A 72,089-nucleotide genomic window follows, 5' to 3' on the forward strand; every position below is an offset into this window, starting at 1 on the left:
ATACATATGAAGTGGACAGCAGTAGTTATATAGAATTTAGTATATACATATGAAGTGGACAGCAGTAGTTATATAGAATACAGTATATACATATGAAGTGGACAGCAGTAGTTATATAGGATGAACCATGACTTGAATACAGTATATACATTTTTATTTATTTCACCTTTATTTAACCAGGTAGGCAAGTTGAGAACAAGTTCTCATTTACAATTGCGACCTGGCCAAGATAAAGCAAAGCAGTTCGACAACATACAACAACACAGAGTTACACATGGAGTAAAACAAACATACAGTCAATAATACAGTAAAAAAATAAGTCTATATACAATGTGAGCAAATGAGGTGAGATAAGGGAGGTAAAGGCAATAAGGCCATGGTGGCAAAGTAAATACAATATAGCAAGTAAAACACTGGAATGGTAGATTTGTAGTAGAAGAAAGTGCAAAGTAGACATAGAAATAATGGGGTGCAAAGGAGCAAAATAAATAAAATAAATAAATACAGTAGGGGAAGAGGTAGTTGGGCTAAATTATAGATGGGCTATGTACAGGTGCAGTAATCTGTGAGCTGCTCTGACAGCTGGTGCTTAAAGCTAGTGAGGGAGATAAGTGTTTCCAGTTTCAGAGATTTTTGTAGTTCGTTCCAGTCATTGGCAGCAGAGAACTGGAAGGAGAGACGGCCAAAGGAGGAAATGGCTTTGTGGGTGACCAGAGAGATCCCTGACCTTATCTTCTCTCAAGAAGATGTCTGGTAGGCCCATTTAAATACCTTTTTTGGACATTTCAAGATAGCAGATGTTTGAGTTGGGTCTATTAACACAGCTGTGAGTTGTTATTTTTTTCATTTTTTCATTTTTGACAAAATGAGCAGTCCTGGAAGTGACAGATTTTGACTCATATTGAGTGATAAGACTGAGCTATTTAAAAACACTTTTTCAACATTTCAAGATAGCAGTTAGTTCAGTTTGATCTTATTAAAGACAGCTGTATATTATTTTTTTTTACCCAAAAATATTCTATGTTCACGCCCACTTTTTTTGCACTATGTTTGAAGGCTGTCAACTTCTTGTCAGGAGGAGAATCACTTAGCCTTTCAACTAATTTTCAAATGATAGGATGCCTATTTAAAAACACTTTTTCAACATTTCAAGATAGCAGTTAGTTCAGTTTGATCTTATTAAAGACAGCTGTATCATTTTTTAAATTCATTTTGACATATTGTTTGGGACCACTTTTTTTGCTCTGTTTGAAGGCTGTCAGCTTCTTCTCAGGAGGAGAATCACTTAGCCTTTCAACTAATTTTCAAATGATAGGATGCCTATTTAAAAACACTTTAGTAGGTGCAAGCGTCCCACCTAGCCCATAGAGGTTAAACCTAAACAGAATAAGTTGCAACTTAAGGTATAATTATTTTATTCATTTTGACATATTGTTTGGGACCACTTTTTTTGCTCTGTTTGAAGGCTGTCAGCTTCTTCTCAGGAAGAGAATCCCTTAGCCTTTCGACAAATTTTGGGTTAGTTGGACTAATTTTGGGTTAGTTCTCTCAAGAAGAACAAACCCATCTCAACATGACAGAAAGTAAGACAGGGAAACCAATCTCAACATGACAGAAAGTAAGACAGGAGAACCTATTTCAACATGACAGAGAGTCAGTCAGGAGTCCCTGACCTTATCTTCTCTCAAGAAGATGTCTGGTAGGCAGGGCTGGGCGATATGGACCAAAAGTCATATCCTGATATATTTAGGCTGAATATCGATATAAGATATATATCCTGATATTTTTTTCTGCAAAGTGAGAGCAAATGTTCAGTCAAAGTCAAAGCCAGATATGACATGTCTCAAGTAGTTTTATTGAAAGCGGCTATTTCAGTGAACAGTTGAAAAATCAAATGAATAAATAATAAACAGGGCTCTTCACCTGGTTCAGATGAAATGCTCAGCTGTTCAAATAACAATAACATGTAAACATAAACACTGTATAACAACAGGACGACCTTTTTTGAAATCAAAGCTCCATAAGGTGCACATTTAAATAAATACAAATATCTTAAACAAAAATAGCCTATAAAATAAAATAGGCCTATCTTTTTCTGAAATAAATATTATATATATTTATGAGAAAAGTCAACTTTTTTTTTAGTTTGACAACTTTAAATGGCTTATTAAAATCAAATTACAGATTTCTTCTCCTTTCTAACAAATCCACAGATGCAAATAACGAACATTACAAAATAATAAAATATGACAAACCCTAGTAAGGGCAGCAATTATATATAAATAAAGAACAAAATAAAGTGCTCAGTTTGACAAAATGTTTTTTAAAACATCAGCCTGAGATTACCATTTGCTTTTTGTTAACTCAATTTCTTATCTGAACAGCCTCAACCAGTTGCACAAGAAACAGACTATCAACTCAATAAACATTTCCCCCTCTTTTTTTACTTTGATAAACAGTAATGCTGTCTTGAGGTAGACATTAGAAGACAAGCGTGTCCTCCTTCGTTTAAAGATTTTGTGCGAGAAACACCAGCCTGTCAACGGCATCCGGCTTCATAGATGCTCTCTGGCAGGTCACGATATTGCCACTGCAGCTGAAAACCCTTTCGGAGGGTGAACTGGTAGCTGGTACCAAGAGATACTTTTTTTGCCAGGTGGCTCAGAGCTGGAAAGACAACTTCATGATCCTTCCACCACTTGAGGGGATCAGTGTCGCTCTCCACACTTGCTGACTGCAAGTAACTTGACAGTTCATTTTCAATAGCCTCCCTCTTGGTTGGTGGCGCAGTGGTGGTGGCTGTGCGCTGCTTGAAGAAGCTTGCCAGTGTCTTAGCTTTTGGTGCCACTGCTGCTTCTCCATCTGCAGGCTCAGGCACAGTTGGCACACGTAGGTGAGGCGGTTGACAGCTGCTCTGATCAGCCAGTAGCGTCTCCACCTCCAAGACAGCTCTGTGCTTCAATGCATCAACTTTTTCACTTGGGATATAGGTGGCCCTGAAGCGTGGATCCACAAATGAAGCCATCTCCAATAGGTCAGTAGTGGCTGGGTCAGAATACTTGCGTTTGAGGTACTCAACAATGCTGGTCTTGATCGATTTGCAAAGCTCGCTTTCACCCTCTTCACATGCCAGGAGACTTTCGTTAAAAAGGTGCAGCACAGGTTTTACATATGATAGAGTGACGTACTCCTCACCTGACAAAGCATCGGTAAAGTCCTGGAGAGGTTTCAGGACCTTTTGGACTGCTTCTAGGACCTCTAAGTCCTGCCAGGTAGGGACAAGGTGCCTGGTCTTTTTGTCATTAGACAGGACTTTGGCCAGTGCTCCTTCCTGCTCCAGGACTCTCTCTATCATCTGCTGCCTTGATCCCCAGCTTGTGGCAGACTCGGTTATGAGTTGGTGACTTGGCAGACCCAGCTGAATCTGGACTTCAGCAAGATGTCTCCTTTTCTTCCAGCTGTACGAAAAACAGCTTACAATTCTCTTGCACAGAGAAATGGCCCGGGTGACGCGCTTGTCATTCATGCCATGTCCTGTCAGAACCATAAAAAAAACGATTAAACAAATGTGCTTATGCGAGAAATTTGACTCTGTTTTCACTTTAACACACTCATACAACTAAGTGCTTTCCAAAATCAAGCTTTAGAAATATTCTACATTAATATTTTCTTGTTTCATAGTTTATTTTTTTAATCAACGCCAGTCCTAATCATAAATATCAAATATTATATTCATTTATTTTCTGAATTTTAATCCAGTAAGTGATTTTTATGTATTATTATTTTTGTATAATTTATAAATGATGACTATACTGTATGTACATTTACTCATGTTTCGTTCTTGTTGTTCTTAGTATTTATGCTTAGTATTTAATGCTACTTCATATTTCTACTCCACTAAAAACTCCACAATGTTTAGGCCGACCTACGTGTCAACATTAGTTTCTAGTTACTTTGCAGTTGGCTCTTTCAATCCAGAGAAAAAACTATAGTCTATCATAATAACTAAATATGTTACCTTGATGATATCAACAGGCTAACCAGCATTTTAAAGTCATAATTACCTCACCTTTACCAGCTGTAACATTAAAGTGGTAAACACATCAATGCATCACTAATTCTTATCCAATAACCTAATAAATATGGTTCTGAAATCTACCATCCTGTATTGGAAGTGATTTTACTTTTACCACTTTATGTTTGGTGTTTTATTAATCAATTTTTGGCCAAGACAGCAGCATAAAACAAAAAAAGTTGCAGACAAGACACAAAGGAAAATAATGAAAAACTAATATTTTAATCTACTTAATCAATTTTTTGGCCAAGACAGCACCATAAAACAAAAAAAGTTGCAGACAAGACACAAAGGAAAATAATGAAAAAGTAATATTTTAATATGTTTTTTTCTTTAAAGTACTTTATGTTTTGTGTTTTATTAATCTACTTAATCAATTTTTAGCCAAGACAGCAGCTTAAAACCAAAAAAAGTTGCAGACAAGACACAAAGGAAAATAATGAAAAACTAATATTTTAATCTACTTAATCAATTTTTGGCCAAGACAGCAGCATAAAACCCAAAAAAGTTGCAGACAAGACACAAAGGAAAATAATGAAAAACTAATATTTTAATCTACTTAATACATTTTTGGCCAAGACAGCAGCATAAAACAAAAAAAGTTGCAGACAAGACACAAAGGAAAATAATGAAAAACTAATATTTTAATATGTTTTATTAATCTACTTAATCAATTTTTGGCCAAGACAGCAGCATAAAACCAAAAAAAGTTGCAAAGGAAAAAAGAATGAAAAAGTAATATTGTAATCAGTAAAATGTGTGAATAGTCCTTAAAACACTGCACTCCCCAATAGCCAAGTGTAGTCTGACCGAAGCACTGCATCCTCAGCCGCTCGTTCAGCTCCACCGCTTTGACCACGTTGCTCCCGTTGTCGGTTGTTATAGCAACCGGATGCTTTTCTCGGGAGTTTCCCAGCTTGCGTCCTGCAAGGCCTCAGCTATATGCTCACCGGTGTGATCCTGGGGGGGGGAAATAACTTGTTTTGGAGACGACACGACGCTGTTTTCATCATCATCTCAGGCTCACATGTCCTGCTCGACCACATATCGCTGGTCAACGCAAAATGGGTCCCGTTAGCGAGCCGGTCAGCAAGGCTCTGCCTGACTTCAGTGGACATTTGTGGCAGTGCTTCTCGTGCAAAGTAGTTGGGAAGCTCATATCTCGGGTCCATAGTTTTCAGTAGCTTTTTGAATCCGACTTGTTCCACAGTTGCAACAGGGACCATATCTTTAGCAATGTGATAGGACACCGCTTTAGTTATAGTACACCACTTGCCAATTTTCTTTTCATTAGGCACCACACTGCGAAATGGTCTAATTTCATATCACATTTAAAATATATATCGATATATTTTTTATATCGATATATCGCCCAGCCCTATTAGACTCTGAAACCAGGTTAATGGTGTGTATTAGACTCTGAAACCAGGTTAATGACAGATGGTGTGTATTAGACTCTGAAACCAGGTTAATGGTGTGTATTAGACTCTGAAACCAGGTTAATTGTGTGTATTAGACTCTGAAACCAGGTTAATGGTGTGTATTAGACTCTGAAACCAGGTTAATGACAGATGGTGTGTATTAGACTCTGAAACCAGGTTAATGACAGATGGTGTGTATTAGACTCTGAAACCAGGTTAATGACAGATGGTGTGTATTAGACGCTGAAACCAGGTTAATGACAGATGGTGTGTATTAGACTCTGAAACCAGGTTTATGGTGTGTATTAGACTCTGAAACCAGGTTAATGAAAGATGGTGTGTATTAGACGCTGAAACCAGGTTCATGACAGATGGTGTGTATTAGACTCTGAAACCAGGTTTATGGTGTGTATTAGACTCTGAAACCAGGTTAATGGTGTGTATTAGACTCTGTAACCAGGTTAATGACAGGTGGTGTGTATTAGACTCTGAAACCAGGTTTATGGTGTGTATTACACTCTGAAACCAGGTTATTGGTGTGTATTAGACTCTGAAACCAGGTTATTGACAGATGGTGTGTATTAGACTCTGAAACCAGGTTAATGACAGATGGTGTGTATTAGACGCTGAAACCAGGTTAATAACAGATGATGTGTATTAGACTCTGAAACCAGGTTTATGGTGTGTATTAGACTCTGAAACCAGGTTAATGGTGTGTATTAGACTCTGTAACCAGGTTAATAACAGATGGTGTGTATTAGACTCTGAAACCAGGTTAATGGTGTGTATTAGACTCTGAAACCAGGTTAATGGTGTGTATCAGACTCTGAAACCAGGTTAATGGTGTGTATTAGACTCTGAAACCAGGTTAATAACAGATGGTGTGTATAAGACTCTGAAACCAGGTTAATGACAGATGGTGTGTATTAGACTCTGAAACCAGGTTAATGGTGTGTATTAGACTCTGAAACCAGGTTAATGACAGATGGTGTGTATTAGACTCTGAAACCAGGTTAATGACAGATGGTGTGTATTAGACTCTGAAACCAGGTTAATGTTGTGTATTAGACTCTGAAACCAGGTTAATGGTGTGTATTAGACTTTGTAACCAGGTTAATGGTAGATGGTGTGTATTAGACTCTGAAACCAGGTTAATGACAGATGGTGTGTATTAGACTCGGAAACCAGGTTAATGACAGATGGTGTGTATTAGACTCGGAAACCAGGTTAATGACAGATGGTGTGTATTAGACTCTGAAACCAGGTTAATGACAGATGGTGTGTATTAGACTCTGAAACCAGGTTAATAACAGATGTTGTGTATTAGACTCTGAAACCAGGTTAATGGTGTGTATTAGACTCTGAAACCAGGTTAATGACAGATGGTGTGTATTAGACTCTGAAACCAGGTTAATGGTGTGTATTAGACTCTGAAACCAGGTTAATGGTGTGTATTAGACTCTGAAACCAGATTAATGGTGTGTATTAGACTCTGAAACCAGGTTAATGACAGATGGTGTGTATTAGTCTCTGAAACCAGGTTAATGACAGATGGTGTGTATTAGACTCTGAAACCAGGTTAATGGTGTGTATTAGACTCTGAAACCAGGTTAATGGTGTGTATTAGACTCTGTAACCAGGTTAATGACAGGTGGTGTGTATTAGACTCTGAAACCAGGTTTATGGTGTGTATTACACTCTGAAACCAGGTTAATGACAGATGGTGTGTATTAGACTCTGAAACCAGGTTAATGGTGTGTATTAGACTCTGAAACCAGGTTAATGACAGATGGTGTGTATTAGACTCTGAAACCAGGTTAATGACAGATGGTGTGTATTAGACTCTGAAACCAGGTTAATGGTGTGTATTAGACTCTGAAACCAGGTTAATGGTGTGTATTAGACTCTGAAACCAGGTTAATGGTGTGTATTAGACTCTGAAACCAGGTTAATGGTGTGTATTAGTCTCTGAAACCAGGTTAATGACAGATGGTGTGTATTAGACTCTGAAACCAGGTTAATGACAGATGGTGTGTATTAGACTCTGAAACCAGGTTAATGGTAGATGGTGTGTATTAGACTCTGAAACCAGGTTAATGACAGATGGTGTGTATTAGACTCTGAAACCAGGTTAATGACAGATGGTGTGTATTAGACTCTGAAACCAGGTTAATGGTGAGTATTAGACTCTGAAACCAGGTTAATAACAGATGGTGTGTATTAGACTCTGAAACCAGGTGAATGGTGTGTATTAGACTCTGAAACCAGGTTATTGACAGATGGTGTGTATTAGACTCTGAAACCAGGTTAATGGTGTGTATTAGACTCTGAAACCAGGTTAATGACAGATGGTGTGTATTAGACTGAAACCAGGTTAATGACAGATGGTGTGTATTAGACTCTGATACCAGGTTAATAACAGATGGTGTGTATTAGACTCTGAGACCAGGTTAATGACAGATGGTGTGTATTAGACTCTGAAACCAGGTTAATGGTGAGTATTAGACTCTGAAACCAGGTTAATAACAGATGGTGTGTATTAGACTCTGAAACCAGGTTAATGGTGTGTATTAGACTCTGAAACCAGGTTAATGGTGTGTATTAGACTCTGAAACCAGGTTAATGGTGTGTATTAGACTCTGAAACCAGGTTAATGGTGTGTATTAGACTCTGAAACCAGGTTAATGACAGATGGTGTGTATTAGACTCTGAAACCAGGTTAATGACAGATGGTGTGTATTAGACTCTGAAACCAGGTTAATGACAGATGGTGTGTATTAGACGCTGAAACCAGGTTAATGACAGATGGTGTGTATTAGACTCTGAAACCAGGTTTATGGTGTGTATTAGACTCTGAAACCAGGTTAATGAAAGATGGTGTGTATTAGACGCTGAAACCAGGTTCATGACAGATGGTGTGTATTAGACTCTGAAACCAGGTTTATGGTGTGTATTAGACTCTGAAACCAGGTTAATGGTGTGTATTAGACTCTGTAACCAGGTTAATGACAGGTGGTGTGTATTAGACTCTGAAACCAGGTTTATGGTGTGTATTACACTCTGAAACCAGGTTATTGGTGTGTATTAGACTCTGAAACCAGGTTATTGACAGATGGTGTGTATTAGACTCTGAAACCAGGTTAATGACAGATGGTGTGTATTAGACGCTGAAACCAGGTTAATAACAGATGATGTGTATTAGACTCTGAAACCAGGTTTATGGTGTGTATTAGACTCTGAAACCAGGTTAATGGTGTGTATTAGACTCTGTAACCAGGTTAATAACAGATGGTGTGTATTAGACTCTGAAACCAGGTTAATGGTGTGTATTAGACTCTGAAACCAGGTTAATGGTGTGTATCAGACTCTGAAACCAGGTTAATGGTGTGTATTAGACTCTGAAACCAGGTTAATAACAGATGGTGTGTATAAGACTCTGAAACCAGGTTAATGACAGATGGTGTGTATTAGACTCTGAAACCAGGTTAATGGTGTGTATTAGACTCTGAAACCAGGTTAATGACAGATGGTGTGTATTAGACTCTGAAACCAGGTTAATGACAGATGGTGTGTATTAGACTCTGAAACCAGGTTAATGTTGTGTATTAGACTCTGAAACCAGGTTAATGGTGTGTATTAGACTTTGTAACCAGGTTAATGGTAGATGGTGTGTATTAGACTCTGAAACCAGGTTAATGACAGATGGTGTGTATTAGACTCGGAAACCAGGTTAATGACAGATGGTGTGTATTAGACTCGGAAACCAGGTTAATGACAGATGGTGTGTATTAGACTCTGAAACCAGGTTAATGACAGATGGTGTGTATTAGACTCTGAAACCAGGTTAATAACAGATGTTGTGTATTAGACTCTGAAACCAGGTTAATGGTGTGTATTAGACTCTGAAACCAGGTTAATGACAGATGGTGTGTATTAGACTCTGAAACCAGGTTAATGGTGTGTATTAGACTCTGAAACCAGGTTAATGGTGTGTATTAGACTCTGAAACCAGATTAATGGTGTGTATTAGACTCTGAAACCAGGTTAATGACAGATGGTGTGTATTAGTCTCTGAAACCAGGTTAATGACAGATGGTGTGTATTAGACTCTGAAACCAGGTTAATGGTGTGTATTAGACTCTGAAACCAGGTTAATGGTGTGTATTAGACTCTGTAACCAGGTTAATGACAGGTGGTGTGTATTAGACTCTGAAACCAGGTTTATGGTGTGTATTACACTCTGAAACCAGGTTAATGACAGATGGTGTGTATTAGACTCTGAAACCAGGTTAATGGTGTGTATTAGACTCTGAAACCAGGTTAATGACAGATGGTGTGTATTAGACTCTGAAACCAGGTTAATGACAGATGGTGTGTATTAGACTCTGAAACCAGGTTAATGGTGTGTATTAGACTCTGAAACCAGGTTAATGGTGTGTATTAGACTCTGAAACCAGGTTAATGGTGTGTATTAGACTCTGAAACCAGGTTAATGGTGTGTATTAGTCTCTGAAACCAGGTTAATGACAGATGGTGTGTATTAGACTCTGAAACCAGGTTAATGACAGATGGTGTGTATTAGACTCTGAAACCAGGTTAATGGTAGATGGTGTGTATTAGACTCTGAAACCAGGTTAATGACAGATGGTGTGTATTAGACTCTGAAACCAGGTTAATGACAGATGGTGTGTATTAGACTCTGAAACCAGGTTAATGACAGATGGTGTGTATTAGACTCTGAAACCAGGTTAATGGTGAGTATTAGACTCTGAAACCAGGTTAATAACAGATGGTGTGTATTAGACTCTGAAACCAGCTTAATGGTGTGTATTAGACTCTGAAACCAGGTTAATGGTGTGTATTAGACTCTGAAACCAGGTTAATGGTGTGTATTAGACTCTGAAACCAGGTTAATGGTGTGTATTAGAATCTGAAACCAGGTTAATAACAGATGGTGTGTATTAGACTCTGAAACCAGGTTAATGACAGATGGTGTGTATTAGACTCTGAAACCAGGTTAATGGTGAGTATTAGACTCTGAAACCAGGTTAATAACAGATGGTGTGTATTAGACTCTGAAACCAGGTTAATAACAGATGGTGTGTATTAGACTCTGAAACCAGGTTAATGGTGTGTATTAGACTCTGAAACCAGGTTAATAACAGATGGTGTGTATTAGACTCTGAAACCAGGTTAATGGTGTGTATTAGACTCTGAAACCAGGTTAATGGTGTGTATTAGACTCTGAAACCAGGTTAATGGTGTGTATTAGACTCTGAAACCAGGTTAATGGTGTGTATTAGACTCTGAAACCAGGTTAATGGTGTGTATTAGACTCTGAAACCAGGTTAATAACAGATGGTGTGTATTAGACTCTGAAACCAGATTAATAACAGATGGTGTGTATTAGACTCTGAAACCAGGTTAATTTTACATTTACATTTAAGTCATTTAGCAGACGCTCTTATCCAGAGCGACTTACAAATTGGTGCATTCACCTATAATATCCAGTAGAACAACCACTTTACAATAGTGCATCTAAATCTTTTAAAAGGGGGGGGGTTAGAAGGATTACTTTATCCTATCCCAGGTATTCCTTAAAGAGGTGGGGTTTCAGGTGTCTCCGGAAGGTGGTGATTGACTCCGCTGTCCTGGCGTCGTGAGGGAGCTTGTTCCACCATTGGTGTGTATTAGACTCTGAAACCAGGTTAATGGTGTGTATTAGACTCTGAAACCAGGTTAATGGTGTGTATTAGACTCTGAAACCAGGTTAATGGTGTGTATTAGACTCTGAAACCAGGTTAATGGTGTGTATTAGACTCTGAAACCAGGTTAATGGTGTGTATTAGACTCTGAAACCAGGTTAATGGTGTGTATTAGACTCTGAAACCAGGTTAATGGTGTGTATTAGACTCTGAAACCAGGTTAATGGTGTGTATTAGACTCTGAAACCAGGTTAATGGTGTGTATTAGACTCTGAAACCAGGTTAATGGTGTGTATTAGACTCTGAAACCAGGTTAATGGTGTGTATTAGACTCTGAAACCAGGTTAATGGTGTGTATTAGACTCTGAAACCAGGTTAATGACAGATGGTGTGTATTAGACTCTGAAACCAGGTTAATGGTGTGTATTAGACTCTGAAACCAGGTTAATGACAGATGGTGTGTATTAGACTCTGAACCAGGTTAATGGTGTGTATTAGACTCTGAAACCAGGTTAATGGTGTGTATTAGACTCTGAAACCAGGTTAATGGTGTGTATTAGACTCTGTAACCAGGTTAATGACAGAGGGTGTGTATTAGACTCTGAAACCAGGTTAGTGGTGTGTATTAGACTCTGAAACCAGGTTAATGACAGATGGTGTGTATTAGACTCTGAAACCAGGTTAATGGTGTGTATTAGACTCTGAAACCAGGTTAATGACAGGTGGTGTGTATTAGACTCTGAAACCAGGTTAATGGTGTGTATTAGACTCTGAAACCAGGTTAATGGTGTGTATTAGACTCTGAAACCAGGTTAATGGTGTGTATTAGACTCTGAAACCAGGTTAATGACAGATGGTGTGTATTAGACTCTGTAACCAGGTTAATGACAGATGGTGTGTATTAGACTCTGAAACCAGGTTAGTGGTGTGTATTAGACTCTGAAACCAGGTTAATGACAGATGGTGTGTATTAGACTCTGAAACCAGGTTAATGGTGTGTATTAGACTCTGAAACCAGGTTAATGACAGGTGGTGTGTATTAGACTCTGAAACCAGGTTAATGGTGTGTATTAGACTCTGAAACCAGGTTAATGGTGTGTATTATACTCTGAAACCAGGTTAATGGTGTGTATTAGACTCTGAAACCAGGTTAATGACAGATGGTGTGTATTAGACTCTGAAACCAGGTTAATGGTGTGTATTAGACTCTGAAACTAGGTTAATGGTGTGTATTAGACTCTGAAACCAGGTTAATGGTGTGTATTAGACTCTGAAACCAGGTTAATGGTGTGTATTAGACTCTGAAACCAGGTTAATGGTGTGTATTAGACTCTGAAACCAGGTTAATAACAGATGGTGTGTATTAGACTCTGAAACCAGGTTAATAACATCTCAAATGTGACTAGCTTTCATCTTACAACTTATTGTGGCCATAATTGTCTCTTACTTGTATTTACTGGCTGCTAGTGTCATGAAGTCACTTTGTCATAGCAGGTTAGGAGAAATAGGTTAAGGTTAGGTAAAGGGTTAGGCTTACCCAAAATGTCACTTCCGGTCGTAGCTGTACTCCATGTAGGCACAACCCACTTACAAGTCACCCCACACAGAGAGCAGACTTGAAGCACAACTGCACTGTCTGGAAGACTGCGCGCCGGACTGAATTGGAATCCCTCACACAGAACACTAACTTACATTCCGCTTTATGATGTCACAGTCAGCCCCTCGGAACACTGGTCCTCAACATTCTCAAACACCTTGGATACCGAAGGGCAAACATTCTCTAATCAACTAGGGAGAAGGCTGCCAGGAATTGGACGCTGAAAAGCTAACCTCATTCACAGAGCAACAACATCATAGGACTGGGAGTGAACAATACTCTGGTTGGGGCCTGGTGTTCAACAGCAGGTTAGACTCTGTCACTTGTTCCCTTCAACTGCTTGCATTCCCTTATTATCAACAGCTGTGTTCCTCTATAGGCTAGAGTGCAGATACTTCACACGTAGAGTACAACAACAAATAACACAGGGCCTGTTACCACACCCTATAGGCTAGGAGTTTCACTTGGACCACAATGACATTGGTGGTAATTAGCCTGCAGCATAATTGACAGCTCCCCAACGGGGACATAAAGTGGACATACTATCTAATCTAATCACCCATCCTATCCAAATCTATTTGCCACATACACCTGTTTAGCAGATGTTATTGCTGGTGTTGGGAAATGCTTGTGTTCCTAGCTCCAACAGCACAGTCATGTCTAACAAGTAAGATCTAAGCATGTCCCGACATTCCACACAATACACACAAATCTAACAAAAGGAACGGCAGACCGGCATAGACCTACATACATTACAATAGAATAGTCTATATCCATATGACATGAGCCATGCAAACTAGCTCCACATGATGAAAGTGACTGGTGTTCCATTATTCAAGTGCCCAGTGATTTCAAACACAAACACACAGGAAGGTGAATGAATGTTTCTCATGTATCAAATGAGGGTAAGTTACATTGTACTACTGAATTCAACACGGATTGCTACTTTTCTCTCTTTATCTGTAGGCATCTCCAAAAAAGGTTGAGATGCCTCCTGAACACCACTGTGATCTATATAGTGGTGTTGGCTGGTCTCCACACCACTGTGATCTATATAGTGGTGTTGGCTGGTCTCCACACCGCTGTGATCTATATAGTGGTGTTGGCTGGTCTCCACACCGCTGTGATCTATATAGTGGTGTTGGCTGGTCTCCACACCGCTGTGATCTATATAGTGGTGTTGGCTGGTCTCCACACCGCTGTGATCTATATAGTGGTGTTGGCTGGTCTCCACACCGCTGTGATCTATATAGTGGTGTTGGCTGGTCTCCACACCACTGTGATCTATATAGTGGTGTTGGCTGGTCTCCACACTTCTCTCAAGAAGATGTCTGGTAGGCCCATTTAAATACCTTTTTTGGACATTTCAAGATAGCAGATGTTTGAGTTGGGTCTATTAACACAGCTGTGAGTTGTTATTTTTTTCTTTTTTTCATTTTTGACAAAATGAGCAGTCCTGGAAGTGACAGATTTTGACTCATATTGAGTGATAAGACTGAGCTATTTAGAAAATCCCTTAGCCTTTCAACTAATTTTGGGTTAGTTGGACTAATTTTGGGTTAGTTCTCTCAAGAAGAAGTAACCCATCTCAACATGACAGAAAGTAAGACAGGGAAACCAATCTCAACATGACAGAAAGTAAGACAGGAGAACCTATTTCAACATGACAGAGAGTCAGTCAGGAGTCCCTGACCTTATCTTCTCTCAAGAAGATGTCTGGTAGGCCCATTTAAATACCTTTTTTTGGACATTTCAAGATAGCAGATGTTTGAGTTGGGTCTATTAACACAGCTGTGAGTTATTTTTTTAATTTTTTAATTTTTGACAAAATGAGCAGTCCTGGAAGTGACAGATTTTGACTCATATTGAGTGATAAGATTGAGCTATTTAAAAACACTTTTTCAACATTTCAAGATAGCAGTTAGTTCAGTTTGATCTTATTAAAGACAGCTGTATATTATTTTTTTGGACCCCAAAATATTCTATGTTCACGCCCACTTTTTTTGCACTATGTTCTCCTCCTGACAAGAAGTTGACAGCCTTCAAACATAGTGCAAAAAAATAATATACAGCTGTCTTTAATAAGATCAAACTGAACTAACTGCTATCTGGTATACTTTTATTTACAAAGCCATTTTGGGTTTACTACCTTTTTATTTGGGCATTTTTATTGTTCAGAAATGTGGTGGGTACTCTCTTCGTTCGCGGGACTTTATCCGAACTGAATTTGGTAAAAGGGCTTTTATGTACTCTGCGCCATCGTCTTGGAATGCCTTACAAAATACTTTTAAACTGGATGAACTTGTCCCGATTGGTATTTTTAAATCACGGATGAATGATCTGGAGACTGATTCCCTGACCTGTCAATGTTTTTAATTTGCTGTTTTTGATTTTGTTATATTCTTTGTTAATTCTATGGTTTTTACTAGATTACTTGTAGTTTTTCATGTTGTTTGTCTGTAATTTTTGTAATGACTTGGCGCTGCCTATCTTGGCCAGGACGCTCTTGAAAAAGAGATTTTAAATCTCAATGAGCCCTTCCTGGTTAAATAAAGGTTAAATTAAATTACATTTAAAAAATCTTGAAATGTTGTAGGGAACACAGTCTATATATCCTGTTGTATATTTTATTATAGGGAACACAGTCTATATATCCTGTTGTATATTTTATTATACGGAACACAGTCTATATATCCTGTTGTATATTTTATTATAGGGAACACAGTCTATATATCCTGTTGTATATTTTATTATAGGGAACACAGTCTATATATCCTGTTGTATATTTTATTATAGGGAACACAGTCTATATATCCTGTTGTATATTTTATTATAGGGAACACAGTCTATATATCCTGTTGTATATTTTATTATAGAGAACACAGTCTATATATCCTGTTGTATATTTTATTATAGAGAACACAGTCTATATATCCTGTTGTATATTTTATTATAGGGAACACAGTCTATATATCCTGTTGTATATTTTATGATAGGGAACACAGTCTAGATATCCTGTTGTATATTTTATTATAGGGAACACAGTCTAGATATCCTGTTGTATATTTTATTATAGGGAACACAGTCTATATATCCTGTTGTATATTTTATTATAGGGAACACAGTCTATATATCCTGTTGTATATTTTATTATAGGGAACACAGTCTATATATCCTGTTGTATATTTTATAATAGGGAACACAGTCTATATATCCTGTTGTATATTTTACCAAACTAATGTTCTTTCCTAGCATCTTCTACTGTTTTAGTGACAGGCCCGTTTTAGTAACAGGCCCGTTTTAGTAACAGGCCCGTTTTAGTGACAGGCCCGTTTTATTGACAGGCCAGCTTTAGTTACAGGCCAGTTTTTGTGACAGGCCAGTTTTTGTGACAGGCCAGTTTTAGGGGTGTGAATACTTTCTGAATGCACTGTATATCAGTATATTAGACTCTCTCTCGATGCAGTGATGTTGTTTTCATCACTTCTGGTTTAACACTGCCATCAAGTGGTGATTGTCCAAACTGCATCCCTGTTAAGATATAAAAAGCAAGAGAGATTGGGGGGAGAGAGAGCAGAGAGAGAGAGAGAGCAGAGGGAGAGAGAGAGAGAGAACAGAGAGAGAGAGAGCAGAGAGCAGAGAGCAGAGGGGAGAGGGAGAGCAGAGAGCAGAGGGAGAAAGAGAGCAGAGAGGGAAGAGAGCAGAGAGAGAGCAGAGAACAGAGAGAGGGCAGAGAACAGAGAAGAGAGCAGAGAGAGCAGATGGAGAGAGAGCAGAAAGATCGCAGAGAGCGAGAGAGAGTGCAGAGAGAGAGCGCAGAGAGAGAGAGTAGAGAGGGAGAGAGAGGAGAGCAGAGCAGACAGTAGAGAGAGCAGAGGACAGAGATGGCAGAGAGAGAGCAGAAAACAGAGAGAGAGAGCTGTGAGAGAGAGAGAGAGAGAGAGAGAAGACAGAGAGAGCAGAGGGCAGAGAGAGCAGAGAGAGAGAGAGTGCAGAGAGCAGAGCAGATAGAGCAGAGAACACAGAGAGACAGCTGAGAGAGAGGCAGAGAGCAAAGAGAGAAGAGAGAGCAGAGGGAGAGAGAGAGCAGAGGGAGAAGAGAGAGGGCAGAGAACAGAGAGCAGAAAGTGAGAAGAGAGCAGAGAGAGCAGAGGGAGAGAGAGCAGAGAACACAGAGAGAGCAGAGATCAGAGAGAGCAGAGAGTGAGAAGAGAGTGAGAAGAGAGCAGAGAGTGAGAAGAGAGCAGAGAGAGAGCAGAGAGAGAGAACAGAGAGAGAGAGAGCAGAGGGAGAGAGAGCAGAGAGAGAGAGCAGAGAGAGAGAGCAGAGAGAGAGAGCAGAGAGAGAGTGAGAGCAGCAGAGCAGAGAGCATTGAGAGCAGAGAGAGATAGCAGAGAGAGAGCAGAGAGCAAAGAGAGAGAGAGAGCAGAGAGTGAGAAAGAGAGAGCAGAGAGTGAGAAAGAGAGAGCAGCAAAAGCAGAGAGCAGAGCGAGAGAGCAGAGAGAGAGTACAGAGGGAGCAGAGAGATAGAGAGCAGAGAGAATAGAGAGCATAGAGCAGAGAGAGAGAGCAGAGAGCAGAGAGAGAGCAGAGAGGGAGCAGAGAGAGAGCAGAGAGAACAGAGAGCATAGAGAGCAGGAAAAGCAGAGAGCAGAGAGAGAGCAGATAGCAGGCTGAGAGAGAGAGCAGAGAGCAGGCTGAGAGAGCAGAGAGAGAGCAGATAGCAGGCTGAGAGAGAGAGCAGAGAGGGCAGAGAGAGCAGAGAGAACAGAGAGCAGAGAGGGAGAGCAGAGAGAGCAGAGAGCGAGCAGAGCAGAGAGAGAGCAGAGAGTGAGAAAGAGAGAGCAGAGAGAGCATAGAGAGCAGGAAAAGCAGAGAGCAGAGAGAGCAGAGAGAGAGTACAGAGGGAGCAGAGAGATAGAGAGCAGAGAGCAGTGAGAGAGAGATAGAAAGCAGAGAGCAGAGAGAGAGAGCAGAGGGAGCAGAGAGAACAGAGAGCATAGAGAGCAGGCAAAGCAGAGAGCAGAGAGAGAGAGCAGAGAGGGAGCAGAGAGAGAGCAGATAGCAGGCTGAGAGAGAGCAGAGAGGGCAGAGAGAGCAGAGAGAGAGGGAGAGCGGAGGGCAGAGAGAGCAGAGAGAACAGAGAGAACAGAGAGAGAGGGAGCAGAGAGAGAGAGCAGAGAACAGAGAGACAGCTGTGAGAGAGAGAGAGAGCAGAGAGAACAGAGTGAGAAGAGTGACCTTGCATCACAACACTCTGTTGCTATAGTGACCCTACATCACAACACTGTTGCTATAGTGACCCTACATCACAACACTGTTGCTATAGTGATCCTGCATCACAACATTATGTTGCTATAGTGACCCTGCATCACAACACTCTGTTGCTATAGTGACCCTGCATCACAACACTCGGTTGCTATAGTGACCCTGCATCACAACACTCTGTTGCTATAGTGACCCTGCATCATAACACTCGGTTGCTATAGTGACCCTGCATTACAACACTCGGTTGCTATAGTGACCCTGCATCACCACACTCTGTTGCTATAGTGACCCTTCATCACAACACTGTTGCTATAGTGACCCTGCATCACAACACTCTGTTGCTATAGTGACCCTGCATCACAACACTCTGTTGCTATAGTAACCCTGCATCACAACACTCTGTTGCTATAGTAACCCTGCATCACAACACTCTGTTGCTATAGTAACCCTGCATCACAACACTCCGTTGCTATAGTAACCCTGCATCACAACACTCTGTTGTACATATTTAATTGTTTTGTATTTCATTTCATATTTGACAGAGACAATGTAAAATCAATAACTAAACTGTTTTCACAATTAACATGCCTTTTCTTGTTTCAAGTATGTTTTATTATGAAAAGTACAATATAACCATGTATACTTGTACAACTATGGAGCGAATGTCCACATATAATTATACAATTTGTTATTCAACATAAAAGACAACAAATGATCACATTGGTATTTTAACAGTGTTATTGTAAGAGGTCCTGGGTCAAGGTCCACAATTATAGGAAGACGCGCACGTGTGTGTGTGTGAGAGTGTGTCCAGTGAGTGTGTGTGTGTGTTTGAGTTTGTCCAGTGTGTGTGTGTTTGTCGTGTGTGTGTGTGTCCAGTGTTTGTGTGTGTGTGTGTGTGAGTGTGTGTGTGTGAGTCCAGTGTGTGTGTGTGTGTTTGTCCAGTGTGTGTGTGTGTTTGTCCAGTGAGTGTGTGTGTGTGTGTGTTTGTCCAGTGAGTGTGTGTGTGTGTGTGTCCTGTTTGTCCAGTGTGTGTGTGTGTTTGTCCAGTGAGTGTATGTGTGTCCAGTGTGTGTGTGTGTGTGTGTGTGTGTGAGTCCAGTGTGTGTGTGTGTGTGAGTGTGAGTCCAGTGTGTGTGTGTGTCCAGTGTGTGTGTGTGTCCAGTGTGTGTTTGTCTAGTGTGTGTGTGTGTGTGTTCAGTGTGTGTGTGTGTGTGTGTGTGTGTGTTTGTCCAGTGTGTGTGTTTGTCCAGTGTGTGTGTGTGTCCAGTGTGTGTGTGTGTGTGTGTGTGTGTACAGTGTGTGTGTGTGTGTGTCCAGTGTGTGTGTGTGTGCGTTTGTCCAGTGTGTGTGTGTGTGTGTGTGTTTGTCCAGTGTGTGTGTGTGTTTGTCCAGTGTGTGTGTGTGTGTGTTGTCCAGTGTGTGTGTGTTTGTCCAGTGTGTGTGTGTGTGTGTGTGTGTGTGTTTGTCCTGTGTGTGTGTGTGTGTGTCCAGTGTGTGTGTGTGTGTGTTTGTCCTGTGTGTGTGTGTGTGTGTGTGTCCAGTGTGTGTGTGTGTGTGTGTGTGTGTCCAGTGTGTGTGTGTTTGTCCAGTGTGTGTGTGTGTGTGTGTGTGTGTGTGTTTGTCCTGTGTGTGTGTGTGTGTGTGTGTCCAGTGTGTGTGTGTGTGTGTGTCCAGTGAGTGTGTGTGTGTGTGTGTGTCCAGTGTGTGTGTGTGTGTGTGTGTCCTGTGTGTGTGTGTGTCCAGTGAGTGTGAGTGTGTGTGTGTCCTGTTTGTCCAGTGTGTGTGTGTGAGTCCAGTGTGTGTGTGTGTCCAGTGTGTGTGTGTCTAGTGTGTGTGTGTTCAGTGTGTTCAGTGTGTGTTCAGTGTGTGTGTGTGTGTGTGTTTGTATCCAGTGTGTGTGTGTCCAGTGTGTGTGTGTGTGTCCAGTGTGTGTTTGTCTAGTGTGTGTGTGTTCAGTGTGTTCAGTGTGTATTCAGTGTGTGTGTGTGTGTTTGTATCCAGTGTGTGTGTGTCCAGTGTGTGTGTGTGTGTGTGTGTGTGTGTGTGTGTTTGTCCAGTGTGTGTGTGTGTGTGTGTGTGTTTGTCCAGTGTGTGTGTGTGTGTGTTTGTCCAGTGTGTGTGTCTCCAGTGTGTGTGTGTGTGTGTGTTTGTCCAGTGTGTGTGTGTGTGTGTGTGTGTGTGTGTGTTTGTCCAGTGTGTGTGTGTGTGTGTGTTTGTCCAGTGTGTGTGTGTGTGTGTGTTTGTCCAGTGTGTGTGTGTGTGTGTGTGTGTGTGTTTGTCCAGTGTGTGTGTGTTTGTCCAGTGTGTGTGTGTGTTTGTCCAGTGTGTGTGTTTTGTCCAGTGTGTGTGTGTGTGTGTTTGACCAGTGTGTGTGTGTGTGTGTTTGTCCAGTGTGTGTGTGTGGTGTGTGTGTGTGTGTGTGTTTGTCCAGTGTGTGTGTGTGTGTGTGTGTGTGTTTGTCCAGTGTGTGTGTGTGTCCAGTTATTATTTCAGTTTGTCCAGTGTGTGTGTGTGTGTGTGTGTGTCCTGTGTGTGTGTGTGTGTGTCCTGTGTGTGTGTGTCCAGTGAGTGTGTGTGTGTGTGTCCAGTGTGTGTCCTGTGTGTGTGTGTCCAGTGAGTGTTTGTCCAGTGAGTGTGTGTGTGTGTGTCCTGTTTGTCCAGTGTGTGTGTGTGTGTGTTGTCCAGTGTGTGTGTGTGTGTCCAGTGTGTGTGTGTGTGTTTGTCCAGTGTTTGTGTGTGTGTGTGTGTGTGTGAGTCCAGTGTGTGTGTGTGAGTCCAGTGTGTGTGTGTGTTTGTCGTGTGTGTGTTTGTCCAGTGTTTGTGTGTGTGTGTGTGAGTCCAGTGTGTGTGTGTGTCCAGTGTGTGTGTGTCTAGTGTGTGTGTGTTCAGTGTGTTCAGTGTGTGTTCAGTGTGTGTTCAGTGTGTGTGTGTGTGTGTGTTTGTATCCAGTGTGTGTGTGTCCAGTGTGTGTGTGTGTGTCCAGTGTGTGTTTGTCTAGTGTGTGTGTGTTCAGTGTGTTCAGTGTGTATTCAGTGTGTGTGTGTGTGTTTGTATCCAGTGTGTGTGTGTCCAGTGTGTGTGTGTGTGTGTGTGTGTGTGTGTGTGTGTGTGTGTGTGTTTGTCCAGTGTGTGTGTGTGTGTTTGTCCAGTGTGTGTGTCTCCAGTGTGTGTGTGTGTGTGTGTTTGTCCAGTGTGTGTGTGTGTGTGTGTGTGTGTTTGTCCAGTGTGTGTGTGTGTGTGTGTTTGTCCAGTGTGTGTGTGTGTGTGTGTTTGTCCAGTGTGTGTGTGTGTGTTTGTCCAGTGTGTGTGTGTTTGTCCAGTGTGTGTGTGTGTGTTTGTCCAGTGTGTGTGTGTGTTTGTCCAGTGTGTGTGTTTGTCCAGTGTGTGTGTGTGTGTGTTTGACCAGTGTGTGTGTGTGTGTGTTTGTCCAGTGTGTGTGTGTGTGTGTGTGTGTGTGTGTGTTTGTCCAGTGTGTGTGTGTGTGTGTGTGTGTTTGTCCAGTGTGTGTGTGTGTCCAGTTATTATTTCAGTTTGTCCAGTGTGTGTGTGTGTGTGTGTGTCCTGTGTGTGTGTGTGTGTGTCCTGTGTGTGTGTGTCCAGTGAGTGTGTGTGTGTGTGTCCAGTGTGTGTCCTGTGTGTGTCCGTCCAGTGAGTGTTTGTCCAGTGAGTGTGTGTGTGTGTGTCCTGTTTGTCCAGTGTGTGTGTGTGTGTGTTTGTCCAGTGTGTGTGTGTGTGTGTGTCCAGTGTGTGTGTGTGTGTTTGTCCAGTGTTTGTGTGTGTGTGTGTGTGTGTGAGTCCAGTGTGTGTGTGTGAGTCCAGTGTGTGTGTGTGTTTGTCGTGTGTGTGTGTGTTTGTCCAGTGTTTGTGTGTGTGTGTGTGTGTGTGTGAGTCCAGTGTGTGTGTGTGTCCAGTGTGTGTGTGTCTAGTGTGTGTGTGTTCAGTGTGTCCAGTGTGTGTTCAGTGTGTGTGTGTGTGTGTGTGTTTGTATCCAGTGTGTGTGTGTCCAGTGTGTGTGTGTGTGTGTCCAGTGTGTGTTTGTCTAGTGTGTGTGTGTTCAGTGTGTTCAGTGTGTGTTCAGTGTGTGTGTGTGTGTGTGTGTCCTGTGTGTGTGTGTGTGTCCTGTGTGTGTGTGTCCAGTGAGTGTTTGTCCAGTGAGTGTGTGTGTGTGTGTCCTGTTTGTCCAGTGTGTGTGTGTGTGTGTGTGTGTGTGTGTGTGTGTGTGTGTGAGTCCAGTGTGTGTGTGTGTCCAGTGTGTGTGTGTCTAGTGTGTGTGTGTTCAGTGTGTTCAGTGTGAGTTCAGTGTGTGTGTGTGTGTGTGTGTCCAGTGTGTGTGTGTGTGTGTGTGTGTGTGAGTCCAGTGTGTGTGTGTGTGTGTGTGTGAGTCCAGTGTGTTTGTGTGTCCAGTGTGTGTGTGTCTAGTGTGTGTGTGTTCAGTGTGTGTGTGTCCAGTGTGTGTGTGTGTGTCCAGTGTGTGTGTGTGTGTGTGTGTGTGTGTGTGTGTGTGTGTGTGTGTGTGTTTGTCCAGTGTGTGTGTCTCCAGTGTGTGTGTGTGTGTGTGTGTTTGTCCAGTGTGTGTGTGTGTGTTTGTCCTGTGTGTGTGTGTGTGTTTGTCCTGTGTGTGTGTGTGTGTGTCCTGTGTGTGTGTGTGTGTCCTGTGTGTGTGTGTGTCCTGTGTGTGTGTGTGTGTGTGTGTGTGTGTGTGTGTGTGTGTGTGTGTGTGTGTGTGTGTGTGTGTGTCAGGTTATTATTTCAGGGACACTGAAGAGTCATCATAATAAACCCTAAACCCTGGATAGAGGGGCTCAGTGAATGTGGAGGTGAATGTGATCAGGTGGGTCAGTGTGTCAGAGGAGGCTCTATAGAAGGACAGAGTGCCGGCTGACCAGTCCAGATACACTCCTACTCTGTGGGAGCTGGAGGAGGGGACGTCTATGGCAGTGAGATAATTATTATGCCAGGCAATGTATCTGTTGTCAGAGCAGAACAGACACCAGGACTTGTCATTGTGTCCAAGCCAACAGTCCTTACCCCATCCTCTCCTGCTGATTCCTTTATATGTCACTCCTATATCAGCCCCCCCACTCCACTCTACCTCCCAGTAACAGCGCCCAGTCAGACCCTCTCTACACAGCACCTGTTTAAGGTCCTCAAATCTCTCTGGGTGATCAGGATACGGCTGCTCCTCTCTCCTCCATGTCACCTTTCTGTTCTCCTCAGACAGAGAGAGGAATCTGTTTACTGTGTTTAGGTCCAGTGTGAGATCACAGACATCTGATGGATGAAACCAGACACAATATTAGAAATCATCATCATTCACATTAGAATGTTAAATCACTTTTCACTAATTCATTTATTGTAGATGTTTCTAGGTATCAAAAGGAGAAGTTAAGGTAACTTGAGACTTGTTGAATGATCATATGTTATACTGTATGGTAATATAAAACACACTTATTCACAATAATCACACACACACACACACACACACACACACACACACACACACACACACACACACACACACACAGACGTTGTCATATCAACTCTTTGTAAACTTTGGTGTCCCTGATTTCTGCTTCTGTAGAACTACAGATGATATTTAATATGACCAAGTCAGTAATGATGGTGGTCTTTGACTTAACTTGAATTAAAACTTATTCTTAGTCATATTCTTCACAGCAGTCAACACTCACATTTTCGAAGCCCAGGTTTCATTCTGTTCTCTCCACCATGTTCCACACTGTAGCGGTAAGCAGAAAAACAGACAGTCATTGAGGGATACACCTGAACTCACACACACACACACACACACACACACACACACACACACACTGGACAAACACACACACACACACACACACACTGGACAAACACACATGGTCAGCATATAACTTCAAGCGAATGTTTGTCTGTGTGTATGTCCAGTGTGTGAAAAGTCAAACATGTCTGATATGAACATTGACATAAACCCTCTACATACTTGAGTTTCTCCAGTCTGCAGTGTGGATCCTCCAGTCCAGCAGAGAGCAGTCTGACTCCTGAGTCTCCTGGGTGATTGTAGCTCAGGTCCAGCTCTCTCAGGTGTGAGGGTTTTGACCTCAGAGCTGAGACCAGAGAAGCACAGCCTTCCTCTGTGACTAGACAGCCTGACAGCCTGTAAAGAGTCAAATCATATTAAAATCACACTGCTATTCTTTGGTGGTGAAAATAGTGGCAGTATATTTCTTCAAAATATTCAGATATATCAGTGTCCTGAAACCTTCCATATCAATTCATAAATTAATGTATCATATTATAAATTACAAATGATCAAAGTTTTGCCTGCAGATAGAAACATGTATAATACAAATATCTGAGTAGACTGATCAGACCAGTTTAAAAAGCAGTATCAGTCAAAAGACAGACAGTGAGGTATCAGATTTAGATTGTATTGAGTATACAGTCCACACCATATCTATTTTGACAGTGAAGATAACATTTTAAATGTGGCTCTAAACTCCAACATTTTGGATTTCAGATCAAATGTTGCATATGAGGTGACAGTATATAATGTCACCTTTTATATGAGGATATTTTCATACATATCTGTTTCACCATTTAGAAATTAAAGCACTTCATGTATCTAGTCCCCCCATTTGAAGAAGTCATAAGTATTCTGACCAATTCATTTATAATGTTTTAAAGTAGTCAAAAGATTAATGTTTGGTTGTAAACTAGTTGGTTGCATTTGCAGGTTGTTTTGGTTGTGTTTTGCCCAATAATAAAATGGCGGATGATGACTGGATACTTTTCTGTCTAAGTGAGTAGATAACATGTTTCTAAACACTACTAAATGAATACTGATGATAACATGATTAATACAAATCATGAATGAATCATGAATAATAATGAGTGAGAAAGTTACAGAGGCTACAACAAAACATGCTAACCTCTCACCATTACCAATAACAGAGGCTACAACAAAACATGCTAACCTCTCACCATTACCAATAACAGAGACTACAACAAAACATGCTAACCTCTCAACATTACCAATAACAGAGGCTACAACAGAACATGCTAACCTCTCACCATTACCAATAACAGAGGCTACAACAAAACATGCTAACCTCTCACCATTACCAATAACAGAGGCTACAACAAAACATGCTAACCTCTCACCATTACCAATAACAGAGACTACAACAAAACATGCTAACCTCTCACCATTACCAATAACAGAGGCTACAACAAAACATGCTAACCTCTCACCATTACCAGTAACAGAGGTTACAGCAAAACATGCTAACCTCTCACCATTACCAATAACAGAGGCTACAACAAAACATGCTAACCTCTCACCATTACCAATAACAGAGACTACAACAAAACATGCTAACCTCTCACCATTACCAATAACAGAGGCTACAAAAAAACATGCTAACCTCTCACCATTACCAATAACAGAGGCTACAACAAAACATGCTAACCTCTCACCATTACCAATAACAGAGGCTACAACAAAACATGCTAACCTCTCACCATTACCAATAACAGAGGCTACAACAAAACATGCTAACCTCTCACCATTACCAATAACAGAGGATACAACAAAACATGCTAACCTCTCACCATTACCAATAACAGAGGATACAACAAAACATGCTAACCTCTCACCATTACCAATAACAGAGGCTACAACAAAACATGCTAACCTCTCACCATTACCAATAACAGAGGATACAACAAAACATACTAACCTCTCACCATTACCAATAACAGAGGCTACAACAAAACATGCTAACCTCTCACCATTACCAATAACAGAGGCTACAACAAAACATGCTAACCTCTCACCATTACCAATAACAGAGGCTACAACAAAACATGCTAACCTCTCACCATTACCAATAACAGAGGCTACAACAAAACATGCTAACCTCTCACCATTACCAATAACAGAGGATACAACAAAACATGCTAACCTCTCACCATTACCAATAACAGAGACTACAACAAAACATGCTAACCTCTCACCATTACCAATAACAGAGGCTACAACAAAACATGCTAACCTCTCACCATTACCAATAACAGAGGATACAACAAAACATGCTAACCTCTCACCATTACCAATAACAGAGGCTACAACAAAACATGCTAACCTCTCACCATTAACCTGAAATAAAAGGTGACATTCTGTACTGTCACCTAATATGAAACATTCGATCTCAAATCCAAAATGCTGGAGCATAGCACCACATTTAAAACTGTAGGCTTCACTGTCCAAACACATATGGTGTGGACTATGTGTGCCTGGTAAACACATGTGGATCTGGTGAACAGTTATCACTTGTTGACCAACTACAGTTATACTGACCTCAGAGTCTCCAGTTTACAGTGGGGATTCCCCAGTCCAGCAGAGAGCAGCTTCACTCCTGAATCCTTCAGGTCATTGTTACTCAGGTCCAGCTCTCTCAGGTGTGAGGGATTTGAACTGAGAACTGAGGCCAACACTTTACATGATGTGTCTGTGAGTTTACAGCCAGTGAGTCTGCCAGCACAGAAGAAATACAATAACAGACAGGTTGTATTAAAATGATACGCTTAGCTTTCTCTGTTTACGCTGTTACCCGTTTACAAATAATGTGTTGGGTTTGACTTCAGAGCTGAGACCAGAGAAGCACAGCCTTTCTCTGTGACTCCACAGCCTGACAGCCTGCAACGAGATCCTCATGACTTCACAAACACACTGTTAATTTAACACCAGTAGTGTAGATGCATTTGGTTTATTCTCTCAAACATCATATAGATTCATCTTCTGTCTCCTAGAATTGTATGGTCATATTGTAATACTAGATTGAATATCTGATTCAATATGTTATTCAATATAATATTATATACATATTATAATACATATTTTTCTCTAAACTGAATATTTATTCCTGATGATTACTTCTTACATGTCATTTGATGTACTCACAGAACAGCTCTGGAGGCTTTGACCACTGGCAGCAGCCTCAGAAGACCTTCCTCTGATCTGGAGTATTTCTTCAGGTCAAACACATCCAGCTCCTTTTCTGAAGTCAGCAACACAAAGACCAGAGCTGACCACTGTGCAGGTGACAGGTAGACTCTAGAGAGACTTCCTGAGCTCAGGTAGCTTTGGATCTCCTCCACTAGAGAATGGTCATTCAGTTCATTCAGACAGTGGAACAGATTGATGCTCCTCTCTGGAGAGGGATTCTCCCTGATCTTCTCCTTGATGTACTTGACTGTCTCTTCATGGCTCTGTGAGCTGCTTCTTGTCTTTGTCAGTAGACCACGTAAGCGCTTCTGATTGGACTCCAGTGAGAGGCCCAGAAGGAAGCGAAGGAACAGGTCCAGGTTTCCTGTCTCACTTTGTAAGGCTTTATCCACAGCACTCTTGTAGACAGTAACTTCAGGCTTGTCTTTTGTTTGCAGTTTGTCCATTAGATTCTCATTGTTGTTGATGAATGAGAGGAACACATATACAGCAGCCAGAAACTCCTGAATGCTCAGATGAACAAAGCAGTACACCTTGTTCTGGTACAGCCCACATTCCTCTTGAAAGAACTGTGTGCACAATCCTGAGTACACTGAGGCTTCATTGACATCAATGCCAGCCTCTTTCAGGTCTTCTTCATAGAAAATCAGATTGCCATTCACTAGCTGTTGAAAAGCCAGTTTTCCCAGTGACAGAATGCTCTCTTTATTCCAGTGTGGACCTGTCTCTTCTTTCCCAAGATACTTTTCATTCTTCTGTTTGGTATGAAACACCACTAGGTGTGTGTACATCTCAGTCAGAGTCTTGGGCATCTCTTCTGTCTTATGTTTCAACATGTGTTCAAGGACTGTTGCAGAAATCCAACAGAAGACTGGAATGTGGCACATGATGTGGAGGCTCCTTGATGTCTTTATGTGTGAGATGATTCTGCTGGCCAGGTCCTCATCACTGAATCTCTTCCTGAAGTACTCTTCCTTCTGTGGGTCATTGAACCCTCGTACCTCTGTCACCTGGTCAACACACTCTGAAGGGATCTTATTGGCTGCTGCAGGTCGGGTAGTTATCCAGAGGAGAGCAGAGGGAAGCAGATTTCCCTTGATGAGATTTGTCAGCAGAACATCCACTGAGGTTGACTCTGTGACGTCACAACAGATCTTGTTCTTCTGGAAGTCTAGGGGCAGTCGGCACTCATCCACACCATCAAAGATGAACAGGACTTTGTACTTGTCGAAGTTGGAGATTCTTGATTGTTTAGTTTCCATTGAGAAGTGATTCAGAAGTTCAATGAAAGTGTGTTTGTCCTCTTTCATCAAATTCAGCTCCCGGAAAGGGAATGAAAATACAAATTGGACATCCTGATTTGCTTTTCCTTCAGCCCAGTCCAGAATGAACTTCTGCACAGAGACTGTTTTTCCAATGCCAGCGACTCCCTTTGTCAGCACAGTTCTGATACGTTTGTCTTGTCCAGTTAAGGGTTTGAAGATGTCGTTACATTTGATTGCAGTCTCTGGTCTTGCTTGTTTCCTGGTTGTTGTCTCAATCTGTCTCAGCTCATGTTCATTATTGACCTCTCCTGTTCCACCCTCTGTGATGTAGAGCTCTGTGTAGATCTTATTGAGAAGTGTTGGGTTTCCTTGTTTAGCGATCCCCTCAAATACACATTGAAACTTCTTCTTTAGATTAGATTTGAGTTCACGTTGGCAAATCACAGCAGGATCATCTGAATCTAGAAATAACACAGAGGATATTAATATTATGTCTGTTTTAATAACTACAGTATTGTAGGACTGTTATAACATTTTAAATTATAATCATTTATTCTCTTAACTGAATGTATAAATGTGTAAATGTTTTCATAATGCATTACAGACTGGTGTGACTGATTATATTATTATTGGTATTATTGATGGTATTATTAATGTTGTCTCTCTCTCTCTCTCTAAATTAATCAACACAACACATCCCTGCTGCTACTTGATGAGCTCACTAGGTGTTGTATTAAGGCTGCTACATTATCATTGAGTTACACAGCTACTTTTGCTGTACTTTAGCCACAGCTTTTAAATGTTATAAAACAGCATTCAACATGAGGCAGACAGATCTTACATTTCTCCAGTATGTCAGCGAGCTCCTTCTGGTTCATTTTCCTCAGGACGTGCAGTGTGATCTTCAGAGCCCCCTCTCTGGCACTGCTCTCCTGCTTCTCATCTTCAGCATCCACCACTTCCTCATCCTGCTTCTGACTCTCAAAGCCTTCTGGGAGTTCAGCACTAAGAATCCTCTTGAACATCTTCAGCTCGTTCTTCACAAATGTCATAATTTTCTCTTCAAGCATCTGAAATAAATCAAGTAATTAAGTTAAGCAAGAGAAGAAATGCTTTCTCATTAACACATGAATGAATGATTGACAGATCAACTTTACTTGAAGTAAACAAAAACAAATGTACATAACAGGACCACATACACTGAATATAGAGTCCAGGTCTGTTTGATGACTCTGGGAAGACTGACCACTGAGAATCTCTGACTCTGATCTCTCCTGTTGGTTTCTGTGGACAAAACACACACACACACACACACACACACACACACACACACACACACACACACACACACACACACACACACACACACACACACACACACACACACACACACACACACACACACACACACACGGAGGGAATGTTGTGTTTGTTTAATATTGTTTTAGGACTATGAAAATGGACTAAAGGATTAGCCTATGGATTATGAAAACAACCAAAAGAAATGGTAAAATGGGAGAGGAGAAATGACTAGAGACAGTGTTGTTTAACTCACTGACCATGACCCATGAGTGCTTCTTACCTTTGTTCAGTAGAAAAGTCTCCCTCTCTAAACTCTATAGGATGATCCATAGACCAGTCACTCTTCATGGACACACAGCTGGGTACAGGGGAGGCTGGTCTCTCCTGCTTGATTGGTCTTCAACACAACAGAGACAAACATTACATCTCTCATCTACTCTGAGCTCAGATGGGAAACATAAGAAGACTTTCATTCCAAAATGCAACATATCTCTTTACAGAAATGTTCATAAATTAGTCTTTATTGTTTAAAGAAATTAGTAAAGAGATTGTTGTGTTTTTTCACTATCTAATCATGGGGTTGTTCAATGACAGACATGTATTTGTTTAAAATCTATCACTTGATGGTTTCATTTCAGAGACAAATAATATTTTTTGCTAAATGCAATATATCTGCCTCACTCTCAGAGAAATCAGTAGTACTGCTAGGTTTAACACAGTAATAATATATATCTGTCTCACTCTCAGAGAAATCAGTAGTACTGCTAGGTTTAACACAGTAATAATATATATCTGCCTCACTCTCAGAAAATCAGTAGTACTGCTAGGTTTTATACAGTAATAATATATATCTGCCTCACTCTCAGAGAAATCAGTAGTACTGCTAGGTTTTATACAGTAATAATATATATCTGTCTCACTCTCAGAGAAATCAGTCGTACTGCTAGGTTTTATACAGTAATAATATATATCTGCCTCACTGTCAGAGAAATCAGTAGTACTGCTAGGTTTAATACAGTAATAATATATATCTGCCTGTCAGAGAAATCAGTAGTACTGCTAGGTTTTACACAGCAATAATATATATCTGCCTCACTCTCAGAGAAATCAGTAGTACTGCTAGGTTTTACACAGTAATAATATATATCTGTCTCTCAGAGAAATCAGTAGTACTGCTATGTTTTATACAGTAAAAAATAACATAGTACTACATTTTTAATGAAGAAATGTACAAATGATACATTTGTGACATCAATATATATATATATATATTTTAAAAAATATTCAAGAAATTTGTATGTGATCTGTTTGTAAAACATTTACATTTGACACTTTTGTCATTTAGCAGATGTCCTTATCCAGGGCCTGGTTTCCCAAAAGCATCTGAAGGCTAAATGAATCGTTAGAACCTTCATAGGAACATCGTTAAATCTCAGAGCTTGAAAGAGAGCGACCCGTCTCTACCTATTTTACTGGTTTGTGACTCACTGACTCTACCCCCAGCCAGAGGGGAATAAAGTAGCCCAGGAGTTAACCTGTTATGGCTAGGGGGCAGTATTTTCACAGCCGGATAAAAAACGTACCCGATTTAATCTGATTATTACTCCTGCCCAGAAACTAGAATATGCATATAATTATTAGCTTTGGATAGAAAACACTCCAAAGTTTCTAAAACTGTTTGAATGGTGTCTGTGAGTATAACAGAACTCATTTGGCAGGCCAAAACCTGAGAAGATTCCATGCAGGAAGTGCCCTGTCTGACAATTTCTTGCCCTTCTTGATTATCTCTATCCATTACAGAGGATCTCTGCTGTTACGTGACACTTCCTATGGCTCCCATGGGCTCTCAGAAGGCGGCAAAAAGCTGAATCGTGGCTTTGCAGGCTCTGGCTGAAAAAAAGTAGAGCGTTTGGGTAGTGGCTGGTTACAGTACTGTGAGACTCAGGCGCGTGCACGAGTCGACCGAATGCTTTATTTTCTTTTGTCTGTTTACCTAAACGCAGATTCCCGGTCGGAATATTATCGCTTTTTTACGAGAAAAACGGCATAAAAATTGATTTTAAACAGCGGTTGACATGCTTCAAGTACGGTAATGGAATATTTAGAATTTTTTTGTCACGAATTGCGCCATGCTCGTCACCCTTATTTACACTTCGGATAGTGTCTTGAACGGACGAACAAAACGCCGCTGTTTGGATATAACTATGGATTATTTTGAACCAAACCAACATTTGTTATTGAAGTAGCAGTCCTGGGAGTGCATTCTGACGAAGACAGCAAAGGTAATAACATTTTTCTTATAGTAAATCTGACTTTGATGAGTGCTACATTTGCTGGGTGTCTAAATAGCTAGCCGTGATGGCTGGGCTATCTACTCAGAATATTGCAAAATGTGCTTTCACTGAAAAGCTATTTTAAAATCGGACACCTAAATTGCACAAAGGAGTTCTGTATCTATAATTCTTAAAATAATTGTTATGTTTTTTGTGAACGTTTATCGTGAGTAATTTAGTAAATTCACCGGAGGTTTGCGGGGGGTATGCTAGTTCTGAACGTCACATGCTAATGACAAAAGCTGGTTTTTGATATAAATATGAACTTGATTGAACAAAACATGCATGTATTGTATAACATAATGTCCTAGGTGTGTCATCTGATGAAGATCATCAAAGGTTAGTGCTGCATTTAGCTGTGGTTTTGTTTTTTGTGACATTATATGCTAGCTTGAAAATGGGTGTCTGATTATTTCTGGCTGGGTACTCTGCTGACATAATCTAATGTTTTGCTTTCGCTGTAAAGCCTTTTTGAAATTGGACATTGTGGTTAGATAAAGGAGAGTCTTGTCTTTAAAATGCTGTGAAATAGTCATATGTTTGAAAAAATGGAAGTTTTTGTATTTTACAGGAATTTGTAATTCGCGCCACGCCTATCATTGGATATTGGAGCAGGTGTTCCGCTAGCGGAACGTCTAGATGTAAGAGGTTTTTTAACACACTCAGGTCAGGGAGAGTTGGAGAGGCAGGTTTATGGTTCCCCCCCTAGACTCTCAGGAGTTAACACACTCAGGTCAGGGAGAGTTGGAGAGACAGGTTTATGGTTCCCCCCTAGACTCTCAGGAGTTAACACACTCAGGTCAGGGAGAGTTGGAGAGGCAGGTTTATGGTTCCCCCCTAGACTCTCAGGAGTCTAGGGGAGGTTAAGACCTCTGGGGACTGAAGTATCCATAACATACTATAGTCCTTCTGTAGGTTTAGACCTCTGGGACTAAACATACTATAGTCCTTCTGTAGGTTTAGACCTCTGGGACTAAACATACTATAGTCCTTCTGTAGGTTTAGACCTCTGGGACTAAACATACTATAGTCCTTCTGTAGGTTAAGACCTCTAGGACTAAACATACTATAGTCCTTCTATAGGTTAAGACCTCTGGGACTAAACATACTATAGTCCTCTAGGTTTAGACCTCTGGGGACTGAAGTATCCATAACATACTATAGTCCTTCTGTAGGTTTAGACCTCTGGGACTAAACATACTATAGTCCTTCTGTAGGTTAAGACCTCTGGGACTAAACATACTATAGTCCTTCGATAGGTTAAGACCTCTGGGGACTGAACATACTATAGTCCTCTAGGTTAAGACCTCTGGGACTAAACATACTATAGTCCTTCTGTAGGTTAAGACCTCTGGGACTAAACATACTATAGTCCTTCTATAGGTTAAGACCTCTGGGGACTGAAGTATCCATAACATACTATAGACCTTCTGTAGGTTAAGACCTCTGGGGACTGAAGTATCCATAACATACTATAGTCCTTCTATAGGTTAAGACCTCTGGGGACTGAACATACTATAGTCCTTCTATAGGTTAAGAACTCTGGGGACTGAAGTATCTATAACATACTATATTCCTTCTGTAGGTTAAGACCTCTGGGACTAAACATACTATAGTCCTTCTATAGGTTAAGACCTCTGGGACTAAACATACTATAGTCCTTCTGTAGGTTAAGACCTCTGGGGACTAAACATACTAAAGTCCTCTAGGTTAAGACCTCTGGGGACTGAAGTATCTATAACATACTATAGTCCTTCTATAGTTTAAGACCTCTGGGACTAAACATACTATAGTCCTTCTGTAGGTTAAGACCTCTGGGACTAAACATACAATAGTCCTTCTATAGGTTAAGACCTCTGGGGACTGAAGTATCTATAACATACTATAGTCCTTCTATAGGTTAAGACCTCTGGGACTAAACATACGATAGTCCTTCTATAGCTTAAGACCTCTCTGGACTGAAGTATCTATAACATACTATAGTCCTTCTATATGTTAAGACCTCTGGGACTAAACATACTATAGTCCTCTAGGTTAAGACCTCTGGGACTAGACATACTATAGTCCTCTAGGTTAAGACCTCTGGGACTAAACATACTATAGTCTTTCTATAGGTTAAGACCTCTGGGGACTGAAATATCTATAACATACTATAGTCCTTCTATAGGTTAAGACCTCTGGGGACTGAAGTATCCATAACATACTATAGTCCTCCAGGTTAAGACCTCTGGGACTAAACATACTATAGTTGTTCAATAGGTTAAGACCTCTGGGACTAAACATACTATAGTCCTTCTATAGGTTAAGACCTCTGGGACTAAACATACTATAGTCCTTCTATAGGTTAAGACCTCTGGGACTAAACATACTATAGTCTTTCTATAGGTTAAGACCTCTGGGGACTGAAATATCTATAACATACTATAGTCCTTCTATAGGTTAAGACCTCTGGGGACTGAAGTATCCATAACATACTATAGTCCTCTAGGTTAAGACCTCTGGGACTAAACATACTATAGTTGTTCAATAGGTTAAGACCTCTGGGACTAAACATACTATAGTCCTTCTATAGGTTAAGACCTCTGGGACTAAACATACTATAGTCCTTCTATAGGTTAAGACCTCTGGGACTAAACATACTATAGTCCTTCTATAGGTTAAGACCTCTGGAGACTAAACATACTATAGTCCTTCTATAGGTTTAGACCTCTGGGACTAAACATACTATAGTCCTTCTGTAGGTTAAGACCTCTGGGACTAAACATACTATAGTCCTTCTATAGGTTAAGATCTCTGGGACTAATCATACTATAGTCCTTCTATAGGTTAAGACCTCTGGGGACTGAAGTATCTGTAACATACTATAGTCCTTCTATAGGTTAAGACCTCTGGGGACTAAACATACTATAGTCCTTCTATAGGTTAAGACCTCTGGGACTAAACATACTATAGTCCTTCTATAGGTTAAGACCTCTGGGGACTGAACATACTATAGTCCTCTAGGTTAAGTCTTCTATAGGTTAAGACCTCTGGGACTAAACATACTATAGTCCTTCTGTAGGTTAAGACCTCTGGGACTAAACATACAATAGTCGTTCTATAGGTTAAGACCTCTGGGGACTGAAGTATCTACAACATACTATAGTCCTTCTATAGGTTAAGACCTCTGGGACTAAACATACTAAAGTCCTCTAGGTTAAGACCTCTGGGGACTGAAGTATCTATAACATACTATAGTCCTTCTATAGGTTAAGACCTCTGGGGACTGAAGTATCTATAACATACTATAGTCCTTCCTTCTATAGGTTAAGACCTCTGGGACTAAACATACTATAGTCCTTCTATAGGTTTAGACCTCTGGGACTAAACATACTATAGTCCTTCTGTAGGTTAAGACCTCTGGGACTAAACATACTGTAGTCCTTCTATAGGTTAAGACCTCTGGGACTAAACATACTATAGTCCTCTAGGTTAAGACCTCTGGGACTAAACATACTATAGTCCTTCTATAGGTTAAGACCTCTGGACACACAAACACACACACACACACACACACACACACACACACACACACACACACACACACACACACACACACACACACACACACACACAGGGAGGGCACGTTGTGTTTGTTTAATATTGTTTTAGGACTATGAAAATGGATAAAAGTATTAGCCTATGGATTATGAAAACAACCAAAAGAAATGTGAAAATGGGAGAGGAGAAATGACTAGAGACAGTGTTGTTTAACTCACTGACCATGACCCATGAGTTTTTCTTACCTTTGTTCAGTAGAAAAGTCTCCCTCTCTAAAGTGTATAGGTTGAATCATAGACCGGTCACTCTTCATGGACACACAGCTGGGTACAGGGGAGGCTGGTCTCTCCTGCTTGATTGGTCTTCAACACAACAGAGACAAACATTACATCTCTCATCTACTCTGAGCTCAGATGGGGAAACATAAGAAGAGTTCCAAAACGCAACATATCACTTTACAGAAATTAGCATTTATTGTTTAAAGAAATTATGTATTAATTATTACATCTCTCACAGACAAGGATTTGTTTAAAATCTATCACTTGATGGTTTCATTTCAGAGAGACAAAAATCATGTTTTTTATGCAAAATGCTGTATATCTCCCTCACTCTCAAATGTGACCCACCGGCTCAATTTGGTAATTAACTAAATAACTACATATATAGGGATTTTGGTTTATGTCAGTTTAATTGTTTGTTATGGTATAAGTTCTTATTTTATGATTGTAAGTGATAAAATGAACTACTAATTCTGAGTAATTACTACTTTAGTAAGGAATAACACCTTTTTTAAGCACTACTGCAGTTGCTAAATAATTCCAATAGATGGGAACATAAGACCACAATGACATTTCAGAATATGAGTTTAGTTTTCTCCCTGGATACACCACCACTCCCCACACTTCCTGCAGAACCCCTGCAGTACCTCCACAGACCCCGGATTGAGAACCCCTGATTTAGCAGATGCTCTTATCCAGAGAGATTTATATTAACTGCATTCACCTTAAGATAGCTATTTATTTAGGAAATAAACTTAATGAATTATTCATAAAATTGTTATCTCACCTCTTAGCTTTGGTGTCATGTCCCCCAGAGAGACGCATTTTGGAGGCAGGGCCCCCCTCCTCTCTCTCCCCAGAGAGACTCATTTTAGAGGCAGGGCCCCCCTCCTCTCTCTCCCCAGAGAGACTCATTTTAGAGCACTGACCCCTGTAAACAGAGATCCAGCATGTTGGTTGTGGTTAACACAGTGACAACTAAACAGAGATCCAGCATGTTGGTTGTGGTTAACACAGTGACAACTAAACAGAGATCCAGCATGTTGGTTGTGGTTAACACAGTGACAACTAAACAGAGATCCAGCATGTTGGTTGTGGTTAACACAGTGACAACTAAACAGAGATCCAGCATGTTGGTTGTGGTTAACACAGTGACAACTAAACAGAGATCCAGCATGTTGGTTGTGGTCAACACAGTGACAACTAAACAGAGATCCAGCATGTTGGTTGTGGTTAACACAGTGACAACTAAACAGAGATCCAGCATGTTGGTTGTGGTTAACACAGTGACAACTAATTATTGAATGTCAATTGTTCTCATTTATTCATTATCTCTTTGAGAAATAAAACATTTACTAACAGACATAGAAACAGTCAGGTGATTTAATGCATCACATTAACATGTAGTTGTGACATTTAATCTCCATGGTAACTGTCAATAATAATAATTATAAGTCACTGTTTGTTAAGGTAGTAATAGACAGTACAGCAACAATAATAATAATAATAATAATAATAATAATAATAATAATAAGTCACTGTTTGTTAAGGTAGTTATAGACAGTACAGCAACAATAATAATAATAATAATAATAATAATAATAATAATAAGTCACTGTTTGTTAAGGTAGTTATAGAAAGTACAGCAACAATAATAATAATAATAATAATAATAATAATAATAAGTCACTGTTTGTTAAGGTAGTTATAGACAGTACAGCAACAATAATAATAATAATAATAATAATAATAATAATAATAAGTCACTGTTTGTTAAGGTAGTTATAGACAGTACAGCAACAATAACAATAATAATAATAATAATAATAATAATAATAATAATAATAATAATAATAAGTCACTGTTTGTTAAGGTAGTTATAGACAGAACAACAACAATAATAATATTAATAATAATAATAATAATAAGTCACTGTTTGTTAAGGTAGTTATAGACAGTGCAGCAACACAAGGCCATGTCTCACACGTATTTGTATTCACTAACAGTAGGATATTTATTGTCTTTCAATCTGTTCTTTTCTAAACGTATCTGAGAATGTAGACAGAAGGGCTAAAACGGACATGATTGATCCGAGGAGGAAATCATTGATCCATTCAGAAATGTTTTATGCATCAAGTAAGAGATGTCAAATCATGTAAAGTAGGCTAGGTTATAATGTATAATAGCAGTTTGTTAGTGATATGCAGATCAAGGTCTATACCTCGGCTATAACCTACATATCATAGATGACCAGCCTAAACCTGTTCAGATCAACATAATGTTATAGTCCTACCAGTAGCAGGACAGAGAATGTACTGTATATAGCCTACATATCATAGATGACCAGCCTAAACCTGTTCAGATCAACATAATGTTATAGTCCTACCAGTAGCAGGACAGAGAATGTACTGTATATAACCTACATATCATAGATGACCAGTCTAAACCTGTTCAGATCAACATAATGTTATAGTCCTACCAGTAGCAGGACAGAGAATGTACTGTATATAACCTACATATCATAGATGACCACTCTAAACCTGTTCAGATCAACATAATGTTATAGTCCTACCAGTAGCAGGACAGAGAATGTACTGTATATAACCTACATATCATAGATGACCACTCTAAACCTGTTCAGATCAACATAATGTTATAGTCCTACCAGTAGCAGGACAGAGAATGTACTGTATATAACCTACATATCATAGATGACCAGCCTAAACCTGTTCAGATCAACATAATGTTATAGTCCTACCAGTAGCAGGACAGAGAATGTACTGTATATAACCTACATATCATAGATGACCAGCCTAAACATGTTCAGATCAGTTCACAGAGAACATCAGGTTTGTCAGCATGATAAGTGATCATAGCCTTATAATAGTTTGTAGGTAGACTAGACCTACAGTACGAGAGTCTGCCCGTCTTTCCTACATACCAACACATTTATTTAATGTTACCGAGAAATATGTGTCACAGGTTCAACATCCATTTTGTAACTGTGTAGGCTACAAACATATTTTTAATTTCATATGAGGAAATCACATAACCTACAGTCACTGGTGCAGCCGCCTGTTTTCTTGTAGATGAAGTAGCTTTCACAGGCAACTCATTCAACCAGCCTAAACAACAGTAAATAAAAGATGTCAAATGGTCAAAGTGAATCCTGATATAGCCATATACATTAGAGAGAGGTATATATATCCTGATATAGTCATATACATTACAGAGAGGTATATATATCCTGATGTAACCATATACATTAGAGAGAGGTATATATATCCTGATATAGTCATATACATTAGAGAGAGGTATATATATCCTGATATAGCCATATACATTAGAGAGAGGTATATTGCTACAGATGTTGGATCTTAATTTGAACCAGTTTGCCGCAGCAGGAAAATAATCCCGCAGAAACAGGACATTTGAATTATTATGTGGATTATAATTAATGAACAATTTTAAAATGGAAAAGTGTAATTTATCATCTTCAGAAACCTTTTTTTAACCTTAAATATACTCAAATACATGACACGTTTTAGTTTTCCTGCAAGAGGGTGATCATATTTTTCTTTCCCCATGCTGTGGCCCACTGTACTGTATATCAACTGTATATCCACTGTACTGTTTATCAACTGTATATCCACTGTTCTGTATATCAACTGTATAGCCACTGTACTGTTTATCAACTGTATAGCCACTGTACTGTATATAAACTGTATAACCACTGTACTGTATTTAACTGTATAGCCACTGTACTGTTTATCAACTGTATATCCACTGTACTGTATATTTGTATATCCACTGTTCATTCTCTTATAGCTCTATGCTCACTCTACCTAGTTGTGTATAATGTTGTAGGGAAACTTAGTGTGAACTCTTCTGTCTGTATTCTGTCTCTAAATGTTGTCTATCACTAGCAGCACCATATCAACTTGTCGTGTATTAGAGGTTTAAAAAGGCTTCTGAAGTTTGGAATTTCAACTTAGAAATTTCAGACCTGAGTTTTCCTTACGAAAATCGTATCAACCACTACAAAAATGTCCATGAATTATAATTCACATAATTATTCACATTTTCTGTTGCTGCAGGAATATTTTCCTGCTGTAGTAAACTGGCTCAAATTAAGATCCTACATATGTACGTGCAAATGTACTTGGTGAATAAAGGTGATTGTGATTCTACAAAGGTTGAGTCTCTAGATTCCCTTGTTGCTCTGGAGAAATAATGAAATGGTTGTCATGGTGATTTAAACAGGGACCTGGTTACCTCCCAACTCTGATGTCATTTGTTACATTTCACCCTGTTGATAAAGGCAGCTACAAGGATGAACCCAGAAGACAACATCAGTATAAATAGGGTTAACCCAGTATCAGTATCAATAGGGTTAACCCAGTATCAGTATTAATAGGGTTAACCCAGTATCAGTATTAATAGGGTTAACCCAGTATCAGTATCAATAGGGTTAACCCAGTATCAGTATTAATAGGGTTAACCCAGTATCAGTATTAATAGGGTTAACCCAGTATCAGTATTAATAGTGTTAACCCAGTATCAGTATTAATAGTGTTAACCCAGTATCAGTATCAATAGGGTTAACCCAGTATCAGTATAAATAGGGTTAACCCAGTATCAGTATAAATAGGGTTAACCCAGTATCAGTATCAATAGGGTTAACCCAGTATCAGTATCAATAGTGTTAACCCAGTATCAGTATCAATAGTGTTAACCCAGTATCAGTATTAATAGGGTTAACCCAGTATCAGTGTTAATAGTGTTAACCCAGTATCAGTATCAATAGGTTTAATCCAGTATCAGTATAAATCTATGGCGACAGCCAAAGAACCCTTTTAGATTGTAGATAGTGTAGGAGCGATCACCCTGGGACACACAGATGGGCACAGAACGAATTCACCCCACGCATCTAATTTATATCAAAAACATTTTAAGGAGAGTAGGACTATTATCACACTCTCCCCCAAAAATATAATTAACTATATTAATACACACAACAATATCACCAACTATATGAATATACATAACAATATCATCAACTATATTAATACACATAACAATATCATCAACTATATTAATACACATAACAATATCATCAACTATATTAATACACATAACAATATCATCAACTATATGAATACACATAACAATATCATCAACTATATTAATACACATAACAATATCATCAACTATATTAATACACATTACAATACCATCAACTATATGAATACACATAACAATATCATCAACTATATTAATACACACAACAATATCACCAACTATATTAATATACACAACAATATCATCAACTATATTAATACACACAACAATATCATCAACTATATTAATACACACAACAATATCATCAACTATATTAATACTGTTGGATTCGGGGTCAACATGGAACATTGTTCAACTCAGAAGTACAGGAACATTAGTTCCTAAAGAGACATGAGGGGTGGAGCCATAATGAAGCTTGGAGGGGCTGAGTGCAGGGAACATGATGACATGTGGCAGTACTGATAAGGGGAGAAACCGTTGAAGGCTCATATCACTCAGCTCCCTGCTCAGCAATTATGATGTAATGTTTAGCGATAAGGAGGAAACTCCACCCAAAGTGGGGTCTGAATACTACCACGGGGGTATTTATTCTATTTAACCTTTATTTAAATAGGCAATGACGGCCTAGGAACAGTGGGTTAAATGCCTTGTTCAGGGGCAGAACGAGAGATTTTTACCTTGTCAGCTACGGGATTTGATCTAACAACCTGTCGGTTACTGGCCCAACTCTCTAACCACTAGGCTACCTGCTGGTTACTGGCCCAACACTCTAACCACTAGGCTACCTGCTGGTTACTGGCCCAACACTCTAACCACTAGGCTACCTGCTGGTTACTGGCCCAACGCTCTAACCACTAGGCTACCTGCTGGTTACTGTCCCAACACGCTAACCACTAGGCTACCTGCTTGTTACCGGCCCAACACTCTAACCACTAGGCTACCTGCTGGTTACTGGCCCAACACTCTAACCACTAGGTTACCTGCCAGTTACTGGCCCAACACTCTAACCACTAGGCTACCTGCTGGTTACTGGCCCAACACTCTAACCACTAGGTTACCTGCTGGTTACTGGCCCAACTCTCTAACCACTAGGTTACCTGCTGGTTACTGGCCCAACGCTTTAACCACTAGGCTACCTGCTGGTTACAGTCCCAACACTCTAACCACTAGGCTACCTGCTGGTTACTGGCCCAACGCTCTAACCACTAGGCTACCTGCTGGTTACTGTCCCAACACTCTAACCACTAGGCTACCTGCTTGTACCGGCCCAACACTCTAACCACTAGGCTACCTGCTGGTTACTGGCCCCAACACTCTAACCACTAGGTTACCTGCCAGTTACTGGCCCAACACTCTAACCACTAGGCTACCTGCTGGTTACTGGCCCAACACTCTAACCACTAGGTTACCTGCCGGTTACTGACCCAACACTCTAACCACTAGGCTACCTGCTGGTTACTGACCCAACACTCTAACCACTAGGTTACCTGCTGGTTACTGACCCAACACTCTAACCACTAGGCTACCTGCTGGTTACTGACCCAACACTCTAACCACTAGGTTACCTGCTGGTTACTGCCCCAACACTCAAACCACTAGGTTAACTGCTGGTTACTGACCCAACACTCTAACCACTAGGTTACCTGCTGGTTACTGACCCAACACTCTAACCACTAGGTTACTTGCTGGTTACTGGCCCAACACTCTAACCACTAGGCTACCTGCTGGTTACTGGCCAAACACTCTAACCACTAGGCTACCTGCTGGTTACTGACCCAACACTCTAACCACTAGGTTAACTGCTGGTTACTGACCCCAACACTCTAACCACTAGGTTACCTGCTGGTTACTGACCCAACACTCTAACCACTAGGTTACTTGCTGGTTACTGGCCCAACACTCTAACCACTAGGTTACCTGCCAGTTACTGGCCCAACACTCTAACCACTAGGCTACCTGCTGGTTACTGGCCCAACACTCTAACCACTAGGTTACCTGCTGGTTACTGGCCCAACTCTCTAACCACTAGGTTACCTGCTGGTTACTGGCCCAACGCTTTAACCACTAGGCTACCTGCTGGTTATAGTCCCAACACTCTAACCACTAGGCTACCTGCTGGTTACTGGCCCAACGCTTTAACCACTAGGCTACCTGCTGGTTACTGTCCCAACACTCTAACCACTAGGCTACCTGCTTGTTACCGGCCCAACACTCTAACCACTAGGCTACCTGCTGGTTACTGGCCCAACACTGTAACCACTAGGTTACCTGCCAGTTACTGGCCCAACACTCTAACCACTAGGCTACCTGCTGGTTACTGGCCCAACACTCTAACCACTAGGTTACCTGCCGGTTACTGACCCAACACTCTAACCACTAGGCTACCTGCTGGTTACTGACCCAACACTCTAACCACTAGGTTACCTGCTGGTTACTGACCCAAAACTCTAACCACTAGGCTACCTGCTGGTTACTGACCCAACACTCTAACCACTAGGTTACCTGCTGGTTACTGACCCAACACTCAAACCACTAGGTTAACTGCTGGTTACTGACCCAACACTCTAACCACTAGGTTACCTGCTGGTTACTGACCCAACACTCTAACCACTAGGTTACTTGCTGGTTACTGGCCCAACACTCTAACCACTAGGCTACCTGCTGGTTACTGGCCCAACACTCTAACCACTAGGCTACCTGCTGGTTACTGACCCAACACTCTAACCACTAGGTTAACTGCTGGTTACTGACCCAACACTCTAACCACTAGGTTACCTGCTGGTTACTGACCCAACACTCTAACCACTAGGTTACTTGCAGGTTAAAGGCCCAACACTCTAACCACTAGGCTACTTGCTGGTTACTGACCCAACACTCTAACCACTAGGTTACCAGCTGGTTACTGACCCAACACTCTAACCACTAGGCTACCTGCTGGTTACTGACCCAACACTCTAACACTAGGCTACCTGCCGCCCCTACACTCTAACCACTAGGCTACCTGCCTCCCCAACGCTCTAACCACTAGGTTACTTGCTGGGTTACTGACCCAACACTCTAACCATTAGGTTACCTGCTGGTTACTGACCCAACACTCTAACCACTAGGCTACCTGCTGGTTACTGGCCCAATACTCTAAACACTAGGTTACCTGCTGGTTACTGACCCAACGCTCTAACCACTAGGTTACCTGCTGGTTACTGACCCAACACTATAACCACTAGGTTACCTGCTGGTCACTGACCCAACGCTCTAACCACTAGGCTCTAACCACTAGGTTACCTGCTGGTTACTGACCCAACACTATAACCACTAGGCTACCTGCTGGTTACAGTCCCAACACTCTAACCACTAGGCTACCTGCTGGTTACTGGCCCAACGCTCTAACCACTAGGCTACCTGCTGGTTACTGTCCCAACACTCTAACCACTAGGCTACCTGCTTGTTACCGGCCCAACACTCTAACCACTAGGCTACCTGCTGGTTACTGGCCCAACACTCTAACCACTAGGTTACCTGCCAGTTACTGGCCCAACACTCTAACCACTAGGCTACCTGCTGGTTACTGGCCCAACACTCTAACCACTAGGTTACCTGCCGGTTACTGACCCAACACTCTAACCACTAGGCTACCTGCTGGTTACTGACCCAACACTCTAACCACTAGGTTACCTGCTGGTTACTGACCCAACACTCTAACCACTAGGCTACCTGCTGGTTACTGACCCAACACTCTAACCACTAGGTTACCTGCTGGTTACTGACCCAACACTCAAACCACTAGGTTAACTGCTGGTTACTGACCCAACACTCTAACCACTAGGTTACCTGCTGGTTACTGACCCAACACTCTAACCACTAGGTTACTTGCTGGTTACTGGCCCAACACTCTAACCACTAGGCTACCTGCTGGTTACTGGCCCAACACTCTAACACCTAGGCTACCTGACCCAACACTCTAACCACTAGGTTACCTGCTGGTTACTGACCCAACACTCTAACCACTAGGTTACCTGCTGGTTACTGACCCAACACTCTAACCACTAGGTACTACCCAACTTAAAGGTACTTGTGGTACTGGCCCAACACTCTAACCACTAGGCTACTTGCTGGTTACTGACCCAACACTCTAACCACTAGGTTACCAGCTGGTTACTGACCCAACACTCTAACCACTAGGCTACCTGCTGGTTACTGACCCAACACTCTAACCACTAGGCTACCTGCCGCCCTAACACTCTAACCACTAGGCTACCTGCCTCCCCAACGCTCTAACCACTAGGTTACTTGCTGGTTACTGACCCAACACTCTAACCATTAGGTTACCTGCTGGTTACTGACCCAACACTCTAACCACTAGGCTACCTGCTGGTTACTGGCCCAATACTCTAAACACTAGGTTACCTGCTGGTTACTGACTCAACGCTCTAACCACTAGGTTACCTGCTGGTTACTGACCCAACACTCTAACCACTAGGTTACCTGCTGGTCACTGACCCAACGCTCTAACCACTAGGCTCTAACCACTAGGTTACCTGCTGGTTACTGGCCCAACGCTCTAATCACTAGGTTACCTGCTGGTTACTGACCCAACACTCTAACCACTTGGCTACCTGCTGGTTACTGGCCCAACACTCTAACCACTAGGCTACCTGCTGGTTACTGGTCCAACACTCTAACCACTAGGTAACTTGTTGGTTACTGGCCCAACGCTCTAACCACTAGGCTACCTGCTGGTTACTGGCCCAACGCTCTAACCACTAGGTTACCTGCTGGTTACTGGCCCAACGCTCTAACCACTAGGCTACTTGCTGGTTACTGACCCAACACTCTAACCACTAGGCTACCTGCTGGTTACTGGCCCAACACTCTAAACACTAGGTTACCTGCTGGTTACTGACCCAACACTCTAACCACTAGTCTACCTGCCTCCCCAACGCTCTAATCACTAGGTTACCTGCTGGTTACTGACCCAACACTCTAACCACTAGGCTAACTGCTGGTTACTGGCCCAACACTCTAACCACTAGGTTACCGGTCCAACACTCTAACCACTAGGCTACCTGCCTCCCCAACGCTCTAACCACTAGGTTACTTGCTGGTTACTGACCCAACACTCTAACCATTAGGTTACCTGCTGGTTATTGACCCAACACTCTAACCACTAGGCTACCTGCTGGTTACTGGCCCAATACTCTAAACACTAGGTTACCTGCTGGTTACTGACCCAACGCTCTAACCACTAGGTTACCTGCTGGTTACTGACCCAACACTCTAACCACTAGGTTACCTGCTGGTCACTGACCCAACGCTCTAACCACTAGGCTCTAACCACTAGGTTACCTGCTGGTTACTGGCCCAACGCTCTAATCACTAGGTTACCTGCTGGTTACTGACCCAACACTCTAACCACTTGGCTACCTGCTGGTTACTGGCCCAACACTCTAACCACTAGGTAACTTGTTGGTTACTGGCCCAACGCTCTAACCACTAGGCTACCTGCTGGTTACTGGCCCAACGCTCTAACCACTAGGTTACCTGCTGGTTACTGGCCCAACGCTCTAACCACTAGGCTACTTGCTGGTTACTGACCCAACACTCTAACCACTAGGCTACCTGCTGGTTACTGGCCCAACACTCTAAACACTAGGTTACCTGCTGGTTACTGACCCAACACTCTAACCACTAGTCTACCTGCCTCCCCAACGCTCTAATCACTAGGTTACCTGCTGGTTACTGACCCAACACTCTAACCACTAGGCTAACTGCTGGTTACTGGCCCAACACTCTAACCACTAGGTTACCGGTCCAACACTCTAACCACTAGTCTACCTGCCTCCCCAACGCTCTAATCACTAGGTTACCTGCTGGTTACTGACCCAACACTCTAACCACTAGGTTACCTGCTGGTTACTGACCCAACACTCTAACCACTAGGTTACCTGCTGGTTACTGACCCAACACTCTAACCATTAGGTTATCTGCCTCCCCAACACTCTAACCACTAGGCTACCTGCTGGTTACTGACCCAACACTCTAACCACTAGGTTACCTGCTGGTTACTGACCCAACACTCTAACCACTAGGCTACCTGCTGGTTACTGACCCAACACTCTAACCACTAGGTTACCTGCTGGTTACTGACCCAACACTCAAACCACTAGGTTAACTGCTGGTTACTGACCCAACACTCTAACCACTAGGTTACTTGCTGGTTACTGGCCCAACACTCTAACCACTAGGCTACCTGCTGGTTACTGGCCCAACACTCTAACCACTAGGCTACCTGCTGGTTACTGACCCAACACTCTAACCACTAGGTTACCTGCTGGTTACTGACCCAACACTCTAACCACTAGGTTACCTGCTGGTTACTGACCCAACACTCTAACCACTAGGTTACTTGCTGGTTACTGGCCCAACACTCTAACCACTAGGCTACTTGCTGGTTACTGACCCAACACTCTAACCACTAGGTTACCAGCTGGTTACTGACCCACACTCTAACCACTAGGCTACCTGCTGGTTACTGACCCAACACTCTAACCACTAGGCTACCTGCCGCCCCAACACTCTAACCACTAGGCTACCTGCCTCCCCAACGCTCTAACCACTAGGTTACTTGCTGGTTACTGACCCAACACTCTAACCATTAGGTTACCTGCTGGTTACTGACCCAACACTCTAACCACTAGGCTACCTGCTGGTTACTGGCCCAATACTCTAAACACTAGGTTACCTGCTGGTTACTGACCCAACGCTCTAACCACTAGGTTACCTGCTGGTTACTGACCCAACACTCTAACCACTAGGTTACCTGCTGGTCACTGACCCAACGCTCTAACCACTAGGCTCTAACCACTAGGTTACCTGCTGGTTACTGGCCCAACGCTCTAATCACTAGGTTACCTGCTGGTTACTGACCCAACACTCTAACCACTAGGCTACCTGCTGGTTACTGGCCCAACACTCTAACCACTAGGCTACCTGCTGGTTACTGACCCAACACTCTAACCACTAGGCTACCTGCTGGTTACTGGCCCAACACTCTAACCACTAGGCTACCTGCTGGTTACTGGCCCAACACTCTAACCACTAGGTTACCGGTCCAACACTCTAACCACTAGGTTACCTGCTGGTTACTGACCCAACACTCTAACCACTAGGCTACCTGCTGGTTACTAGTCCAAAACTCTAACCACTAGGCTACCTGCTGGTTACTGGCCCAACGCTCTAACCACTAGGTTACCTGCTGGTTACTGGCCCAACACTCTAACCACTAGGTTACCTGCTGGTTACTGACCCAACACTCTAACCACTAGGCTACCTGCTGGTTACTGGCCCAACACTCTAAACACTAGGTTACCTGCTGGTTACTGACCCAACACTCTAACCACTAGTCTACCTGCCTCCCCAACGCTCTAATCACTAGGTTACCTGCTGGTTACTGACCCAACACTCTAACCACTAGGCTAACTGCTGGTTACTGGCCCAACACTCTAACCACTAGGTTACCGGTCCAACACTCTAACCACTAGGCTACCTGCCTCCCCAACGCTCTAACCACTAGGTTACTTGCTGGTTACTGACCCAACACTCTAACCATTAGGTTACCTGCTGGTTATTGACCCAACACTCTAACCACTAGGCTACCTGCTGGTTACTGGCCCAATACTCTAAACACTAGGTTACCTGCTGGTTACTGACCCAACGCTCTAACCACTAGGTTACCTGCTGGTTACTGACCCAACACTCTAACCACTAGGTTACCTGCTGGTCACTGACCCAACGCTCTAACCACTAGGCTCTAACCACTAGGTTACCTGCTGGTTACTGGCCCAACGCTCTAATCACTAGGTTACCTGCTGGTTACTGACCCAACACTCTAACCACTTGGCTACCTGCTGGTTACTGGCCCAACACTCTAACCACTAGGTAACTTGTTGGTTACTGGCCCAACGCTCTAACCACTAGGCTACCTGCTGGTTACTGGCCCAACGCTCTAACCACTAGGTTACCTGCTGGTTACTGGCCCAACGCTCTAACCACTAGGCTACTTGCTGGTTACTGACCCAACACTCTAACCACTAGGCTACCTGCTGGTTACTGGCCCAACACTCTAAACACTAGGTTACCTGCTGGTTACTGACCCAACACTCTAACCACTAGTCTACCTGCCTCCCCAACGCTCTAATCACTAGGTTACCTGCTGGTTACTGACCCAACACTCTAACCACTAGGCTAACTGCTGGTTACTGGCCCAACACTCTAACCACTAGGTTACCGGTCCAACACTCTAACCACTAGTCTACCTGCCTCCCCAACGCTCTAATCACTAGGTTACCTGCTGGTTACTGACCCAACACTCTAACCACTAGGTTACCTGCTGGTTACTGACCCAACACTCTAACCACTAGGTTACCTGCTGGTTACTGACCCAACACTCTAACCATTAGGTTATCTGCCTCCCCAACACTCTAACCACTAGGCTACCTGCTGGTTACTGACCCAACACTCTAACCACTAGGTTACCTGCTGGTTACTGACCCAACACTCTAACCACTAGGCTACCTGCTGGTTACTGACCCAACACTCTAACCACTAGGTTACCTGCTGGTTACTGACCCAACACTCAAACCACTAGGTTAACTGCTGGTTACTGACCCAACACTCTAACCACTAGGTTACTTGCTGGTTACTGGCCCAACACTCTAACCACTAGGCTACCTGCTGGTTACTGGCCCAACACTCTAACCACTAGGCTACCTGCTGGTTACTGACCCAACACTCTAACCACTAGGTTACCTGCTGGTTACTGACCCAACACTCTAACCACTAGGTTACCTGCTGGTTACTGACCCAACACTCTAACCACTAGGTTACTTGCTGGTTACTGGCCCAACACTCTAACCACTAGGCTACTTGCTGGTTACTGACCCAACACTCTAACCACTAGGTTACCAGCTGGTTACTGACCCAACACTCTAACCACTAGGCTACCTGCTGGTTACTGACCCAACACTCTAACCACTAGGCTACCTGCCGCCCTAACACTCTAACCACTAGGCTACCTGCCTCCCCAACGCTCTAACCACTAGGTTACTTGCTGGTTACTGACCCAACACTCTAACCATTAGGTTACCTGCTGGTTACTGACCCAACACTCTAACCACTAGGCTACCTGCTGGTTACTGGCCCAATACTCTAAACACTAGGTTACCTGCTGGTTACTGACCCAACGCTCTAACCACTAGGTTACCTGCTGGTTACTGACCCAACACTATAACCACTAGGTTACCTGCTGGTCACTGACCCAACGCTCTAACCACTAGGCTCTAACCACTAGGTTACCTGCTGGTTACTGGCCCAACGCTCTAATCACTAGGTTACCTGCTGGTTACTGACCCAACACTCTAACCACTAGGCTACCTGCTGGTTACTGGCCCAACACTCTAACCACTAGGCTACCTGCTGGTTACTGACCCAACACTCTAACCACTAGGCTACCTGCTGGTTACTGGCCCAACACTCTAACCACTAGGCTACCTGCTGGTTACTGGCCCAACACTCTAACCACTAGGTTACCGGTCCAACACTCTAACCACTAGGTTACCTGCTGGTTACTGACCCAACACTCTAACCACTAGGCTACCTGCTGGTTACTAGTCCAAAACTCTAACCACTAGGCTACCTGCTGGTTACTGGCCCAACGCTCTAACCACTAGGTTACCTGCTGGTTACTGGCCCAACACTCTAACCACTAGGTTACCTGCTGGTTACTGACCCAACACTCTAACCACTAGGCTACCTGCTGGTTACTGGCCCAACACTCTAAACACTAGGTTACCTGCTGGTTACTGACCCAACACTCTAACCACTAGTCTACCTGCCTCCCCAACGCTCTAATCACTAGGTTACCTGCTGGTTACTGACCCAACACTCTAACCACTAGGCTAACTGCTGGTTACTGGCCCAACACTCTAACCACTAGGTTACCGGTCCAACACTCTAACCACTAGGCTACCTGCCTCCCCAACGCTCTAACCACTAGGTTACTTGCTGGTTACTGACCCAACACTCTAACCATTAGGTTACCTGCTGGTTATTGACCCAACACTCTAACCACTAGGCTACCTGCTGGTTACTGGCCCAATACTCTAAACACTAGGTTACCTGCTGGTTACTGACCCAACGCTCTAACCACTAGGTTACCTGCTGGTTACTGACCCAACACTCTAACCACTAGGTTACCTGCTGGTCACTGACCCAACGCTCTAACCACTAGGCTCTAACCACTAGGTTACCTGCTGGTTACTGGCCCAACGCTCTAATCACTAGGTTACCTGCTGGTTACTGACCCAACACTCTAACCACTTGGCTACCTGCTGGTTACTGGCCCAACACTCTAACCACTAGGTAACTTGTTGGTTACTGGCCCAACGCTCTAACCACTAGGCTACCTGCTGGTTACTGGCCCAACGCTCTAACCACTAGGTTACCTGCTGGTTACTGGCCCAACGCTCTAACCACTAGGCTACTTGCTGGTTACTGACCCAACACTCTAACCACTAGGCTACCTGCTGGTTACTGGCCCAACACTCTAAACACTAGGTTACCTGCTGGTTACTGACCCAACACTCTAACCACTAGTCTACCTGCCTCCCCAACGCTCTAATCACTAGGTTACCTGCTGGTTACTGACCCAACACTCTAACCACTAGGCTAACTGCTGGTTACTGGCCCAACACTCTAACCACTAGGTTACCGGTCCAACACTCTAACCACTAGTCTACCTGCCTCCCCAACGCTCTAATCACTAGGTTACCTGCTGGTTACTGACCCAACACTCTAACCACTAGGTTACCTGCTGGTTACTGACCCAACACTCTAACCACTAGGTTACCTGCTGGTTACTGACCCAACACTCTAACCATTAGGTTATCTGCCTCCCCAACACTCTAACCACTAGGCTACCTGCTGGTTACTGACCCAACACTCTAACCACTAGGTTACCTGCTGGTTACTGACCCAACACTCTAACCACTAGGCTACCTGCTGGTTACTGACCCAACACTCTAACCACTAGGTTACCTGCTGGTTACTGACCCAACACTCAAACCACTAGGTTAACTGCTGGTTACTGACCCAACACTCTAACCACTAGGTTACTTGCTGGTTACTGGCCCAACACTCTAACCACTAGGCTACCTGCTGGTTACTGGCCCAACACTCTAACCACTAGGCTACCTGCTGGTTACTGACCCAACACTCTAACCACTAGGTTACCTGCTGGTTACTGACCCAACACTCTAACCACTAGGTTACCTGCTGGTTACTGACCCAACACTCTAACCACTAGGTTACTTGCTGGTTACTGGCCCAACACTCTAACCACTAGGCTACTTGCTGGTTACTGACCCAACACTCTAACCACTAGGTTACCAGCTGGTTACTGACCCAACACTCTAACCACTAGGCTACCTGCTGGTTACTGACCCAACACTCTAACCACTAGGCTACCTGCCGCCCCAACACTCTAACCACTAGGCTACCTGCCTCCCCAACGCTCTAACCACTAGGTTACTTGCTGGTTACTGACCCAACACTCTAACCATTAGGTTACCTGCTGGTTACTGACCCAACACTCTAACCACTAGGCTACCTGCTGGTTACTGGCCCAATACTCTAAACACTAGGTTACCTGCTGGTTACTGACCCAACGCTCTAACCACTAGGTTACCTGCTGGTTACTGACCCAACACTCTAACCACCAGGTTACCTGCTGGTCACTGACCCAACGCTCTAACCACTAGGCTCTAACCACTAGGTTACCTGCTGGTTACTGGCCCAACGCTCTAATCACTAGGTTACCTGCTGGTTACTGACCCAACACTCTAACCACTAGGCTACCTGCTGGTTACTGGCCCAACACTCTAACCACTAGGCTACCTGCTGGTTACTGACCCAACACTCTAACCACTAGGCTACCTGCTGGTTACTGGCCCAACACTCTAACCACTAGGCTACCTGCTGGTTACTGGCCCAACACTCTAACCACTAGGTTACCGGTCCAACACTCTAACCACTAGGTTACCTGCTGGTTACTGACCCAACACTCTAACCACTAGGTTACCTGCTGGTTACTGACCCAACACTCTAACCACTAGGTTACCTGCTGGTTACTGACCCAACACTCTAACCAGTAGGTTATCTGCCACCCTGAAGACATGTCTGTGTCTGAATTACAGCTGTATCGATCCTTTGGGAAGAATAAAACATTAATCTACTGCACATCAATCACTCCACTCTTTAATTGCTAAATTGTAATTATTTCGCCACTATGGCCTTTTTCTTGCCTTACCTCCCTAATCTTACTTCATTTGCACACACTGTATATATACTTTTTCTATTGTGTTATTGCCTGTATGTTTGTTTATCCCATGTGTAACTATGTGTTGTTTGTGTTGCACAACTTTGCTTTATCTTGGCCAGGTCGCAGTTGTAAATGAGAACTTGTTCTCAACTGGCCACCTGGTTAAATAAAGGTTAAATAAAAATAAAAAATAAAACTTGGTTAATCTTCTCTTGTGTCCGTGAGTTATTTACTCTGAAAATTAGAACCAAACAATATACATAACAATATCATCAACTATATGAATACACACAACAATATCACCAACTATATTAATACACATAACAATATGAATACAGATAACAATATCATCAACTATATGAATACACACAACAATATCAACAACTATATGAATACACACAACAATATCATCAACTATATTAATACACATAACAATACCATCAACTATATTAATACACACAACAATATCATCAACTATATTAATACACATAAGAATATCATCAACTATATGAATATACACAACAATATCATCAACTATATTAATACACATTACAATATCATCAACTATATGAATACACATAACAATATCATCAACTATATGAATACACACAACAATATCATCAACTATATTAATACACACAACAATATCACCAACTATATTAATACACATAACAATATGAATACACATAACAATATCATCAACTATATGAATACACACAACAATATGAACAACTATATGAATACACACAACAATATCATCAACTATATTAATACACATAACAATATCATCAACTATATGAATATACACAACAATATCGTCAACTATATTAATACACATTACAATATCATCAACTATATGAATACACATAACAATATCATCAACTATATGAATACACATAACAATATCACCAACTATATGAATACACACAACAATATCATCAACTATATTAATACACATAACAATATCATCAACTATATGAATATACACAACAATATCATCAACTATATGAATACACACAACAATATCATCAACTATATTAATACACACAACAATATCACCAACTATATTAATACACACAACAATACCATCAACTATATTAATACACAAAACAATATCATCAACTATATTAATACACATAACAATACCATGAACTATATTAATACACACAACAATATCATCAACTATATTAATACACATAACAATATCATCAACTATATGAATACACATAACAATATCACCAACTATATGAATACACACAACAATACCACCAACTATATTAATACACACAACAATATCACCAACTATATTAATACACATAACAATATCATCAACTATATGAAAACACATGACAATATCACCAACTATATGAATACACATAACAATATCACCAACTATATTAATACACATAACAATATCATCAACTATATGAATACACATAACAATATCACCAACTATATTAATACACACAACAATATCATCAACTATATTAATACACACAACAATATCATCAACTATATTAATACACACAACAATATCATCAACTATATTAATACACATAACAATACCATCAACTATATTAATACACACAACAATATCATCAACTATATGAATACGCACAACAATATCATCAACTATATTAATACACATAACAATATCATCAACTATATGAATACACACAACAATACCATCAACTATATTAATACACACAACAATACCATCAACTATATTAATACACACAACAATATCATCAACTATATGAATACACACAACAATATCACCAACTATATTAATACACATGACAATATCACCAACTATATTAATATACACAACAATATCATCAACTATATGAATACACATAACAATATCACCAACTATATTAATACACACAACAATACCATCAACTATATTAATACACATAACAATATCACCAACTATATGAATACACACAACAATATCATCAACTATATTAATACACACAACAATATCATCAACTATATGAATACACACAACAATACCATCAACTATATTAATACACATAACAATACCATCAACTATATTAATACACACAACAATATCACCAACTATATGAATACACATAACAATACCATCAACTATATGAATACACATAACAATATCATCAACTATATTAATACACACAACAATATCATCAACTATATGAATACACATAACAGTATCATCAACTATATTAATACACATAACAATATCATCAACTATATTAATACACATAACAATATCACCAACTATATTAATACACACAACAATATTATAAACTATATTAATACACACAACAATACCATCAACTATATTAATACACATAACAATATCCTCATCTTACCTTTTATCTCTGTCTAAACAGAAGCAGAGTCTGGAATTAGTTACTTTTGTTTACTCAACTCATTTACGTCTCAGGTTTTGCCTGCTCTCTCTCTCTCTCTCTCCCTATCTCTCTCAAACACACACACACACACACGCACACACACGCACACACACGCACACACACGCACACACACGCAGACACACGCAGACACACGCAGACACAGCCAACCAATGGAACAAATAACAAATGGTCTAAATAAAACAGAAATGTACAGAAACATATCGTTGCCTCTAAAGTTCCAAGAGATATTATATTTTTGTACCAACTGATATTGTATTCACGTTCATTTGAGGCATTAGAATGTATGGAAGAGACATGGTTTTATGAAATCTCCTAGCAGCTCCTCTCTCCCCAGGGGTAGCACCTCCTCTCTCTCCCCAGGGGTAGCAGCTCCTCTCTCCCCAGGGGTAGAAGCTCCTCTCTCCCCAGGGGTAGCAGCTCCTCTCTCCCCAGGGGTAGCAGCTCCTCTCTCCCCAGGGGTAGCAGCTCCACTCTCCCCAGGGGTAGCAGCTCCTCTCTCCTCAGGGGTAGCACCTCCTCTCTCTCCAGGGGTAGAAGCTCCTCTCTCCCCAGGGGTAGCAGCTCCTCTCTCCCCAGGGGTAGCAGCTCCTCTCTCCCCAGGGGTAGCACTCTCTACTCTGGAACACTCCCTACTCTGGAACACTCTCTACTCTGGAACACTCTCTACTCTGGAACACTCTCTACTCTGGAACACTCTCTACTCTTGAACACTCTCTACTCTGGAACACATACATCTACATTGTTTTGCCAAAAACCACTCAACAACTTCAAACATAGACTCTGACCTGTCCAATGAGCCACACTGATTAAATAATCCTTCAATACCTAAACACTCTCTCTCTCTCTCTCTCTCTCTCCCTCTCAAACACAACAAACCAAAAAAATCACATCAAATTATTATCAAAACAGTATCATGATTTTAAAACTCACATCACTGTGATGATCAATTTGAAGAAAGAAGTTCAACAGGTTGAAACAGTAAAACATGGTCGTTGTGGATGTTGTACATTAGAGCTCATTCATACACATAGGTTATATATGAGCCCAAGTCCTAATTAAACTCTGAATAAAATAGTGATTGTGCCATTATAAAATACATAGCCTACCACATATTACGCACGGCAGAACAACATTACAAACAGAAAACATATTTATTAAGATGTCTTCGGTACATAATTGGTCTAGACTCCAAAATTAAACAAATTCTAGTAATGGCCTTGGAGGGATGACTGTATTATTATACATGCTGTTGGATGGACTGGTTACCTTATGCTACACTCCAGACTGTCTATCCATTAGTCTGGGAGAGAACGTATAGGCCATGCTGTTGGATGGACTGGTTACCTTATGCTACACTCCAGACTGTCTATCCATTAGTCTGGAAGAGAACGTATAGGCCATGCTGTTGGATGGACTGGTTACCTTATGCTACACTCCAGACTGTCTATCCATTAGTCTGGGAGAGAACGTATAGGCCATGCTGTTGGATGGACTGGTTACCTTATGCTACACTCCAGACTGTCTATCCATTAGTCTGGGAGAGAACGTATAGGCCATGCTGTTGGATGGACTGGTTACCTTATGCTACACTCCAGACTGTCTATCCATTAGTCTGGGAGAGAACGTATAGGCCATGCTGTTGGATGGACTGGTTACCTTATGCTACACTCCAGACTGTCTATCCATTAGTCTGGGAGAGAACGTATAGGCCATGCTGTTGGATGGACTGGTTACCTTATGCTACACTCCAGACTGTCTATCCATTAGTCTGGGAGAGAACGTATAGGCCATGCTGTTGGATGGACTGGTTACCTTATGCTACACTCCAGACTGTCTATCCATTAGTCTGGGAGAGAACGTATAGGCCATGCTGTTGGATGGACTGGTTACCTTATGCTACACTCCAGACTGTCTATCCATTAGTCTGGGAGAGAACGTATAGGCCATGCTGTTGGATGGACTGGTTACCTTATGCTACACTCCAGACTGTCTATCCATTAGTCTGGGAGAGAACGTATAGGCCATGCTGTTGGATGGACTGGTTACCTTATGCTACACTCCAGACTGTCTATCCATTAGTCTGGGAGAGAACGTATAGGCCATGCTGTTGGATGGACTGGTTACCTTATGCTACACTCCAGACTGTCTATCCATTAGTCTGGGAGAGAACGTATAGGCCATGCTGTTGGATGGACTGGTTACCTTATGCTACACTCCAGACTGTCTATCCATTAGTCTGGTAGAGAACGTATAGACCATGCTGTTGGATGGACTGGTTACCTTATGCTACACTCCAGACTGTCTATCCATTAGTCTGGTAGAGAACGTATAGACCATGCTGTTGGATGGACTGGTTACCTTATGCTACACTCCAGACTGTCTATCCATTAGTCTGGGAGAGAACGTATAGGCCATGCTGTTGGATGGACTGGTTACCTTATGCTACACTCCAGACTGTCTATCCATTAGTCTGGGAGAGAACGTATAGGCCATGCTGTTGGTTCATTGATTGCATGCTCCTCAAACAGTGGTGGATTTTTGCAGTGAAGTAACCAGAGTATACACAGCATATGATTGAAAAAACAAACAGGCAGGAAAGCGGCCTCCATTCGCTAGTCGAGCTATTCCCCTGCCCCTGTTCATGACTTTTTAATAATCATCCATTCTAAATCAAAACAAATTGTAAAATATTAAGGCCAGGCACCCCTTTATGAAAAAGCACTATAGGATTACTATAAAAGATTATTATACAAATATAACTACAAAACATAGTATTCTTATGGTAAATTTGGACATACTATAGAATAACTATAGCATTCTGATAGTAAAAATATAGCAATAACTATAGCAAAATTATAGTGATCCTATAAGATTACTATAGAAGAATATTAAAGAAATATCACAGAAAAACATTTTAAATATTCTATAGTATTCTTATGGTAAATTCAGACATACTATAGTAATCTTAAATGATTACTATAACATCTGATAGTGATACTACAGCAATAACTAATATTATACACTAGTATACTAATATACAAAGATATACTAATGGTATATCTTATGGTAATATTATAGCAATCTGATAGTGATACTACAGCAATAACTATAGTAGACTTTTGATATTTTTTTGTTCAGTGTACATTAAGAAGTTGACAGATGCGAGGACATGATATTTGAAAAAATATCAATTTTAATACTTTTTCACTGAGTTAACAAATCAAAAAGTTAGGCCTTAGCCTCCAAGTTCCTCCCTTTCAGTAAAACAAAGCTGTTGTCACGGGCGTCGGATTAGACCGGGAACGTGTATACTCATCTTCTTTATTAAATCAAAAGGAAAAACAAACAAATCACGTATACAAAACAACGACCGACACTAAACAGTCCTGTCAGGTGCACAGACACAAAACAGGAGACAACTACCCACAAACCCCCATAGCACAAAGACCCCTATACATAGGACCTTCAATCAGAGGCAACGAGGAACAGCTGCCTCCAATTGAAGGTCAATCAACAAAACCCTAAACATAGAAATAGAAAGACTAGACTGAACATAGAAATACACTAACATAGAATATAGACCAAAAACCCCGGAACACTCTAAACAAACACCCCTCTTACATAAGCACATAGCCCAACAAACCTCGAAACACTCTAAACAAACACCCCCCTGCCACGTCCTGACCAAACTACAATAACAAATAACCCCTTTACTGGTCAGGACGTGACAGCAGTTATAAACCTAAATCTTGGACTTCTTAAGTAATTTCGACTCATTGTTAAGCTTCAATCAAATTATTTTTAAGACTTCCTTCTCCTTCATCTGGTTTCGTCTAATTAAAAAGGCTGTGGCGAAATAGAAAAGAGGGTTTTAACAAATTTGCTTTGGGTACAGAATTAATAAAATAAACTACAAAACCCCTTTTTGTCCATTTACAGTACTAGTCATTCTGCTGAATTTTGAAGTAAAAGTCTTATCTTTCATAATTTTACATGTTATTATACAGTATTTATAGTAAAAAATGACTAAGTAACTTACTGCAAACGCCAGACACTTTGGTTGGGCACAGCTGTTTCTTTGCCTCCTGGTCCCGGAATGCATTCCAATTATTTCCTGTCAACGAAGAGACGGCCATCACCTCTCTGGGAAAAAGAGCTGTCATGAGCTCAGAAATGCACTTTGATGGTTCTTTGCTCAGTCGAGTGATAATGTTTGCCTGGAGTTTAACATAGGCTTGGCCAACTATCATCACAATACATTGTGTTAACATAGGCTTGGCCAACTATCATCGCAATACATTGTGTTAACATAGGCTTGGCCAACTATTATCACAATACATTGTGTTAACATAGGCTTGGCCAGCTATCATCACAATACATTGTGTTAACATAAGCTTGGCAAGAAAAAGTATGTGAACCCTTTGGAATTACCTGGATTCCTGCATGAATTGGTCATAAAATGTGATCTGATCTTCATCTAGGTCACAACAATAGACAAACACAGTCTGCTTAAACTAATAACACACAAACAATGATATGTTTTCATGTCTTTATTGAATGGACCGTGTAAACATTCACAGTGCAGGGTGGAACCCTTGGATTTAATAACTGGTTGACCCTCCTTTCACAGCAATAACCTCAACCAAATGTTTTCTGTAGTTGTAGATCAGACCTGCACAACGGTCAGGAGGAATTTTGGACCATTGCTCTTTACAAAACTGTTTCAGCTCAGCAATATTCTTGGGATGTCTGGTGTGAACCGCTCTCTTGAGGTCATGCCACAGCATCTCAAATCGGGTTGAGGTGAGGACTCTGACTGGGCCACTCCAAAAGGTGTATTTTCTTCTGTTGCAGCCTTTCTGTTGTTGATTTGCTTCTGTGTTTTGGGTTGTTGTCCATCACCCAACTTCTGTTGAGCTTCAATTGGCGGACAGATAGTCTTACATTCTCCTACAAAATGTATTGATAAACTTGTGAATTCATTTTTCCGTCGATGATAGCAAGCTGTCCAGGCCCTGAGGCAACAAAGCAGCCCCAAACCATGATGCTCCCTCCACCATACTTTACAGTTGGGATGAGGTTTTGATGTTGGTGTGATGTGCCTTTTTTCTCCACACATGGTGTTGTGTGTTGCTTCCAAACAAATCAACTGTAGTTTCATCTGTCCACAGAACATTTTGCCAGCAGCGCTGTGGAACATCCAGGTGATCTTTTGCGAACTTCAGACCTGCAGCAATGTGTTTTTTTGGACAGCAGTGGCTTCTTCCGTGGTGTCCTCCCATGAACACCTTTCTTGTTAAGTGTTTTATGTATCGCAGGCTCGGCAACAGAGATTGTAGCATGTTCCAGAGATTTCTGTAAGTCTTTAGCTGACACACTAGGATTCTTCTTAACCTCATTGAAAATTCTGGTCTGTGATCTTGCAGTCATCTTTGCAGGACGGCCACTCTTAGGGAGGGTAGCAACAGTGCTGAACTTTCTCCATTTATAGCCAATTTGTCTTACCGTGGACTGACGAACATCAAGGCTTTTAGAGATACTTTTGTAACCCAACAATTCTTCATCTTAGGTCTTCTGAGATCTTTTTTGTTTGAGGCATGGTTCACATCAGGCAATGCTTTTTGTGAATAGCGAACTCAGATTGTATGAGTGTTTTTTATAGGGCAAGGCAGCTCTAACCAACATCTCTAATCTCGTCTCATTGATTAGACTCCAGGTTAGCTGAGTCCTGACTCCAATTAGCGTTTGGAGAAGTTATTAGCCTAGGGGTTCACATACTTTTTCCAATCTACACTGAATGTTTAAATGATGTATTTAATATAGACAAGAAAAATACAATAATTTGTGTGTTATTAGTTGAAGCAGACTGTGTTTGTCTGTTGTTGTGACATAGATGAAGAACAGATCAAATTTGATTTATGTACGTATATCAACACAAACATTTTATAGTTTTATCATTTAATCATTTTCAGGGACAATGTTTCATTTAATTTTGATGTTATGTTTTCAAGGTAACACATTACATTCACCATTACACTGTTAATTCTGCTCCTCACTGCCTCTATAGACCACCCTGCTCCTCACTGCCTCTATAGACCACCCTGCTCCTCACTGCCTATATAGACCACCCTGCTCCTCACTGTCTATATAGACCACCCTGCTCCTCACTGTCTATATAGACCACCCTGCTCCTCACTGCCTATATAGACCACCCTGCTCCTCACTGCCTATATAGACCACCCTGCTCCTCACTGCCTATATAGACCACCCTGCTCCTCACTGCCTATATAGACCACCCTGCTCCTCACTGTCTATATAGACCACCCTGCTCCTCACTGCCTCTATAGACCACCCTGCTCCTCACTGTCTATATAGACCACCCTGCTCCTCACTGTCTATATAGATCACCCTGCTCCTCACTGTCTATATAGACCACCCTGCTCCTCACTGTCTATATAGACCACCCTGCTCCTCACTGCCTATATAGACCACCCTGCTCCTCACTGCCTATATAGACCACCCTGCTCCTCACTGCCTATATAGACCACCCTGCTCCTCACTGTCTATATAGACCACCCTGCCCCGTCCCTGCCTATATAGACCACCCTGCTCCTCACTGTCTATATAGAGCACCCTGCTCCTCACTGCCTATATAGACCACCCTGCTCCTCACTGCCTATATAGACCACCCTGCTCCTCACTGTCTATATAGACCATCCTGCTCCTCACTGTCTATATAGACCACCCTGCTCCTCACTGCCTATATAGACCACCCTGCTCCTCACTGCGTCTATAGATCACCCTGCTACTCACTGTCTATATAGACCACCCTGCTCCTCACTGCCTATATAGACCACCCTGCTCCTCACTGTCTATATAGACCACCCTGCTCCTCACTGTCTATATAGACCACCCTGCTCCTCACTGTCTATATAGACCACCCTGCTCCTCACTGTCTATATAGACCACCCTGCTCCTCACTGTCTATATAGACCACCCTGCTCCTCACTGTCTATATAGACCACCCTGCTCCTCACTGCCTATATAGACCACCCTGCTCCTCACTGTCTATATAGACCACCCTGCTCCTCACTGCCTATATAGACCACCCTGCTCCTCACTGTCTATATAGACCACCCTGCTCATCACTGCCTATATAGACCACCCTGCTCCTCACTGCCTATATAGACCACCCTGCTCCTCACTGTCTATATAGACCACCCTGCTCCTCACTGTCTATATAGACCACCCTGCTCCTCACTGTCTATATAGACCACCCTGCTCCTCACTGTCTATATAGACCACCCTGCTCCTCACTGCCTATATAGACCACCCTGCTCCTCACTGCCTATATAGACCACCCTGCTCCTCACTGTCTATATAGACCACCCTGCTCCTCACTGCCTATATAGACCACCCTGCTCCTCACTGTCTATATAGACCACCCTGCTCCTCACTGTCTATATAGACCATCCTGCTCCTCACTGTCTATATAGACCAACCTGCTGTGTTTCTGTGTTTACATGTTTATATTTATACTGGACAGAGAAGGAACCCTGGAGGCTTTTACAGGCTTTTATGCTAATGCCCACACACACACACACACACGCACATGCGTGGTACATTATATCAACGCTGGGACCTTTTGTCTTGAGCTGTTCACGTCATTATCAGTCAGGGTCGTGATGTCACAGTAGTGGTGATGTCATCACTAAGCGCCTCAGGTGTTGTGATGAGTCATCGGCCCTCGACGGGGACACATGCCTTTAACTCTCTTCTCTTTCCTCCGCCTCTTCCTCCTGTTATTCCTCCTGTTCCTCCTCCTATTTCTCCTCTTCCTCCTCTTATTCTTCCTCTTCATCTTCCTCCTCCTTCTCCTCCTCTTCCTCTAATTGTTCCACTTCATCTTCCTCCTTCTCCCTGTCTTATCTCTCCTCCCCTTATTCCTCTTATTCCTCCTCCTCCCTCTCTTCCTCCTCCTCACTCTCTTCTTCATCTTCCTCCTCCCATTCATCTTCCTCCTCCTCCTCTTCCCTGCTAGTGCAGCGTGCAGACTGATGTTATGAAACGTATAGATCTAGATATATGATGTAGAACATGTGACCGCTTTAGTTGAGCAGCCAGGTCACACCAGATCCACTGCAATATTCAACGTTTGTCCAGGTCCCCAGGATGTCTTCAATACTGTCCACTAGGACCTATTATTATCTAGTAGGGAGATGTCTTCAATACTGTCTACTAGGGTCTATTACCATCTAGTAGGGAGATGTCTTCAATACTGTCTACTAGGGTCTATTACCATCTAGTAGGGAGATGTCTACAATACTGTCTACTAGGGTCTATTACCATCTAGTAGGGAGATGTCTTCAATACTGTCTACTGTCTATTACCGTCTCGTAGGGAGATGTCTTCAATACTGTCTACTAGGGTCTATTACCATCTAGTAGGGAGATGTCTAAAATACTGTCTACTGTCTATTACCATCTAGTAGGGAGATGTCTTCAATACTGTATACTAGGACCTATTACCATCTAGTAGGGAGATGTCTACAATACTGTCTACTGTCTATTACCATCTAGTAGGGAGATGTCTACAATACTGTCTACTAGGGTCTATTACCATCTAGTAGGGAGATGTCTACAATACTGTCTACTAGGACCTATTACCATCTAGTAGGGAGATGTCTTCAATACTGTCTACTAGGGTCTATTACCATCTAGTAGGGAGATGTCTTCAATACTGTCTACTGTCTATTACCGTCTCGTAGGGAGATGTCTACAATACTGTCTACTGTCTATTACCGTCTCGTAGGGAGATGTCTACAATACTGTCTACTGTCTATTACCATCTAGTAGGGAGATGTCTTCAATACTGTATACTAGGACCTATTACCATCTAGTAGGGAGATGTCTTCAATACTGTCTACTAGGACCTATTACCATCTAGTAGGGAGATGTCTTCAATACTGTCTACTGTCTATTACCATCTAGTAGGGAGATGTCTTCAATACTGTCTACTGTCTATTACCATCTAGTAGGGAGATGTCTTCAATACTGTCTACTAGGACCTATTACCATCTAGTAGGGAGATGTCTTCAATACTGTCTACTAGGGTCTATTACCATCTAGTAGGGAGATGTCTTCAATACTGTCTACTGTCTATTACCATCTAGTAGGGAGATGTCTTCAATACTGTCTACTAGGGTCTATTACCATCTAGTAGGGAGATGTCTACAATACTGTCTACTGTCTATTACCATCTAGTAGGGAGATGTCTACAATACTGTCTACTAGGGTCTATTACCATCTAGTAGGGAGATGTCTACAATACTGTCTACTGTCTATTACCATCTAGTAGGGAGATGTCTTCAATACTGTCTACTGTCTATTACCATCTAGTAGGGAGATGTCTACAATACTGTCTACTAGGGTCTATTACCATCTAGTAGGGAGATGTCTTCAATACTGTCTACTAGGGTCTATTACCATCTAGTAGGGAGATGTCTTCAATACTGTCTACTGTCTATTACCATCTAGTAGGGAGATGTCTACAATACTGTCTACTGTCTATTACCGTCTAGTAGGGAGATGTCTACAATACTGTCTACTGTCTATTACCATCTAGTAGGGAGATGTCTTCAATACTGTCTACTAGGGTCTATTACCATCTAGTAGGGAGATGTCTTCAATACTGTCTACTGTCTATTACCATCTAGTAGGGAGATGTCTTCAATACTGTCTACTAGGGTCTATTACCATCTAGTAGGGAGATGTCTTCAATACTGTCTACTGTCTATTACCATCTAGTAGGGAGATGTCTACAATACTGTCTACTAGGGTCTATTACCATCTAGTAGGGAGATGTCTACAATACTGTCTACTAGGGTCTATTACCATCTAGTAGGGAGATGTCTACAATACTGTCTACTGTCTATTACCATCTAGTAGGGAGATGTCTTCAATACTGTCTACTAGGGTCTATTACCATCTAGTAGGGAGATGTCTTCAATACTGTCTACTGTCTATTACCATCTAGTAGGGAGATGTCTACAATACTGTCTACTGTCTATTACCATCTAGTAGGGAGATGTCTTCAATACTGTCTACTGTCTATTACCATCTAGTAGGGAGATGTCTTCAATACTGTCTACTAGGGTCTATTACCATCTAGTAGGGAGATGTCTTCAATACTGTCTACTAGGGTCTATTACCATCTAGTAGGGAGATGTCTTCAATACTGTCTACTGTCTATTACCATCTAGTAGGGAGATGTCTACAATACTGTCTACTGTCTATTACCATCTAGTAGGGAGATGTCTTCAATACTGTCTACTGTCTATTACCATCTAGTAGGGAGATGTCTTCAATACTGTCTACTGTCTATTACCATCTAGTAGGGAGATGTCTTCAATACTGTCTACTAGGGTCTATTACCATCTAGTAGGGAGATGTCTTCAATACTGTCTACTAGGGTCTATTACCATCTAGTAGGGAGATGTCTTCAATACTGTCTACTAGGGTCTATTACCATCTAGTAGGGAGATGTCTACAATACTGTCTACTGTCTATTACCATCTAGTAGGGAGATGTCTACAATACTGTCTACTGTCTATTATTATCTAGTAGGGAGATGTCTTCAATACTGTCTACTAGGGTCTATTACCATCTAGTAGGGAGATGTCTTCAATACTGTCTACTAGGGTCTATTACCATCTAGTAGGGAGATGTCTACAATACTGTCTACTAGGGTCTATTACCATCTAGTAGGGAGATGTCTTCAATACTGTCTACTGTCTATTACCATCTAGTAGGGAGATGTCTACAATACTGTCTACTGGGGTCTATTACCATCTAGTAGGGAGATGTCTACAATACTGTCTACTAGGGTCTATTACCATCTAGTAGGGAGATGTCTACAATACTGTCTACTAGGGTCTATTACCATCTAGTAGGGAGATGTCTACAATACTGTCTACTGTCTATTACCATCTAGTAGGGAGATGTCTTCAATACTGTCTACTAGGACCTATTACCATCTAGTAGGGAGATGTCTTCAATACTGTCTACTGTCTATTACCATCTAGTAGGGAGATGTCTTCAATACTGTCTACTGTCTATTACCATCTAGTAGGGAGATGTCTTCAATACTGTCTACTGTCTATTACCATCTAGTAGGGAGATGTCTACAATACTGTCTACTGTCTATTACCATCTAGTAGGGAGATGTCTACAATACTGTCTACTGTCTATTACCATCTAGTAGGGAGATGTCTTCAATACTGTCTACTGTCTATTACCATCTAGTAGGGAGATGTCTACAATACTGTCTACTGTCTATTACCATCTAGTAGGGAGATGTCTACAATACTGTCTACTAGGACCTATTACCATCTAGTAGGGAGATGTCTACAATACTGTCTACTAGGGTCTATTACCATCTAGTAGGGAGATGTCTTCAATACTGTCTACTAGGGTCTATTACCATCTAGTAGGGAGATGTCTTCAATACTGTCTACTGTCTATTACCATCTAGTAGGGAGATGTCTTCAATACTGTCTACTGTCTATTACCATCTAGTAGGGAGATGTCTTCAATACTGTCTACTGTCTATTACCATCTAGTAGGGAGATGTCTTCAATACTGTCTACTAGGGTCTATTACCATCTAGTAGGGAGATGTCTACAATACTGTCTACTGTCTATTACCATCTAGTAGGGAGATGTCTACAATACTGTCTACTAGGGTCTATTACCATCTAGTAGGGAGATGTCTTCAATACTGTCTACTAGGGTCTATTACCATCTAGTAGGGAGATGTCTTCAATACTGTCTACTGTCTATTACCATCTAGTAGGGAGATGTCTTCAATACTGTCTACTAGGGTCTATTACCATCTAGTAGGGAGATGTCTTCAATACTGTCTACTGTCTATTACCATCTAGTAGGGAGATGTCTACAATACTGTCTACTGTCTATTACCATCTAGTAGGGAGATGTCTTCAATACTGTCTACTGTCTATTACCATCTAGTAGGGAGATGTCTTCAATACTGTCTACTGTCTATTACCATCTAGTAGGGAGATGTCTTCAATACTGTCTACTGTCTATTACCATCTAGTAGGGAGATGTCTTCAATACTGTCTACTAGGGTCTATTACCATCTAGTAGGGAGATGTCTTCAATACTGTCTACTAGGACCTATTACCATCTAGTAGGGAGATGTCTACAATACTGTCTACTGTCTATTACCATCTAGTAGGGAGATGTCTTCAATACTGTCTACTGTCTATTACCATCTAGTAGGGAGATGTCTTCAATACTGTCTACTAGGGTCTATTACCATCTAGTAGGGAGATGTCTACAATACTGTCTACTGTCTTTTACCATCTAGTAGGGAGATGTCTTCAATACTGTCTACTGTCTATTACCATCTAGTAGGGAGATGCCTTCAATACTGTCTACTAGGACCTATTACCATCTAGTAGGGAGATGTCTTCAATACTGTCTACTGTCTTTTACCATCTAGTAGGGAGATGCCTTCAATACTGTCTACTAGGACCTATTACCATCTAGTAGGGAGATGTCTTCAATACTGTCTACTAGGGTCTATTACCATCTAGTAGGGAGATGTCTACAATACTGTCTACTAGGGTCTATTACCATCTAGTAGGGAGATGTCTTCAATACTGTCTACTAGGACCTATTACCATCTAGTAGGGAGATGTCTACAATACTGTCTACTGTCTATTACCATCTAGTAGGGAGATGTCTACAATACTGTCTACTGTCTATTACCATCTAGTAGGGAGATGTCTACAATACTGTCTACTGTCTATTATTATCTAGTAGGGAGATGTCTACAATACTGTCTACTGTCTATTACCATCTAGTAGGGAGATGTCTACAATACTGTCTACTGTCTATTACCATCTAGTAGGGAGATGTCTACAATACTGTCTACTAGGGTCTATTACCATCTAGTAGGGAGATGTCTACAATACTGTCTACTGTCTATTACCATCTAGTAGGGAGATGTCTACAATACTGTCTACTAGGGTATATTACCATCTAGTAGGGAGATGTCTACAATACTGTCTACTGTCTATTACCATCTAGTAGGGAGATGTCTTCAATACTGTCTACTGTCTATTACCATCTAGTAGGGAGATGTCTTCAATACTGTCTACTAGGACATATTACCATCTAGTAGGGAGATGTCTACAATACTGTCTACTGTCTATTACCATCTAGTAGGGAGATGTCTTCAATACTGTCTACTGTCTATTACCATCTAGTAGGGAGATGTCTTCAATACTGTCTACTGTCTATTACCATCTAGTAGGGAGATGTCTACAATACTGTCTACTGTCTATTACCATCTAGTAGGGAGATGTCTTCAATACTGTCTACTGGGGTCTATTACCATCTAGTAGGGAGATGTCTACAATACTGTCTACTGTCTATTACCATCTAGTAGGGAGATGTCTTCAATACTGTCTACTAGGGTCTATTACCATCTAGTAGGGAGATGTCTACAATACTGTCTACTAGGGTCTATTACCATCTAGTAGGGAGATGTCTTCAATACTGTCTACTGTCTATTACCATCTAGTAGGGAGATGTCTTCAATACTGTCTACTGTCTATTACCATCTAGTAGGGAGATGTCTTCAATACTGTCTACTGTCTATTACCGTCTAGTAGGGAGATGTCTTCAATACTGTCTACTAGGGTCTATTACCATCTAGTAGGGAGATGTCTTCAATACTGTCTACTGTCTATTACCATCTAGTAGGGAGATGTCTTCAATACTGTATACTAGGACCTATTACCATCTAGTAGGGAGATGTCTTCAATACTGTCTACTGTCTATTACCATCTAGTAGGGAGATGTCTTCAATACTGTCTACTGTCTATTACCATCTAGTAGGGAGATGTCTTCAATACTGTCTACTGTCTATTACCATCTAGTAGGGAGATGTCTACAATACTGTCTACTGTCTATTACCATCTAGTAGGGAGATGTCTTCAATACTGTCTACTGTCTATTACCATCTAGTAGGGAGATGTCTACAATACTGTCTACTGTCTATTACCATCTAGTAGGGAGATGTCTTCAATACTGTCTACTGTCTATTACCATCTAGTAGGGAGATGTCTACAATACTGTCTACTGTCTATTATTATCTAGTAGGGAGATGTCTACAATACTGTCTACTGTCTATTACCATCTAGTAGGGAGATGTCTACAATACTGTCTACTAGGGTCTATTACCATCTAGTAGGGAGATGTCTTCAATACTGTCTACTAGGGTATATTACCATCTAGTAGGGAGATGTCTACAATACTGTCTACTGTCTATTACCATCTAGTAGGGAGATGTCTTCAATACTGTCTACTGTCTATTACCATCTAGTAGGGAGATGTCTTCAATACTGTCTACTGTCTATTACCATCTAGTAGGGAGATGTCTTCAATACTGTCTACTGGGTCTATTACCATCTAGTAGGGAGATGTCTACAATACTGTCTACTATGTCCTATTACCATCTAGTAGGGAGATGTCTACAATACTGTCTACTGTCTATTACCATCTAGTAGGGAGATGTCTACAATACTGTCTACTAGGGTCTATTACCATCTAGTAGGGAGATGTCTACAATACTGTCTACGGTCTATTACCATCTAGTAGGGAGATGTCTCAATACGGTCTACTAGGGTCTATACCATCTAGTAGGGAGATGTCTTCAATACTGTCTACTGTCTATTACCATCTAGTAGGGAGATGTCTACAATACTGTCTACTGTCTATTACCATCTAGTAGGGAGATGTCTTCAATACTGTCTACTGTCTATTACCATCTAGTAGGGAGATGTCTTCAATACTGTCTACTAGGACATATTACCATCTAGTAGGGAGATGTCTTCAATACTGTCTACTAGGACATATTACCGTCTCGTAGGGAGATGTCTACAATACTGTCTACTGTCTATTACCATCTAGTAGGGAGATGTCTTCAATACTGTCTACTGTCTATTACCATCTAGTAGGGAGATGTCTTCAATACTGTCTACTAGGGTCTATTACCATCTAGTAGGGAGATGTCTTCAATACTGTCTACTGTCTATTACCATCTAGTAGGGAGATGTCTTCAATACTGTCTACTGTCTATTACCATCTAGTAGGGAGATGTCTTCAATACTGTCTACTAGGGTCTATTACCATCTAGTAGGGAGATGTCTTCAATACTGTATACTAGGGTCTATTACCATCTAGTAGGGAGATGTCTACAATACTGTCTACTAGGTCTATTACCATCTAGTAGGGAGATGTCTACAATACTGTCTACTGTCTATTACCATCTAGTAGGGAGATGTCTACAATACTGTCTACTAGGTCTATTACCATCTAGTAGGGAGATGTCTACAATACTGTCTACTAGGGTCTATTACCATCTAGTAGGAGATGTCTTACAATACTGTCTACTGTCTATTACCATCTAGTAGGGAGATGTCTACAATACTGTCTACTGTCTATTACCATCTAGTAGGGAGATGTCTACAATACTGTCTACTGTCTATTACCATCTAGTAGGGAGATGTCTACAATACTGTCTACTGTCTATTACCATCTAGTAGGGAGATGTCTTCAATACTGTCTACTGTCTATTACCATCTAGTAGGGAGATGTCTACAATACTGTCTACTGTCTATTACCATCTAGTAGGGAGATGTCTACAATACTGTCTACTGTCTATTACCATCTAGTAGGGAGATGTCTACAATACTGTCTACTGTCTATTACCATCTAGTAGGGAGATGTCTACAATACTGTCTACTGTCTATTACCATCTAGTAGGGAGATGTCTACAATACTGTCTACTGTCTATTACCATCTAGTAGGGAGATGTCTACAATACTGTCTACTGTCTATTACCATCTAGTAGGGAGATGTCTACAATACTGTCTACTAGGGTCTATTACCATCTAGTAGGGAGATGTCTTCAATACTGTCTACTAGGGTCTATTACCATCTAGTAGGGAGATGTCTACAATACTGTCTACTAGGGTCTATTACCATCTAGTAGGGAGATGTCTTCAATACTGTATACTAGGGTCTATTACCATCTAGTAGGGAGATGTCTACAATACTGTCTACTAGGACCTATTACCATCTAGTAGGGAGATGTCTACAATACTGTCTACTAGGGTCTATTACCATCTAGTAGGGAGATGTCTACAATACTGTCTACTGTCTATTACCATCTAGTAGGGAGATGTCTTCAATACTGTCTACTGTCTATTACCATCTAGTAGGGAGATGTCTTCAATACTGTCTACTGTCTATACCATCTAGTAGGGAGATGTCTACAATACTGTCTACTGTCTATTACCATCTAGTAGGGAGATGTCTACAATACTGTCT

General features: G+C 41.4%; 2 long non-coding RNA genes across 3 annotated transcripts; both read right to left on the reverse strand.

The window, feature by feature from the left end:
* Nucleotides 1-29,565: 29,565 nt before the first annotated feature.
* LOC115182553 (uncharacterized) lies at nucleotides 29,566-36,623 on the reverse strand. Of its 2 annotated transcripts, none has more exons than XR_003873811.1 (3): nucleotides 36,579-36,623; nucleotides 29,921-30,037; nucleotides 29,566-29,622 (listed from the first exon to the last, which is right to left on the reverse strand). It is a non-coding gene; the product is annotated as an uncharacterized LOC115182553 (long non-coding RNA). The 2 variants fall into 2 exon arrangements; XR_003873812.1 differs by lacking the exon at nucleotides 36,579-36,623 and adding an exon at nucleotides 35,759-35,778.
* Nucleotides 36,624-36,705: 82 nt separating this feature from the next.
* LOC115182554 (uncharacterized) lies at nucleotides 36,706-55,679 on the reverse strand. Its single transcript, XR_003873813.1, has 3 exons — nucleotides 55,604-55,679; nucleotides 38,849-38,916; nucleotides 36,706-36,722 (listed from the first exon to the last, which is right to left on the reverse strand). It is a non-coding gene; the product is annotated as an uncharacterized LOC115182554 (long non-coding RNA).
* Nucleotides 55,680-72,089: the final 16,410 nt, after the last annotated feature.

This window comes from Salmo trutta, unplaced genomic scaffold (genome assembly GCF_901001165.1).
Source record: "Salmo trutta unplaced genomic scaffold, fSalTru1.1, whole genome shotgun sequence".
NCBI classification, from domain to species: Eukaryota; Metazoa; Chordata; class Actinopteri; order Salmoniformes; family Salmonidae; genus Salmo; species Salmo trutta.